The sequence below is a fragment of the Manis pentadactyla genome, chromosome 15, assembly GCF_030020395.1.
Source record: "Manis pentadactyla isolate mManPen7 chromosome 15, mManPen7.hap1, whole genome shotgun sequence".
Taxonomy (NCBI): Eukaryota; Metazoa; Chordata; class Mammalia; order Pholidota; family Manidae; genus Manis; species Manis pentadactyla.
This window is the reverse complement of record NC_080033.1, coordinates 41606900-41678988: the sequence shown is the minus strand read 5'-3', so window position 1 is coordinate 41678988 and position 72089 is coordinate 41606900. Positions and strand designations below refer to the sequence as shown.

The 72089-nt window shown below is 37.6% G+C and overlaps 1 protein-coding gene and 1 pseudogene across 1 annotated transcript in view; both read right to left on the bottom strand.

Moving 5' to 3' along the window:
- The window catches only part of LOC130681086 (chromodomain-helicase-DNA-binding protein 9-like), a 21909-nt gene extending 20128 nt beyond the window's left edge, over positions 1-1781 (bottom strand). Inside the window, exons 1-2 of the mRNA XM_057493254.1 lie at positions 1417-1781; positions 780-980 (exon numbers count right to left, since the gene is read on the bottom strand). Of these exons, the coding sequence (XP_057349237.1) occupies positions 780-852 (73 nt within the window). The 5' untranslated portion in view covers positions 853-980; positions 1417-1781. The remainder of the gene's footprint in view (positions 1-779; positions 981-1416) is intronic.
- A 33284-nt stretch (positions 1782-35065) lies between these two features.
- LOC130681084 (chromodomain-helicase-DNA-binding protein 9-like) lies at positions 35066-51817 on the bottom strand (annotated as a pseudogene).
- Between the last annotated feature and the right edge of the window lie 20272 nt (positions 51818-72089).

Sequence of the window (72089 nt, the reverse complement as noted above, 5' to 3'; positions counted from 1 at the left end):
GTGGCATACCAATATACAATTATCTAATAATAAAGACAATAAAAATTTTTTCCTTGGATTTCTGTTTCAATCAGAATCCAAATAAGGCCTGCACCATAACTGGTTGAAGACTCTTAAATCTCCTGTAGGTTATAGTAGAGTTTTCAGTCTTGGCATTTTGAGAAGCACAGCTCTTCCTTTTTGGGTGGCTCACTGCATCGTTCCCCTCTACCTACTAGATGCCAGTAATGTGCTCATAGTTGTGAGAACCCTTGGTTGGAGGTTCTCCAACCAAGATGGATGGAGGAAGGACTGGGACACAAAATTGTGTCTTGTTGAGAACCATTGGTTTATAGATGGCCTCTCTTATGTCCTCCGCTCCTACTATTTATTTGTTGAACAATGTACCAGGATCATCAATGAAACTTGTTTTTCAATTGTCTAAAATTGGCAACATGCTCATCACTAAGGAAGATGCTAAATAAACTATGGAATATCCATACTATAAACTACTAAGCAGGCATTTAAAAAATGAGATAGATTTACACAAATACAGGTGGGAAGACCTTTAAGACCTACTCTTTGTCACCAACTTAGAAATGGACACATTGTTTGATGACAATATGTAAAACCCAACCAAACTATTAACACTGATATTTTCTAAATTGGAACTTGAATTGACAGTGAAGGTTAAGGGATCTTTAACATTACCTGTAATCCTTGAACCTTTTATAGGGTACTAGGTTAAGTACTTTTCATAACTAAAAATAAAATTAAAAAGAAAACAAGAATGTTCTTACCTAGATGATTTTGTAGCTCTCGTGTCTGCCCATCCTCAGTTGGAGTAATGAGATCCCATATGAAGCCTTTCATTTTCTCATCTCCTCGATAGTGAATAAGGGATTAATGCTAAGAGTGCTCGGCAAATTATTTCTACATCATCCTCATTTAGCTGCCTTTTAAAACGGCCATGAGACAGAATCTCTCTCCATCGGCCCCATCTGGTTGAAGAGGTGTATTTATTTACATTAATGCTAACTTCTAGAGAATACTGTTAACAGATAAAAGTTTTGAAAAGTCCAAGAAAACATTTTGTCATCAATTGGGTTTACATCTAATATTTTCTCCCATGAGTAAAATACAGAGCCATGGTATAGTAACTTCTAGTTTATTTTATTCAATAATGATCAACAGCATTATCCATTTTACATTACTGGATATGCTAATATGAGAACAAGGAATGTGACAGTGATGCATTTAAATTTAAAACAGGGGCATCCCATTGTTCTATTAAACATATGTTAAACATATAAATTTAGGTACTTTAAAAAGAGATTTGATTGATTCTAGAAGATTAAAAATATACTATATAGTATATACTCTCTCTGACTTTATATATCAGACTAGTGGTAAAAAATATTAGAAATAGTGTTTTACCCATAACCTAGCAGATTTTTCTCTACTCTAAAGCATTCAGTTCTTCCATAGCCATTGGAACGATCACAGGGTCTCCAGAGTTTGGGCTTTTTATCACCTTCACTTTCAGCTTCAGATAATTCAGCCAATTCATCTTTTGTGGCACTAAAGGGTCTTGTTTGCTTTCTAATTCTTGGAGTGTCAATAACCAAACTGTTCTGTAAAATTTAATAGCTATTACTTGAATGTTTTTTTGCAATGTTTTATGTTGTCACCTTTCAAATTGTACAAACATTAAAGTATAGAAAACCAGAAAAAGAAATCACTCATGAGTCCATCAACCTACCATATCAACTTAAAATTTTTTATACTACGTTAAAATCTTCATTACCCTATATAATTTTATGACATTACAGTTATAGGATAAAAGTTACTTGCAGTGTTATTATTAATATGAAAGATGTATGGTTCTGCAATAACCAAAAAATATACTTTCAATTTATGCATAATTTTCTTAGTTAATTAATGATTTTACATTATTTTAAAATTTTTAAATAAATTAGGCTAAAGTAAGTCTTTGTGATATAAGTTTATCCTAAGGATAAATTCAAATGAAGGGAAATATCCAGGAAAGGAAACATTGGTCAAAGGATATAAACATTTTATAGATCTAGAAACATGTTTTCCAAAAGTTATACTAATACACAAAAAGCAAGGTAGGAGATTAAACAGAAGGGTGGCCTGACAAGCGCGGCAGAAACCTTGTCCTGCAACCACATATAAAATGAAAATACAGCAAATACAACTAATCCTGAGAGAGAGACCAGAAAGAAGACTGTAAGAGACGGCTGATACCTGGGAAAAAGAGAAGATCTCATGGAAAACGATAAAGTAGTAATGCCGTGATCCAGCAGGATCCAAGCTCTACTGACTCCAGATCGTCAGCAGGAGGAAGAGAAATGGAGCACGGAGGGAGTTGAAGCCCAAGACTGTTAAATACCCAACTCTGGAGATCTACTCTGGGAGCATGAACCCACATTACATGTTGCTCTGGAGATTAGAGGGAATGGAAAGAAAACATGGGCAGGATACTAAGAGGGACAAAAATTCCAGCCACTTGTGGAGAACAAGGACTCACAATTGGATGCTCTGGGACAAAAGAAAAGTCGGGCACTTTGAAAGACTTTTCAATAGTCAGAGGGCTGCTACAGAAGGTTACACACAGCTTGCTGTTCAGGAGAAATAACAGGGTGAAAAAAATGATCCTGACACACTCAGCCCAGCAGTTTGGGAACTTTCAGGAGCTTCAGGCACTCCATCCCCCTGGCTGGCAATGCAGTCCCAAGAACCCCCACCCCAAAATATGCAGCCTGCGGCTCCTTCCCAGAAGACAGCACTGGTTTGCAAACCTGCTACCCCGTCATTGAGCCAGACTAGCCAGAGGGTGGCCCTGCGGCAGACTCAGGGCTATAACGCAGAGGCGCCTCTCTCAATGCTCAGCCCACTGGTCCTAGCAGTGGAGGCAGGCATTGAGGCCTGGAAGCAGGAGAGACTGTTTCCTCCTGGGAGGCACTGGCGTCGTGCACTTGTAACCCGCACCATCACTCAAGGGACTGGGCAGCTCCAGAGACTAGAACTTCTGGGCATTAGAGGGTGCTGCCAGCACAAAGTTAATTATTACATAGGAATCATTACAAATATGAAATGGAAAAAGAATCTGTCACAAACCAAAATCCCTCAAACATCAGAAAGGGGACTAAGTGAAACTCAAATCACCAAACTTCCTGATAAGGATTTCAAAATAAAAATGATAAACATGCTCACAGAGCTACAGAAAAATATTCAAGAACATAGGGAGGAATTTAAGAGACAGAAACTTTGAAAAATACAGTATCTGAAATGAAACATACAATGGAGGGATTTAAAAGTAGATTAGATGAGGTAGAGAAGGTAAATGAAATAGAAATCAGAGAACAGGAATACAAAGATGCTGAGGCACAGAGGAAAAAATGATCCCTAGGAAAAAAAGAATATTGAGAGAACTGTGTGACAAATCCAAATGAAACAATATTCACATTATAAGGGTATCACAAGAAGAAGAGAGAGAAAAATGAATAGATAGTGTCTTTGAGGAAATAATTGCTGAAAACTTCCCCAATCTGTGAAAGGAAACACTCTCAGGCCATGGGAGTGCACAGAACTTCCAACACAAGGTACCCAAGGAGGACAACACCAAGACATATAATAAATAAAATGGCAAAGATCAAAGACAAGGACAGAGTATTAAAAGCAGCCAGAGAGAGAAAAAAGGTCACCTACAAAGGAAAACCCATCAGGCTATCATCACACTTCTCAGCAGAAACCTTACAGGCCAGAAAGGAGTGACATGATATATTTAATGCAATGAGACAGAAAGGCCCTGAACCGAGAATACTCTTTCCGGCAAGATTATCATTTAAATTTGAAGGAGGTATTAAACATTTTCCAGATAAGCAAAAGTTGAGGGAATTTACCTCCCACATACCATCTCTACAGTGTATTTTGGAGGGACTGCTTTAAATGGAAGTGTTCCTAAGGCTAAATCAACTACCCACAAAGTCTCTCAAGGGATACACAAAGAGTACACAATATGACACCTAATATATAAAGACTAGAAGAGGAAGAAAAAGAAGGGAGAAAAAAAGAAGAATCTTTAATTGCGTTTGACCTAGCATAATAAGCGAGTTGAGTTAGACGGTTAGATAGTAAAGAAGATGCCCTTGAACCTTTGGTAACCATGCATCTAAAGCCTACAATAGCAATAAATACATATCTACTGATAATCACCCTAAATGTAAATGGACTGAATGCATCCATCAAAAGACACAGAGTTACAGAATGGATAAAAAAACAAGACCTATCTCTATGCTGCCTACAAGAAACTCACTTCAAATCCAGAGACATGTACAGACAAAAAGAGAAGGGATGAGAAAAGATTTTTCATGCAATTAGTAGGGAGAAAAAGGCAGGAGTTGCAGTACTTAGACAAAACAGACTTCAAAACAGAGAAAGTAACATACAAAGAAGGACATTACATGATGACAAAGAGGTCAGTCCAACAAAAGGATATAACCATAACAAATATCTATGCACCCAACACAGGAGCACCTAATTATGTGATACAAATACTAACAGAATTAAGGGGGAAATAAAATGCAATGCATTCATTTTAGGAGACTTCAACACACCACTCACTCCAAAGGACTGATCAACCAGACAGAAAATAAGAAAGGAAATCGAGGCACTGAACAACACATTAGAACAGATAGACCTAACAAACATCTACAGACTACTCCACCAAAAAGCAGCAGGATGCACATTTTTCTCAAGTGCACATGGAATGTTTTCCAGAATGGATCACATACTAGGCCACAAAAAGGGCATCAGTAAATTAAGAAGGAGTGAAATTGTACCAACCAGCTTCTCAGACCATAAAGGTATGAAACTAGAAATAAATTATGCAAAGAAAACAAAAAAGCCCATGAACACATAGAGGCTTAACAACATGCTCCTAAATACCAATATATCAATGATCAAATAAATTGCAGAAATCAAGCACTATATAGAGACAAATGAAAACAAAAACTCAAAAGTTTTCATTAGCCTGGCATTGAAGGCCATGCACATGGCACCCACCTAACTCCGCAAATATTTTCTAAGTACTACCCATTCATTAAATATATTCCTCTTTCTTTAAAAATAACAATGTAACCACAAAACACTAAAAACAGATACACATCCTTTTGTTCCATACCCATTGCCTTTAGTGACTGATGGATATGAGTCAATAGAACAATACTTGTCTAGAGTTCAGAATATAGGCCATCAAGAAATATTAGCCAGATATCACACCAAGCACCACATGGATTATCTTATTTTAATATTGAAAAAATCTTACATTGTTGCTACTAGTATTATACACATTTTACAGATGATGATACTAAAATTTGCTAAGATCAACAAGCTTGTACAATGTTACATGGCTGCTTAGTAGCAGACAGTTGTTTTAAACACAAGGCTGGTTAACTGCAAAGTCACTATTCTAATTCTACTTTATTGCTAATGTCTAATTATACAATATTTTTTAACATAGAGAAAGTAAACTAACACCGATGAAGAGAGGTTAGACAACATGTGCCTTATTCAAATCTCTTTTAAATAAAGTTACATATTCCTCTCTTCCCATTCCTAATCCTTCTTCCCTCAGATATGTGTGAATACATACCTCAATTAAGTTACAGAAACACCTATCGAAAAATATATGACAAAGTCGGAATAGTCTGAAAAGAGAGAGGGAAGGACCTGGGCATTTCAATGGTAAACCACAATGTTTAATTTTTTAAAAATCAGATCTGAAACAAATATTACATTTGTTAGACCTAGGTGGTGGGTTTATGGGTATTTGTAAAATACTTCTAAACTTATGTGGTTTTGCACAGTTAGGTTTTTAAAGAAGAACCAATATATAATGTGGATTCAAGGCTTAATCTAGAAACTTGTATTTTTAAATGGTTACGTAATTTTGATTATAGTAGTTTTAAAAAAAGTATTATGTAATAGGTGGATGGTTGTTGCGTGTAACTATTGAAAGGACGTGTGCTCATAAAACGAACAAGTAGTTAATATAAACAGTACAATATATAAACATGTTGTAACACGTTCATACATAATCTTTTTGGGGATTTTCAATTCCAAGTAATAACTTTGAATGAAAAAAAAAGTGTTTTAATACATGAAATGCTTTATTAATGAATTAAGATCATGAAAGTGGCAAATTTTATTTAAAATAATCATTACAAAGCTCATTTTTTTCATTTATTAAGCCTAGTTTTTTTGATACTACTTTTTTTATTAAGGTACCATTGATACACAATCTTATATAAAGGTTTCACGTGAGTAACATTGTGCATATTACACTGACCCATATTATCAACACCCCCAAATCACCCAACAGTAGTCACTGTGCCTCACCACAGCAAGAAGCTAATGTCACTAGTTGTCTGCTCTGTGCTATACTGCCTTCCCCGTGACCGCCCTACATTATGCATGCACCTTAATCCTTCTCCCTCCCTCTCCAACAACCTTCCCAATTCCTTTCCCTTTGGTAACTGCTTGTCCCTTCTTGGAGTCTAAGTCTGCTGTTGTCTTGTTCTTTCAGTTTTGCTTTGTTATTTTACACCACAAATGAGTGAAATCATTTGGTACTTGTCTTTCTCCACCTGTCTTACTTAACTGAGCATAATACCCTCTAGCTCAATCCATGTTGTTGCAAATGGTAGGGTATGTTTTCTTCTTATGGCTGAATAATATTCCATTGTGTATATGTACCACCTCTTCTTTATCCATTCCTCTACTGACAGATATTTAGATTGCTTCCACATCATGGCTATTATAAATAGTGGTGCGATAAACACAGGGGTACATATGTCCTTTTGATTCTGGGATCTTGTTTTCTTTGAGCAAATTCCTAGGAGGGAATTCCTGGATACAATGGTATTTCTATTTTTAGTTTTTTGAGGAACATCCATATTGCTTTCCACCATGGCTGAACTAATTTACTAGTGTAGGAAGGTTCACCTTTCTCCCCATCCTCGCAAGCATTTGTTGTTCCTTTTCTTTTTGGCTGCTGGCCATCCTAACTGGTGTGAAGTGATCTCATTGTGGTTCTAATTTGCATTTCCCTGATAATTAGTGATGTGGAGCATCTTTTCACATGATTGTTGGCCATCTGCATTTCTTCTTTGGATAAGTTTCTGTTCAGATTCTCTGCGCATATTTTTTTGTATCATTAATCTACAATTACATGAAGAACATTAAGTTTACTAGGCTCACCTCATTCTCAAGTCCCCATCACAGACCCCATTGCAATCACTGTCCATCAGCATAGTAAAATGCTAGAGAATCACTACTTGTCTTCTCCGTGCTACACTGTCTTCCCCGAGCTCCTGTCCCTACATTATGTGGGTTAATCATAATGGTCCTTTACCCCCCTTATCCGTCCCTTCACACCCAGCCTCCCCAGTCCCTTTCCCTTTGGTAACTGCTAGTCCATTCTTGGGTCCTGTGATTCTACTGCTGTTTTGTTCCTTCAGTTTTTTTTTTGTTCTTATACTCCACCTATGAGTGAAATCATTTGGTACTTGTCTTTCTCCACCTGGCTTATTTCACTGAGCATAATACCCTACAGCTCCATCCATGTTGTTGCAAATGGTAGGATGTTTTCTTCTTACAGCTGAATAATATTCCATAGTGTATATGTTCCACCTCTTCTTTATCCATTCCTTTACTGATGGATATTTAGATTGCTTCCACATCATGGCTATTATAAATAGTGGTGCGATAAACACAGGGGTACGTATCTCTTTTCGATTCTGGGATCTTGTTTTCTTTGAGCAAATTCCTAGGAGGGAATGCCTGGATACAAAGGTATTTCTATTTTTAGTTTTTTGAGGAATGTCCATATTGCTTTCCACCATGGCTGAACTAATTTAGGTTCCCACCAACAGTGTAGGAGGGTTCACCTTTCTCTGCACTCTTGCAAACATTTGTTGTTCCTTTTCTTTTGGCTGTTGGCCATCCTAACTGGTGTGAGGTGATCTCATTGCAGTTTTAATTTGCATTTCCCTGATAATTAGCGATGTGGAGCACCTTTCCACATGACTGTTGGCCATCTGCATTTCTTCTTTGGAGAAGTTTCTGTTCAGATCCTCTACGCATTTTTTAATTGGCTTATTTACTTTTTGGTGTTGAGGCAAGTGAGCTCTTTATATATTTTGGATGTTAACCCCTTGTTGGGGTATGTCATTTATGATTATATTCTCCCATGCTGTACAATATTTTTTGGTTCTGATGGTGTTCTTTGCTGTACAGATGCTTTTTACCTTAATGTAGTCTCATTTGTTCATTTTTGCTTTTGTTTCCCTTGCCCGAGGATGTATGTTCAGGAAAAAAATTGCCCATGTTTATGTTCAAGAAATTTTTGCCTATGTTTTCTTCTAAGAGTCTTCTTTTTTCATTACTTACATTCAGATCTTTGATCCATTTTGAGTTTACTTTTGTGTATGGAGTTAGACAATAATTCAGTTTCATTTTCTGACATGTAGTTGTCCACTTTTGCCACACCATTTCTTGAAAAGGCTGTCATTTTCCCATTGTATATCCACAGCTCTCTACTGTGTCCCATTTATCTATGGGTCTTTTCTTGTGCCAATACCAAATTGTCTTGATTACTGTGGCTTTATAGAAGAGCTTGAAGTCACGGAGCATAAACCCCCAGTTTTATGCTCACTTTTCAGGATTGCTTTGCCTATTCTGGGTCTTTTGTGGTTCCATAAAAATTTTACAACTATTTGTTCTAGTATGTTGAAGAACGCTGTTTGTATTTTGAAAGGGATTGCACTGAATCTGTAGATTGCTTTGGGCAGGATGGCCATTTTGACAAGATGAAATCTTCCTATCCATGAGCATGGGACGTATTTTCATTTATTGGCATCTTCTTTAATTTCTCTCATGAGTGCCTTATAGTTTTCAGGGTGTAGGTCTTTCTTTCACCTCTTTGGTTAGGTGTATTCCTAGGTATTTTATTCTTTTTGATGCAATTGTGAATGGAATTGTTTTCCTGATTTCTCTTTCTACTAGTTTATTGTTAGTACATAGCAATGCTATGGATTTTTGTGTATTAATTTTATAACCTGCAACTTTGCCAAATTCAGTGATGAGTTCTAGTAGCTTTGGGGTGGATTCTTTAGCATTTTTTTATGTGCAATATGATGTCATCTGCAGTAACAGTTTGACTTCTTCCTTATCTGGATGCCTTTTATTTGCTATGTCTGATTACTGCAGCTAGGACCTCCAGTACTATGTTGAATTAAAGGTAGGGAGAGTGGGTATCCTTATGTTGTTCACGATCTTAGAGGAAATTCTTTCAGCTTTCCACTATTAAATATGATGTTGGCTTTGGGTTTGTCTCATATGGCCTTTATTATGTTGAAGTACTTGCCCTCTATACCCATTTTGTTGACTTTTCTATCATGAATGGATGTTCAACTTCCTCAAATACTTTTTTCAGCATCTATTGAGATGATCACGTGATTTTTCTCCTTCACTTTCTACATGTGGTGTCTGACGTTGATGGATTTTCTAATACTGTACCATCCTCGCATCCCTGGAATAAACCCTACTTGATCATAATGGATAATCCTTTTTACATATTTTTTAAATTTGCTTTGCTAGTATTCTGTTTGAGTATTTTTGCATCTATACTTATCAGGAATATTGGCATGTAATTTTTTTTTTTTTTTTTTTTTTTTTTTTGTGTGTGTGTGTGTGTGGTGTCTTTGCCTGGTTTTGCTATGAAAGTGATACTGGCCTCATAGAATGAGTTTGGAAGTATACACTCCTCTTCTGTTTGGAAAACCTTAAGGAGAATGGGTATTAGATCTTCTCCAAATGGCTGATAAAATTCAGTGGTGAAGCAATCTGGTCGAGGAGTGTTGTTTTTCAGTAACTTTTGATTACCAATTCAATTTTATTGCTGGTAATTGGTCTGTTCAGATTTTGTTTCTTCCTCGGTTTTGGAAGGTTCCTATTTGTCTAGAAAGTTTTCCATTCTTCTAGATTATCCGATTTGTTAGCATATAATTTTTCATAGTAGTCTCTAATATTCTTCCTATCTCTGTGGTGTCTGTAGTGATTTTTCCTTTCTCATTTCTAATTATGTTCAGGTGTGTACACTGTCTTTCTCTTGATAAGTCTGGTTAGGGGTTTATCTATTTTGTTTATTTTCTCAAAGAACCAGCTCCTGTTTTCATTGATTCTATTTTTATTCTCCTCAATTTTATTTATTTCTGCTCTGATCTTTATTACATCCCTCCTTCTACAGACTTTGGGCCTCATTTGTTCTTTTCTAGTTTCATTAATTGTGAGTTTTGACTGTTCATATTGGATTATTGTTCTTTTTTGAGGTAAGCCTCTACTACTGTATACATTCATCTTAGAATAGCCTTCTCTGAGTCCCACAAATTTTGGGGTGTTGCGTTGTTTTATTTGTTCCATATATTGCTTGATTTGTTTTTATTTGTTCATTGATACATTGATTATTTAGGAGCATGTCGCTAGGCCTCCATGTGTTTGTGGGGTTTTTTTTCTTTGCATAATTTATTTCTAGCTTCTTACCTTTGTGGTCTGAGCGGCTGGTTGGTACAATTTCAATTCTTCTGAATTTACTTAAAGCTCTTTTTATGTCCTAGTATGTGCTCTATTCTTGAAAATTTTCCATGTGCACTTGGGAAGAATGTGTATTCTACTGCTTTTGGCTGGAGTGTTCTGTAGATATGTTATTTCCATCTGTTCTAATGTATTCTTCAGTGCCTCTGTCTCCTTAATCTGCCCGGTGATTTCCCTTTTGAGTGAGAGGTGTGTTGACGCCTCCTATAATGAATGCCTTACATTTTATTTTCCCCTTTAATTGTTAGTATTTGTTTCACATATTTAGGTGCCCCTATGTTGTGTGCACAGATATTTATAATGGTTATATCCTCTTGTTGGATTGACCCCTTTATCATTATGTAATGTACTTGTCTCTTGTTACTTTCTCTGTTTTGAAGTCTATTTTGTCTGATACAAGTACTGCAACTCCTAATATTTTCTCCCTATTATTTGCATGAAATGTCTTTTCCATCCTTTTACTTTTAATCTGTGTATGTCTTTGTGTTTAAAGTGAGTCTCTTAGAGACAGTATATATAGATAGGTCTTCTTTTCTTATCCGTTCTGTAATTGTGTCTTTTGATTGGTGCATTCAGTCCATTTACACTTATGGTAATTACTAATAGATATTTAATTATTGCTATTGCAGGGTTTAGATTTGTGCTTACCAAAGGTTCAAGGGCAGCTTCTTTACTACCTACCAGTCTAACTTTAAAGGCTTAGTATGTTAATTTCAAACACAACCTAAAAGTTCTTTTTTTTCCTCCCTTCTTTTTCATTGTCCTCCACTTTTAATATATTAGGTTTCATATTCTGTACTCTTCATGTGTCCCATGACAGACTTTGTGGGTAGTTGATTTAGCCTTAGGAGCACTTCCATCTACAGCACTCCCTCCAAAATACACTGTAGAGACGATTTGTGGGAGGTAAATTCCCTCAACTTTTTCTTATCTGGAAATTGTTTAAACCCTGCTTCACAATTAAATAATAATCTTGCTGGGGAGAGTATTCTTCACTCAAGACACTTCTGTTTCATTGCATTTAGTATATCATACAACTCTCTTCAGGCCTGTAAGGTTTCTGCTGAGAAGTCTGATAATAGCCCGATGGGTTTTCCTTTGTATGTGACCTTTTCTCTCTCTCTGGCTGCTTTTAATACTCTGTGTCTTTATCCTTGAACTTTGTCATTTTGATTATTAAATGTCTTGGCGTTGTTTACCTTGGATCCATTTTGTGGGAGACTATTTCCTTCCCCAGGTTGGCGATATTTCCAGCAATTATTTCCTCAATGGGACGTTATACCCCCTCCTCTCTCTCCTCTTCTTCTGGTACCCCTATATTACAAATACCGTTCCATTAGGATTGGTCACATGGTTCTCTTACTATTCTTTCATTCCTAGATATTGTTTATTTTTCTCTGTGCCTCAGCTTATTATTCCTGTTCTCTAATTTCTATTTCATTTACTGTCTCCTCTACATCATCTAATCTGCTTTAAAATCTCACCAGTGTATGTTTCATTTCACAGTGTATTTTTCAAAGTTTCTCTTTCTTGAACTCTTCGCTGAGGTCTTGAATATGATTTGTATCTTCCTGAGCATGTTTATGATTTTTATTTTGACAGCCTTATCAGGAAGATCAGTGATTTCAGTTTCAGTTAGCCCTCTTTCTGGTGTTTGAGGGATTTTGGTTTGTACCAGGTTCTTTTGCCGTTTCATAATTATCATGACTCCCATGGAATGGTAACTTTGTGTAGGTGGCATCCTCTAGCGTCCAGAAGCTCTATTCTCTAGAGCTCCCCAGCCACGATGGTGGGGGTCACAGGTATGTGGGGCCAGTGTATGCCATCAGGAAAGAGCTCTTTCCTGCTTCCCTGCTGTAATGTCTGCCTCCACTGCCAGGGCCAGTGGACTGAGTGCACAGGGAGGAGCCTCTATGCTACACCCCCATAGCTGCTGTAGGCAGAGCCAGCAGGTTTGTGAGTTGGATGATGGCCCACAGGAAGGAGTGGCAGGCTGTGTATCATAGTGGGGGGCCTCGGCACTGCATTGTCAGCCAAGGGGATGGAGCATGTGAAGCTCCTGAAAGTTCCCAACGTGCTGGGCTGTGTGCCAGGAATATTTTGTCCACCTCTCCTTTCTCCTGAGCAGCAAGCTCTTTGTAATCCTTGCTCCTTTAGCAGCCCCTCACTGTTGGGAGGTCTTTCAAAGTGCCCACCTTTCTTTTATTCTGGAGTGACCGGTTGTGGGTACCCATTCTCCAGAAGCAGCTGAAATCTCAGTCTCTCCGAGTTTTCCGCCTGTCTTCTCTTTCCAACCCCTCTCTCTAATCTCCAGAGCAGCATGTAATGTGCCTTTGTGCTGCCAGACGAGATCCTCAGAGGTTTGTATTTAGCAGTCCTGGGTTTCTATTCCCTCCCCACTCCATTTCTCTTCCTCCCACCAGTGAGCTGGGGTGTGGGGAGGGCTTGGGTCCAGTTGAATGGCATCTTTGCTACTTTAACCTTTTCCGTGAGGTCTTCTCTTTTCCCCACATGTAGGCTGTCTGTGGCAGTCTTCTTTCCGGTTTCTTGTTATATGTGGTTTTAGGAGAAGGTTCTGCCTCACTTCTCATTCTGCCATCTTGTTTAATAGCCTAGGTTTCTTTTTTATAGCTGAAATTTATATGTACATTTAAATAAGCATTGAAATCTGAATTATGGTTTTTCCTAAGAATCACAAATGTGAAAAACAAATTGGTTCACTTAGATTATAAGGAATTTAAACATAAATATACTATGGAAATCATAATACAAATTTTATTCAACCCAAATGGAAAGTTCTTATCTGTTTTCTTATTCCAGACAATGTCAGTTCCATGAAAGTATCTCCACTTCAAGACTACCCTCAAAAATCACAGTAAATCAGACAAACCAAGAATAAAATCAAACAATAAAAACAAACTAAACTTTGTGCATCTATTTGCAATTTTTTACAATAAAAGCAAATACCTTATATAACTGGAATAGCAATTTATAATGATAGTGTACATAATTAATCATGCATATTTGTCTTGCTATTTTTAATCAGAGTCCAGTGTTAAAAATCTTTTTCAGGATACTATCAAATAAAGTAATTAAATAGTGCTTTAGATGTTAACTCATCCAATTATCATGCTGAAACATTAGCTCGTTTTATATACAGGACAAATTTTTTAAATAAGCATGTGTCTTAACGACTAAGCCCAATTTAATACTCAAAAGTACATCAAAGTTACTGTAAAAAAATTTAGTTTACATAGTATCTGAGCAAAATACACATATACTTTTAGTTTTAGTATTTTCTAATATTTATATTGATCTGCTCTTTGCTATTTTTCATATAATCATTCCAATTTTCCCTATAATATAAGCATATTATATTAAATACTAAATGCCAATAATTGTTTCTAAGAAAAATTTTACTTGACAAGTACAATTTATCTCCACATTCAGCCAAAAATTACAACTCTAAAATAAGAAACTTGGGAAATTGTGTCTATCATACTCATTAGATACCCACATTTCAATAACCATATCATTATTAGTAAATATCAGAATGATGCTGAATCTGCACTTAAGAAATCCACAGCTCTGAAAATTAAATGAATCCCTTCTCTGCATTTCAGTAGTCTACATGGTTTCTCTGAACCAAAAGTACTATCATCCATATTTCTCCTTAATAAATCACTAAAATTTCCCAAATATTTATAATCTCTCTTTCTTCTGGCCCCTCAAGATCAATGTAAAGGAGACGCTTAGCAAATGGCTTACCTTCCTAAAATTATGCAAATCACTTTATTTTATCCAAGTTTTAGCCAACATTTTCTCTGAAGGAAAAAGCAAATTTATGAAGTACATTAAAACAACATAAGGTAACAGATCTGAAGAATGTCAGAGAGGAACTAAGCTGTTTCCAGACCATTGTGACTCAAAAGATATCCTGGCAAAGAAAAAATATACAAAAATTTCTATGCCTGGCTTACTATTTTTTTAAGTGAAAAATAGTAAAACTGGGTTCATTCTAAGATCTCAAATCATGATCAAAACTAGAGGGTTAAAACATTTCTTGGATGTTCTAATTTAAAATGATAAACAAACACCTTCTCCTAAGAATTGAAGAAACTTGAATAAGAATTAGAACTTAGCTGATATATGGTATAATTACTAATTCTTTTGGGTGTAATATTGGTTGTCTAGAATAATCTCCTCATTCTTAAGAGATATATGATGTATTTGGAAGTAGTCTCATGGTGATCTGCAATTTGCTTTCAAAATAAACAGTCAAAAACACAATCTATGTACTCACTTATACAAAGAAAGAAAATGTGCAAGACATTAACAACTGAAGAAAATGGACATTTATTTACTTCATTTCACCTATTTTTCCTCTTCAGTGAATATTTTTCATCTAAAAAACCAAGAAAAAAATACCTTTTCCTGATTTACTGCCATATTAACAACAAGTCATTGACTGGAACACATCAACCATTTAATCTTTGGAATCCCAAGAACTTTGAAAGCTGCTCTGAAGAAAATTTTAAAACTATACAATCACCTGGGGATCAATTCAAGATGGCAGTGTGAGAGGTGAGACAGAGAACTTTGCCCAAAAGCACATATAATGCAAAAATATAGTTAATGCAACTAATCCAAAAGGGCAACAGAAAAGAAGGTTGTACCAGACCACATACACATGGAGAACAGAGCAGACCTCATGAACAGGGTAACATACCAAACCTGATCCATAGGGACCCAAGACCTTCCCCCACCCCAGCTCACCGGTGGGAGGAAGAGAAACAGAGTGGGGAGGGGGTGGTAACCTAGGACTGTTGAAGATCCAGCATGGAGATCTGTTTTAGAAGGACAAACCTACATTGCATGGTGCTCTGGAGATTAGTGGGGTTGCAAAGCTAAGACAGGCGGAATACCTGGAGGCACTGAGATTCCAAATGTTTGTGGTCAACAGGGATCCACAAGCGGCCACTTTAGGATAAAGGAAAGGGGGCAGTGTGAGAGGCTTCTGGTAGCAAGAGGGCTGCGGAAGGGGCGGGGTCTGTACGGAGCTTGTTGCGTGGGAGAAGGGATAGGTAGACAAGGTTGTCTGGGCACACTCTGTCCAGCAGGTTGGGAAGTTTCAGGAGCTTCAGGCATTCCACCCTCATGGCTAGCTACACAGCTCTGAGGTCCCCCACACTGTGATATGCAGCTTGGTATGCCATCTTCCTGGCCTGCTGGCACTGGCTTGCAAACCACAGGACAGTCACTGCCCTGGCGTGAGGCCAGCTAGAGGAAGGCCCCGCCTATGACAGCCACAGATGCAAAGCACAAAGGCTTACACCTGTGTGCTTGGTACACTGGCTCTGACGGTGGAGACAGGCACTATAAGCAAGAAGCAGGAAACAGCACTTCCTCCCACCAGGTACCAGCACCACTCCCCTGAGAGCTCAGAAATCACTCCAGGGAGTGAGCAGTTCCAGAGACTACAGCATCTGGGCACTAGAGGGCACCACATAGAAAAATGAAATGTGAAAGGAACCTGGTTCAGACAAAAATCTCACAAACCCCAGAAAAAGGGCAAAATAAAACTGAATTCACCAATCTTCTGGAAAGAGAGTTCAAAATAAAAATCATAAACATGCTCATGGAGGTAAAGAAAAATATTCAAGAACTCAGGGATGAATTTAGGATGGAGATTCAATCACTAAATTTCATATTTGAAATGCAAAACACAATGGACGGATTTAAAAGTAGATCTGATGTAGTAGAAGAGATTGGTAAATGGAATAGAAATTAGAGGAGAGGAATACAAAGAAGAAGCCGAGGTCCAGAGAGAAAAAAGGATCTTTAAGAATAAAAGAACATTAAGAGAACTGTGTGACCAATAATCGAAATGGAAAAATATTCGTATTACAGGGGTACCGGAAGAAAAAGGGATAAAAAATGATAGAAAGTGTCACTGAGGAGGTAATTGCTGAAAACTTCCCCAATCTGGGGAAAGAGATAGTCTATCAGGCCATGGAAGTGCACATATCTCTCAACACAAAAGACCCAAAGAAGACAACACTAAGACATATAATAATTAAAAACTGAGGCCAATACTCTATTAATGACAAGAAACTCCTAAAATTAATTAAAGAGTATACTAACAAAAGGAAATTCATACCATGCTATTGGGTAGGAAGACCTAATATGGTTAGAATGGCCATCCTGCCTAAACCAATCTACCGATTCAATGCAATCCCTATCAAAATATCAACAGTATTCTTCAACAAACTGGAACAAATAGTTCTAAAATATATATTGACCCAAAAAAGACTCCGAATAGCTAAAGCAATACTGAGAAGGAAGAATAAAGCTGGGGGGATCTCGCTTCCCAACTTCAAGCTCTACTACAAAGTCACAGTAATCAAGACAATTTGGTACTGGCACAAAAACAGACCCATAGACCAGTGGAACAGACTACAGAGTCCAGATATTAATGCAAGCACATATGGTCAATTAATACATGATAAACGAGCCATGGATATACAATGGGGAAATGACAGTCTCTTTAACAGCTGCTGTTGGCAAAACTGGACAGCAACATGTAAGAGAATGAAACTGGATTACTGTCTAACTACATTCACAAAAATGACCTCGAAATGGATCAAAGACCTGAATGTAAGTCATGAAAACATAAAACTCTTAGAAGAAAACAAAGGCAAAACTCTCTTGGACATAAACATGAGCTACTTCTTCATGAATAGATCTCCCCGGGCAAGGAAAACAAAAGCAAAAATGAACAAGTGGGACTATATCAAGCTGAAAAGCTTCTGTACAGCAAAGGACACCATCAATAGAACAAAAAAGGTACCCTACAGTATGGAAGAATATTTTCGTAAATGACAGATCCGATAAAGGCTTGACATCCAAAATATATAAAGAGCTCACGTTCCTCAACAAACAAAAAGCAAATAATCCAATTAAAAAATGGGCAGAGGAGCTGAACAGACAGTTCTTCAAAGAAGAAATTCAGATCTCCAACAGACACATGAAAAGATGCCCACATCACTAATCATCAGGAAAATGCTAGTTAAAACCACAATGAGATATCACCTCACACCAGTTAGGAAGGCCCCATCCAAAAGACAAAACAACAAATGTTGGCGAGGATGTGGAGAAAGGGAAACCCTACTATAATGCTGGTGGGAAAGCAAATTATTAGTTCAACCTTTGTGGAAAGCAGTATGGAAGTTCCTCAAAACACTCAATATAGAAATATCATTTGACCCAGGAATTCCATTCATAGGAATTTACACTAAGAATGCAGCAGCCCAGTTTGAAAAAGACATATGCCACCCTATGTTTATCGCGCTATTTAAAATAGCCAAGAAATGGAAGCAACCTAAGTGTCCAGCAGTAGATGAATGGAAAAGAAGAGGTGGTGCATATACACAATGGAATATTATTCAGCCATAAGAAGAAAACAAATCCTACCATTTGCTACAACATGGATGGAGCTAAAGGGTATTATGCTCAGTGAAATAAGCCAGGTGGAGAAAGACAAGTATCAAATGATTTCACTCATCTGTGGAGTAAAAGAAAAAAAAAACTGAAGGAACAAACCAGCAGCAGATTCACAGAACCCAAGAATGGACTAACAGTTACCAAACGGAAAGGGACTGGGGAGGCTGGGTGGGAAGGGACGGGTAAGGGGGGAAAAGGACCATTATGATTAACACACATAATGTAGGGACGGGGGCACGGGGAAGGCAGTGTAGCACTGAGAAGACAAGTAGTAATTCTCTAGCATCTTACTATGCTGATGGACAGCGACTGTAATGGGGTATGGAGTGGGGACTTGAGAATGGGGGGAATCTAGTAACCACGATGTTGTTCATGTAAGTGTATATTAATGATATGTAAATATATAATCAAATAAATGAATACATAAATAATCAAAATGGTAAAGATCAAGGATAAGGACAGACTTTTAAAAGCAGCTAGAGAGACAAAAATGATCACATACAAAGGGAAACCCATTAGGCTATCTTCAGATTTCTCAACAGAAATCTTACAGGCCAAAAGGGAGCGGCATGATATATTTAATGCAATGAAACAGAAATGCCTCAAACCAAGAGTATGCTACCCGGCAAGGTTATCATTTAAATTTGTAGGAGGGATTATACAATTTTCAGATAAGCAAAAGCTGAGAGAATTTTCCTCCAACAAACCAGCTGCACAGTGCATTTTGGAGGGACTGCTATTGATGGAAGTATTCCTAAGGCTAAATAGCTGTCACCAGAGGAAATAAAATCACAGTAAAGAAAGTAGAACAATTAATTACTAAGCAGATGCAAAATCAAATCAACTACCCCCAGAGTCAATCAAGGGATAGACAAAGAGTAGAGAATATGATACGTAATATATAAAGAATGGAGGAGAAAAAATAGTAAGGAGGGGGGAAGGAACCTTAAGGTTGTGTTTGTAACAGCATACTAAGTGGATTAAATTAGACTATTACATAGTAAGGGAATTACCCTTGAACCTTTGGTAACCACGAATCTAAAGCCTGCAATGACAATAAGTACATTCCTTTCAATAATCACCCTAAATGGAAATGGTCTGAATGCACCAATCAAAAGAGATAGAGGCCCTGAATGGATTAAAAAACAAGACCTGTCTATATGCTGCCTTCAAGAGACTCACTCCAAACCCAAATATATACACAGACTGAAAGTAAACGGATCATGCAACTAATAGGGAGAAAAAACAGGAGTAGCAGTATTTGTATCAGACAAAATAGACTTCAAAACACAGAAAGTAACAAGAGACAAAGAAGGACATTACATAATGATAAAGGGGTTAGTCCAACAGGAGGATATAACTATTATAAATATCTATACAGCCAACAGAGGATCACCTACATAGGTGAAACAAATACTAACAGAATTAAAGGGAGAAAGAGAATGCAGTGCATTCATTTTATGAGACTTCAACACACCACTCACTCCAAAGTACAGGTAAACCAGACAGAAAATAAGGAGGCAGAGGCACTGTAGAACATATTAGAACAGAAGGACCAAACAGACATCTACAGAAAACTCTATCCAAAAGCAACAGGATACACATTCTTCTCATGTGCACATGGAACATTTTCAAGAATAGATCATATACTAGGCCACAAAAAGAGCCTCAGTAAATTCAAAAAGACTGAAATTATACCAACCAATTTCTCAGATCACAAAGGTATGAAACTAGAAATAAATTACACAAAGAAAATGAAAAAGCCCACAAACACATGGAGGCTTGATAACATGCTCCTAAATAATCAATGGATCAATGACCAGGTAAAAACAGAGACCAAGCAATATATGGAGACAAATGACAACAATAATTCAACACCACAAAATCTGTGGGACATAGCAAGCCCGTGGAAAGAGGGAAGTATACAGCAGTACAGGTCTACCCAAGGAAAGAACAATCCCAAATGAACAGTCTAAACTCACAATTAACGAAAATAGAAAAAGAACAACTGAGGCCCAAAGCCAGTAGAAGAGGGGACATAATAAAAATTAGAATGGAAATAAATAAATCGAGAAGAATAAAACAACAGAAAGAATCAATGAAAACAGGACATGGTTTTTTGAGAAAAAAAAAACAAAATAGATAAACCCTTGGCGAGACTTATCAAGAATAAAGAGAGTCTACAAACACAAACAGAATCAGAAAAGAGAAAGGAAAAATCACTATGGACACCCCAGAAATACAAAGAGTTATGACAGATTACCATGAAAAAGTATATGCTGACAAACTGAATAACGTACAAGAAATGGACAACTTTCTGGAAAAATACAACCTTCCAAAGCTGACCCAGGCAGAAACAGAAAATCTGAATAGACCAATTAACAGCCAGGAAATTGAACTGGTAATCAAAAAACTACCTAAGAACAAAACGCTTGGACCACTGCTGAATTTTATCAAATATTTACTGAAGACCTAATACCCATACTCCTTAAGGTTTTCCAAAAAGTAGGAGAGGAAGGAATACTCCCAAACTCATTCTACGAGGCCAACATCACTCTAATACCAAAACCAGGCAAAGACACCACAAAAAAATTAAATTACACAGCAGTATCACTGATGAGCAAAGATGCAAAAATACCAAAGAAAATATTAGCAAACTGACTTCAAAAATACATACAAAAATCATCCATCATGATCAAGTGGGATTCATCCCAGGGATGCAAGGATGGTACAACATTCGAAAATCCATCAACACCATCCACCACATCGACAAAAAGGACAAAAACCACATGATCATTTCCACAGATACAGAAAAGGCATTCGACAAAATTCAACATCCATTCATGATAAAAACCCTCAAAACAAAATGGGCACACAGGGCAAGTACCTCAACATCATAAAGGCCATATATGACAAACCCACAGCCAACATTATACTTAACAGCGAAAAGCTGAAAGCTTTTCTCTAAGATCAGGAACAAGATAAGACTGCCACCTCTTCCCACTTGTATTTATTTGTTTTTATTTACTTATTTAAATTTTTACTTTTTATTAAGGTATTATTGATATACATGAAGTTTCATATGAAAAAACAATGTGGTTACTACATTTACCCATATTATCAAGTCCCAACCCATACTCTATTGCAGTCACTGTCCATCACTGTAGTAAGATGCCACAGATTCACTATTTGCCTTCCCTGTGCTACACTGCTTTCCCCGTGACCCCTCACACCATGTGTACAAAACATAAAACCCATCAATTCTGATCTAGTTCCCTCCTGACCAACGCTCCCACACCTATTCCTTCTGCTGCTGTTTTGTTCCTTCAGTTTTGCTTCGTTATTATACTCCGCAAACGAGGGAAATCATTTGGCACTTGTCTTTTTCTGCCTGCTTTATTTCACTGAGTGTAGTATCCTACACCTCGATACATGCTGTTGCAAATGGTAGGTTTTATGTAAGAGATTCATGCAAGGGAATGACATTGGATTATTGTTTAACCCCATACACAAAAGTAAATTCGAAATGTATCAAAGACCTGAATGTAAGTCATGAAACCACGAACTCTCACAAGACAACATAGGTAAAAATCTCCTGAATATAAACATGAACAACTCCTTCCTGAATGCACCTCCAGGAGTAAGGGATACAAAAGCAAAAATGAACACATGGGAATACATCAAACTAAAAAGCTTCTGTACAGCAAAGGACACCATCAGCAGAACAAAAAGGCATCCCACAGTATGGCAGAATATATTCATAAAAGACATACCCGACAATGGGTTAACATCCAAAATACATAAAGAACTCACATGCCTCAACACCCATAAAGCAAATAACCCGATTAAAAAATGGGCAGAGGATATGAAGAGAAAATTCTCCATAGAAGAAATTCAGATGGCCAACAGACAGATGCAAAGATGCTCCACATCACTAATCATCAGGGAAATGCAAATTAAAATCACAATGAGTTATCACATCATACCAGTAAGGATGGCCAGCATCGAAAAGACCATGAACAACAAATACTGGTGAGGTTGGGGACAAAGGGGCACCCCACCTACACTGCTGGTGGGAATGTAAGCTAGTTCAACCATTGTGGAAAGCAATATGGATGTTCCTCAATAACTAAAATAGAAATACCCCTTGACCTGGGAATCCCACTCCTTGGAATTTATCCAAACAATACAAGTTCTTAGATTCAAAAAGACATATGCACCCCTGTGTTTACTGCAGCACTATTTACAATAGCCAAGAAATGGAAGCAACCTAAGTGTCCATCAGTAGATGAAAGGATAAAGAAGATGTGGTACATATACACAATGGAATATTATTCAGCCTTAAGAAGAAAACAAATCCTACGATTTGCCACAACATGCATGGAAATAGAGGGTATATTATGCTCAGTGAAATAAGCCAGGCAGAAAAAGACAAGTATCAAATGATTTCACTCATCTGTGGAGTATAAGAACAAAGAAAAAAACTGAAGGAACAAAACAGCAGCAGACTCACAGAACCCAAAAATGGATTAACAGTTACCAAAGGGAAAGGGACTGGGGACGATGGGTGGGAAGGGAGGGATAAGGGGGCATTACTATTAGCCGACATAATGTGCAGGGGGCATGGGGAGGGCTGTACAACACAGAGAAGACAAGCAGTGATTCTAAAGCATCTTACTACGCTGATGGACACTGACTATAATGGGGCATGTTGGGGGGACTTGATGATGGGTGGAGTCTAGTAACCATAATGTTGCTCATGAAATTGTAGATCAATGATACCAAAAAAAAAGAAAAAAACTGGGCAGCTACATGGAAGAGAATGAAACTGGATTATTGTCTAACCCCATACACAAAAATAAACTTGAAATGGATCAAAGACCTGAATGTAAGTCATGAAAACATAAAACTCTTAGAAGAAAACAGGCAAAAATCTACTGAATATAAACATAGGCAACTTTTTCCTGAATGCATCCCTTGGGCAAGGGAAACAAAATAAAAAAAGAACAAGTGGAACTACATCATGCTAAAAAGCTTCTGCACAGCAAAGGACACCATCAACAGAACAAAAAGGCATCCTGAAGTATGGCAGAATATATTTGTAAATGACATATCCGACAAGGAGTTAACATCCAAAATATATAAAGAAGTCAGGCACCTCAACACCCAAAAAGCAAATAAACCGATTAAAAAATGGGTGGAGGATATTAACAGATGCTTCTCCAAAGATGAAATTCAGATGGCCAACAGGCACATGAAAAGATGCTCCACACTGCTAATCATTAGAGAAATGCAAATTAAAACCACATGAGATATCACCTCACACCAGTTAGGATGGCCACCATCCAAAAGACAAACAACAACAAATGCTGGCGAGGATGCAGAGAAAGGGGAACCCTCCTATACTGCTGGTGGGAATGTAAACTAGTTCAACTACTGTGGAAAGCAGTATGGAGGTTTCCCAAAAAACTAAAAATAGAAATACCATTTGACCCAGGAATTCCACTCCTAAGAACTGACCCTAGAATGCAGCATCCCAGTTTCAAAAAGACATATGCACCCCTATGTTTATTGCAACACAGTTTTCAATAGCCAAGAAATGGAAGCAACCTAAGTGTCCATCAGTAGATGAATGGATAAAGATGTGGTACATATACACAATGGAGTATATTCAGCCATAAGAAGAAAACAAATCCTACCATTTGCAACAACATGGATGGAACTAGAGGGTATTATGCTCAGTGAAATAAGCCAGTTGGAGGAAGACAAGTACCAAATGATTTCGCTCATCTGTCAAGAATAAGAACAAAGCAAAAACTGAAGGAACAAAATAGCAGTAGACTCACAGAACCCAAGGATCGACTAACAGTTGCCAATGGGGATGGGACTTGGGGGTGGCGGTGGGAAGGGAGGTAGAAGGGGAATAAGGGGCATTACGAATAGCACACATAATGTATGGGAGATCACGGGGAACGCACTACAGCACAGAGAAGTAGTGACTCTATAGCATCTTACTACGCTGATGGACAGTGACTGTAATAGGGTATGTGGTGGGGACTTGAGAATGGGGGAATCTAGTAACTACAATGTTATTCATGTAACTATATATTAATAATACCAAAATTTAAAAAAAGAAAGCTAAAAAAAAAGAAGCTATACAGTCACCCATAAACTCAAAATAGTCCGCAAATTGACAATATTTGAATTCATAGATACAGAGCCCAATGTATAGATAATGATAATGATTTCCTTAGAGACAAAATCATTCTCCTGATCAGAGACGAGCTACCCACATATCATACTAATCTATTAGCTCTCACCAACTTCACAGATTTGTTCCACTGCTCAGCAAGAAAACACCTTCCTTTAGATCACGCAAGAACAATCCCTCCCTTGGGCTTCACAATTTAGAGGGTCTGGTCTCTCTGCCGTGCCAGTTCTCAGAGCCCAAAGAACGTATTACCCTTCCTCTCCTCTAGAACATGCTCCATGTACTCAGAGACTCTAAAACGGTTTTACACACACTTGCAGAGCCAGCCTGGGTCTATTTCCTGGGTTTGTTCTCTCAAGGAACTCCTTGTATCACAAGGAATACATTTATTGCCTGTATGTACATGCTTAGGCCAAAAAAGATGGAGAGAGGGAGGTGGAGGTTGGATATATAGGCTAAGAAGTCCACATGTGCTCATCAGGCCCCACAAGGTGCAGGATGGAACAAGGGGTGGAAAAAGAATTTCCATGGGCCACTTCTGCCATACTCTGGATGTGGAACTAGGAGTATGAGAATTCTTCATTCAAACCAGTGCTCCCATTTGTCAAGAAGGACAGAACATATTTAACAGTTTGCTGGTCTTATTCACAACTTTTACATATTCTGACATATAACATGAGAGCTTCAATTTGTACTCACTCCATGTAACCCACAAATATTTAGGGCAAGCCTGCATAAAAATGAGTTAAGAAACAGTTCAATAAGAAAAAGAAGAATAAAAAGGAAATGGGATCAGGAAATGTCTTTTAGACCGTGCAACAAACAGTTATGTGGACTCAACATCTGGGCCTCAGTTTGTACAACTGTAAAATATTTAATGATTAATTTTTTAAAGTTAATTGTAGTTCTAAAAATTAAAAAATCCTTAAAACAAATAATCATTATTAAACAACAAGCTGACTATACAATTTATATAACACTTCCAAATTTGTTGTCATACTTACTAATAAAAAATGTCAAAAATACGTCTCCATGTATCACAGACAAGGAAACTGCAAAGAAGGTAACTTGTCTAAGACTTGGTAGAGAGAGAGAGCAGGGTCAGGACATCAGTCCACCTCTCATAACTCCAAATTCAGTGTTTTGCCCACTTTATCAATGAAACTCACATCTGAAAACCTCCTCCAAGAGATTTACTGTCCAATCAACACTGGAACTGCGAAACAAATGACTGATGCCAAGAACAAAGACAAAGACTATATAATTCCTTTCCTTCATAGACAGCTCATTTGTCTGACAAGAATCATTAATTTAACTTTCTAGTCATTATGGCTCAATTCAGTAAGAGATAGCCACGTGAATAACATTAAGAAAGTGCTGAAAGCACATAATATAAAGGAACAGTCCACAGCATTTTGGCAAAATAAAATACAGTAACACTTTGGAAATCAGATTATCTGATTTAAAAAATAGTACTGACCCCCACAGTACTATACTATCTAAGATGTCTATGGATTTAACTTAAAATTATATGATTATTTTATAATTATGTAAATATTAATAAAACAAGTAAAAACATTGGATTATGAACTACAAAATCATGACTGCTTTATCTTTTTTCCGTACCTACTTTTCTCAAATGTATGTTCAAATTTTCTCAAATCTTGGTTTCTATAATTTATAATCTGTAGTGTCTCAAGTCTGGTTTCTTTACTTATAAATTAGTATGCTGCCATTAACATTGTAAGATTATTGAAGATAAAATGTGATGACATATAAGAAGTAACCAGAAAGATGCATGGTATAGGACAGAGGCTTATTAACTAATTGCTGAATGAACGAAAATATTTTTTTCAATAACTGTTGAATTCATTTAAATCACTTAATATGCATTATCGAGAAATCTGAAACTGTAAGGTGCAAATGGCCCAACTCTCAATTCATTGCACTCTAGATTCCTAGTGATTCCTAGCATGAGAAGCAGAGAGAAGAGACTGAACAGAAAAATTAGGATAAGATACTCAAACAGGTTTTTAGTAAACAGGTCAGAGTCATAAAACAGGCCTTTGTTAATTCATTCTTTGTTTAAAGGAGTATCTTTTAATTGGCCTCATGGTTTGTGTTATGCAGAGTAATAATGGTCCCCAAAGAAATCAATTTCCTAATCTGTAAAATTTGTGAACATGTTAAGTTACATGGCAAAGGGGAATTCAGATTGCAAATGAATTCTAAGTATAACCTAAGGCCTTAGTTATAGTTTAATTAGCAGTGTGAGGACACACACTTTTATTTCCATTTGGTAAATATGTAGGAATTGCTGACTCTTTCATAGGTATATGCTTAACTTTTTAAGAAATAACAAGAAGATTTTCCAAATATATACACTTAACATTTCCCATAACAAGTGTGTGAGAGTTCCACTTGCTTCCATATCATTTACAATACATGGATGGTCAATCTTTTTAATTTTAGCCATTCTAATGGGTGGGTAGTGGTATCTTACTGTGATTTTAATTTGCATTTCCTTAATGATTCATAATGTTGAGTATCTTTTCATGAACTTATTGCCATCCACATATCTTTTCCAGTGAAGTTTCTGTTAAAATCTTTGCCTATTTAAAAATCTGAGTTGTCTTGTCATTGAGTTGCAATATTCTAGTTTGCCATTTCTTTTCTTAATAGTGTATTTTGAAGAGCAAACGTTTTTAACTTTGAAAAAATCCAGTTAAAAATTATCAATATCAGCAAAGTACAGAAAGGCACAGAAAACCTGTATTAGAGGAGATTAAAGAAACATAACAACTAAATGCAATGCCTGACCCTTGACTGGATCCTGGATTTTAAAACAAACAACTTTAAAGAATACTATTGGGATAATTTGAGAAATTTGAATTTGGATCGTACAATAGGTAGTATTGACTGGTAGTATGTGTTAAATTTCTTGACTGCGATAAAAATACAGCATTCTTGTAGGAGAATGTACCCTTCCTAAGGAAAGCCATGTTGACATATTTAGAGGTAAAGTGCCATGATATCCCATTATCAATGATGTTAAATTTTATTACTTAGTAAAAGAACCTTTTGTTAAAAATAAAATAGAGCGAGAAAGCAAATGCAGCAAAAACTTAAGTTAGTGAGTCTGTGTGAATGGTATATAAATATTCATTGTATTAATTTTTAAATTTTTCTGTAAGTTTATGAACTATTTCCTAATAGAAGTTAGGGAAAAAATGATACTTTCAATATAAGTTTTTAATACTGGCATTTCTAATACTGCTTAAGCTTATTTGGAGCATCTTTTTTCTTGCAAAATAACAAAAATAAAGATTTGCAGGCCTAGCCTTAGAGGTCTCTATACTTAGCAGAGTACCTGATACAGCTCAATGAACACTGTTTCTGCTGCTGTCGAAAGGCAGTTTGGTGTGGTACGAAACAGTGAATTTAGAACCAAGTTTCTGCTAAACAATTAGTAGCTATTTGATTTTAGACTTTCCCTCTTAAATCCTCAAATACCTGATCTGTAAATTCTCAGAAATAATACCAACTAATATATACCCTAGGTGATTATTAAAAGACTCAGATAATGTAAGTAAAATCATTTTGTAAAAATACTATGCAAATGTCACTACTATTTCTATCTCTAATTACACTCAAAGTTTACCATATTAAAAAAAAAAGTTAGTCCTAAGTATGTTACATTCATTTGAAGTATTTAGGGAAAAAACAAAAATTTATCTAGCAATATAATTTTGTGGTATAATGTATCTCCCAGTAACTAGTGTTTTTTGAGAGAAGAAAATAGTGCTCCAAGTTGAGTCACATGACAGTTTTATAATAATTTTGCAATAGTTTATAATAAATTTAAGTAGATTAAAATCTTAAAAGAAAAGGACCTTTCTTGACTCTGCCTTTACAAAAGCAACTGGACCCAAACAGCAGTGTATTACAAGCAATTAACAAATTGTAGTATGTATATGAAGAATTAATAATTACAGATTGCTAAAACATCATGAAACAGAACTAATTAAGGAACTTAGAGGAGCACTTTCTTTAAATAGGATGGATCCAGAAAATTAATTTTTGTTTGTAAATCACTCACTCCAAATCACTTAGCTGGAGGGCTAAGGGAAAGTGCTGGAAACTACTGTCAACTGAGATTGAATCAAAAATTAAAACAAATCTGAAATTATAATATAGATCAATAGGGGAAAGTACAACTTCATTTTTAGTTTGAGTTCTTCAAAGGCAAAGGTCAGTATCTTATTCATTTCTGCAACCTCAGTGCCCAGTATAATCTCTTATGCCTGGTAAACATCTAGTAAACACTTAACAAATAAAAGAAGTAAAAATGTAACATTTCCAAAACAGATGTTATATAAATTTAGTCATTCACAGATATACAATTTGTATATATAATAAATACAATTAGGGTGTATTTTTTTAACACTAAAGATAAGAGTTAAAAACTTAATACACATTAAAACTACATATACCAAAACAAAATGAATATGTATTTTTCATTTTCATTTCATGAATATATACTTTCATTTCCTAATGAATAAATATTTTTCAATTTGGAGATAACCAAACTTGGTTATAACTGGATTTTACAACATACCACATTAAATGAAAGTGTCTGACCATAGTGTGGCATCACTTTTATTTCTGATCACCCTAAAATCACTATGTTGTACACTTGAAACCAATATAATATTGTATGTCAACTATACTTAAATAAAAAAATATAAAAGGCCAGGAAAACAAAGAATAAACACTATAGAGTTTACATAAGGAATCTGCTAATTAGTGACAGTAAGGAAGCAAGACCACTTCAGTACTTTTTATATGAGGATAGAGTAAAATCTTATGCAGCTTTAAAATTCTTTCTTCATAAACTGGTCAATATAAACTTGTACTGTTTTAAAGTACAGAAATATAAATTCATTAGGAAAGAAACCTTACTTAAAGATGTCTTCCTCTCATAATTTATAAGGTATTGCTTATATAACAAATGTGTAAGGTATTGTTTGCATAGCTGACCACAGCAAATTACCAGATTTAACTGAAAACCACAGTCCAAGCTTTCTAATATGCCATCACTTCCCATAAATACTTCCATATTATGCTATCATTTCCACACCATGTTGTATTAAAATATTTCCTTAATTTAAAATCATTTCAGTCCAATACCCAAGCAAAGAAACCTGATCACCTCTATTTAAGTATTTCAAAACAACTCTGTATTAATTTTATCATAATAGGAATCAAGTTGGAGAGCTTAGTAACCCCTAACACTTTATTTTCAATTACAGACATTAATAATGGTAAGTAAATGACTAAGTAATTCTAAGGTATTTGGGAGTGCATCTCATCAATAAAATAATTAAATGCAACAAAGTTCTGTTAGACCTACATTGAACTTTGGCTTGAATCTCATGCTCTTCACATACTGCACTAATCCACAAATTTCTCACCAACAGCTAGCTGCCTCTTCCCCACCCCAAGAATTCACTTCCTGTTCGCCTCTCACCCTTAAGTATGCATGTTAGAGGGCAACAGCCTTAGAGCTCCTCTGAACTACTGGAGTTTCAGTTACTTTGATTCCTGGTGGGAAGCACAGAGCTCTACTCTCCTATAACATAGTACACAGTTTAATACTTAAGACCATAATTTTGAGCTAACTAACATTCTACAAACTTCCCAGTTCAAATAAAGCATTTTAATCTAGAAGATTTGACAAATGTCAAAACTAAAAATTAGTCCATTTTAATTGAAAAACACAAAAGGGACATTTCTCTACAGAATTGCTATTTTGTGTTTTGGCTTAGACAACTAAGAATTGTGAGATTTCTCATAAGCAACGCCATGCCAAATGCATAACGATTTAAATAAATTTTGAGAAATAGAGGAATAGCACATTATAAGAGTTTTAATTATTCAAAGGGGGCAATCTCAATATTAGATCGTTTTTTCTCTTTTTTTTCTCTAGAGCATAAGTGGAGTGACAAGTCTTTTAACTGTTCAGGTATCTGGGTTTTTTTGTCTTAGGAAAAGTTACCACTGTTAAAAATAAAATTAGCTATGAGTTTGGGATCCTCCTGGTTCAGTGGGTATGAGCAAAGTAGAGCAAATCCCTTACTGTAGTTTTACATACGTTTTTCTCTTTTTAGTAATAATTTTACTTAAACACAAAATTAGCTGTGTTTATGCTTAAGGTAATTTTCAAATACTTAATGTACTCTAATAGATTCTTACTTAGTGAGCATAATTCGTGGAAGTGCAGCAATAGCATTACTAATTTGAACATACAAGACCTCCCTACAAAAAAATCTAAGATTTTATCCTTTCCTAACTGAACATTCTACTACCATCACCATCACCCTCTGGGAAAAAAAGAGACATATAATTAAAGGTTTTGATGCTTAATGGAATACATTTCAACTATCTGGAAAATTTATTCATCTATAATAAATTCCCTAACATTATTGAATAGCACAGACCTTGCCATATTTCTTTACTTTTTTTCATTATTTGTAACTGCCTCCCAGGGGCTTCAATAGGCAATATGAATGATATGTCCTACAATGAAATCCCAAATTACAAACACAGAATCTTTAGAGATGAAAAGAACCTACCAATTTAATCCTTTCCACCCACTATAGGAATTCCATCTGTGACACATCTGAACCATTCCATTTACTTACTTTAAGTCAAAGAGCTTTATTCCAAACATCTTTCTATCTACATGATAACTGCTTTTCTGTGACTTCCACTTAGTAGGACTAATTCTGACCTCTAAAGTCCTTCAAATGTTTGAAGATAATGATCAGGTTTACCGTTAGGGCATTTGCTATCATCTTAAACACACAGTCTTAGAAAAGAATGTCCAAAACATTTTTGGAAGAGATAGCTATTTCAGTTTACTTTTTTTGTTTAGGGGTTGTTTTGTCCTCTGGTAATGGACAAACTATTTGCCAAAAAAGCCAGAAAACATGAGCTACACGGTCTTTTTCACTTAAAGGTTCTAAAGCAAGTTTTTGCCTCAACAGTAAGTAAGGTAGATTTTTGAAGGTGGGGGATGGAAGGGCCCTCAGTGTAAGGAGAAATCATTTAATACAGTATTTTATTGTTATATATTACAATGCACTAACACACTCTGAAGTAAAATGAAAGTGGTCAAGACTGCGAATAACAGTAGTCAAATTGGATTTGAATCCAGAATGGCCACTGGCTGTCTCCACACTGGCTGTGTGACTTTGAGTATATCACTTAGCTTCTCTGTACCTCAATTTCCTCCCATGGAAATTGAAAGAAATAACTGTATCCAAATAACAGGATTATTTTAAGTGTGTTAACTAAGTTAAGCATTTAGAACAGTGCTTGGCACAAAGTCAGTGCTATGTGTTATTATAATTTTTGCTGTTACTATGCACCTACTTTAAATTGAATATTATGGTAATATATGCAAGAAAAATATAGATATTTTAATTACCTTGATTCAAATTTTCCCAGATATCCATTAGAACCTTACTTTTATATGATTCTTTAGCAACCTTACAATGGCAAACTACTCAGCCATTCAAATTCATTTTCAGAAAAATGTTTAATGATAATGAAAGATATTTATAATATGTTAACGAGGTTAAAAAAGCAAGTTGCCAAACAGCATAAACTATATGATCCAAATTTTGTTTCTTAAAAATGTAAAAATATGTAAGTGGAGGACAGGGGACAGACAGACAACAGATGTCACTGGAAACTTATACAACAAAATGTCAACAGAAGTATCTTTTGGTAGTGTTATTGCAGGTAACTTAATTTTCAATTTTCAAGTGTTTGTTTTCTATATGCTCCAATTTTTAAATACTAACCATGTATTAATTGTTTTTATGAGAAAAAAATCCAGTATTTTAAAATGTGCTTTACATAGGATGTTCAAACCTGTCTTTCTGTTTTCTTAATTTTTAAAGCTTATAAGTAATGTAAGTTTCTCTACCTTCAGGAAAAAAGTAAAACAAAATTCAAGGTAGTAAGTAAAGTAATAAATTTATCAGAACACAAAAGTCAACATGGAATTTTGTATAATTATGTACATCCTAAAATTCTATTTTCTGCTGCCTGCTATTTCAGCTATCCCATATATTTTTCACTGCTAGAGAACTTTTACATTAAATTTAATTTACATTGTGAGACCATGCAATGCTCCATGTTATTTCAATTTGAACAAAGACAAAAATGAAAGGTTTTGTTACAAAATAGGAGAAAGTTTTGTCATGAGAATAAAAAATGTATAGTACTCTCTCACAACTCCTTTGCTCTAATGAGAGATGAAAATAAAATAGTATTTTCTCTATGATGTTTTCCAAGTGCTTACATTTAGAAATACTTGCTGTAGCTTCTCACCTTTTTTTCTATTGTTTAAGTGATAAAATTCTAGAGTCAATTATGTATATAAGAAATGTCATCAGCACTGTTTTTAAAGACTGACACAGACTTCAGGTTGCTTACTTTAAGACATTTGAAATTATACCCACAACCACCCCACACTCAGTTGGGGAATAAGAAAAAGTAAGGCTTAGAAATAATTTTTATACAGCCAACACTTTCACTGAAGCTTTCTAGAGTCCTAAATAGAGTGCCAACGAGGATTTTCACAGGAGATAAAAGGTATCTTGTTTTGACTACAACAAAATGTACCTTATTTTTAATAAACAAAATTACATCACTTAATCATTTTTTAATCTCTTAGCTTTTATGCATATTTACCAATAGTCTAAAAGGAAATTATTGCAATTAAGAGTTATAAAAACCTAAGAAAAAATTTCTTTCCATACAACCTAGGAATGCACCATAATAATGTAAGAATTCCTTATTAATATAACCTTTTGGCTATGTAGTAACAATAACAATCTGGAACATGCCAAAATTACATAGGCAAAAAACTTTTAAGCTGTCAAAATTTGTTATAAATTACACATATGAAATCATTTGAATTTCACCTAGAGTGACATAACTCAGTATATATAAAATCTATAAGCAATCCATAAGTCATAATCATAATATCAATCCCCTATCTTCTCTACCAATTCCTCTCCATTCTTCATCCCCACAAACAGCAACTCCAGATTTTTACTCTTAACAGTAAGAAATAATAGGAAACTTGAGAACTTTCAAAGAAGTATTTCAGATTGCCCCTTATCAGCACTTGAACATGTCACAAAAAGAACAGGTTGGCAAAACAAAACAAACTCAGACAAAAAAGTGAGTAGATTTAAATAAAGCCTGATGAGTTTATCAGTACAGAATATGATGATTTATTAAAAGTTGCTTACGATGGATTGGAAAACAATTTCTCTCAGCTAGTACTACCCATTTGGTAATACTAGGAACTACTTATTTATAATTACCTTCCATTCATTTCAAATCTATAAAAGGGAGTCTTTACTGCTTTATAAAGCCAACAGAACATGCTTAGTAAAAACATGAATTAAAAACAAAACTAAACTAAAATGATGACAAAGCCTTAGAAAAATAAAATTCAGAAAAATAATGTTAACAAATTTCAGACTTCATAACATCAATTATATACCAGACAAAATGATTAGTCAAACTAGTCAGGAATCGAGCATGGACTTTCTATTTTTATATTATGGTGCTCAGTTTTGCCTCTGTCAGAAATTCACACTGTTGATGTAATAATGTGGAACACCTCTAAATCTAACAATTACAGTATTGTCTAAGATATCTATTGTAATAAAAAAGCATTGTAATAAAAAAAATATATATATATATTCATAGATATATATATATGAAGTAAATAGATGACCCTCGGTTCAAATCAGATGTTTTTCCTAGGGTCCTTCTAATTAAGATACGTGATCTTCCAGTAGAGGGAGCAAGATCATAACATTCTATGCAGACCACAAGAAGGGGAGGGGAAGGTTTACAAATGCCTTAAAGTCTCTTAAAATCAATTTAGACGTTTCAAAAGATGTCCTTTAAATAATATTTGAAACAGAACTAAAATCAACCCCAATAAAAGATAAAGATCTTATCTTTTTCAAACATTTCAAGACTTTGAAATGAAAAAACGGTCCCTAAATATTTAATTTTAAGAACTATGGTATATTTCATTGTCTACCAAATCTCACAGGTAACCAAGGTATTGAAGCATTTTATAAATCCTTAATTTAAAAGGATTTCAGAAATATGTAAGATATTACATTAAATACAATTTTTATTATAAAAGTAGTATTTTACATGAAAAGAACAGAGAGCAAAATACAATTAATTATACTACCCTAAACATATCTTCATACTGCTATGAAAAAGAAACATAATTACAATAATGTTTATTAAGTGCTTACTATACCCTAGGCACAGTTCTAAGTACTTTTACGTTATAACTCTTTCCATCTTTACCAAAGCCCTATTAGGTAGATACCTAATACAGCCTATTAGGTATATAACAAAAATTATATAACTAGCTAAAAGCCACACATCTAATATGTAACAGGATCCAAGAACTAAAACCCAAGTAGTCTGATACCAAAGCCTGAATTGTTAATCATTTTACTGTGATCATAATTTTGAATTATGCTTTTCCCATCATTAACATATTCTCAGTGTTAATCTTCAGGTCAGTAACAGTCTGTCATGGCTATGATAACAAATTATACTCTTTCCAGTTCTCCCTTATAGATAAAATAATATAAATATTTTTGAATATATTATTTTTGCTATTTGGGGATTACTATAATAAAGTATTTTTATACCCCAAAATACGATGACCAGATTGTTTTCCGATATATTTGTATCAATTAACAAAGCTATGTAAGCTCCAATTTCACCATAAATTTACCACCACTAATATTAAAAATTTTTTCCTAACAGGTAAACAGGAAACCACACTGCAAATTCAATCATTAAGGTTGCATATTATTGTGAATGTTGCGTTTACAAATTCAATTTCATCTTTTGTGAATTTCAGCTCATATGCTTTATCTAGTTATCAACTAAGATCTTAAGTTTATCAATTTATATGAGCTTTTTAGAGCAATACTAACCCTATGCTCATCATATTTGCAAAAAAATGTTCCTATTGTTTCCCTTAGTTAAGTTTTTGCTTTTGATAATAGATCTTTTAAAGACAATCAAAATTCAAAGTTACAAAGAAGTTTTTAAAAACTTACAATTTTCTAAATATAGAAATAGTCTACTGCTTTGAGTGCATCAATGAATCATTTCCACAATATAAAACCGATGGAAACTTATGCCCAAACATACATATTAACAGAATTGCTGAAAATCTTGAATGTCTCATGTAAAATTAACTCAACGAGTAAAAGCTAACCCTTCCAAAACACCAAAATAAAAGATACATACCTATCTCTGTAAGTACAGGCGATTTCTGTCGTGTAAATGTTGATGATTAGGAAGTGATGAATGCCAAGACCAGCCTGACCATGTAACTGAGTTTGAGCCAAATCAGAAGGCCACGTTACAAGATGTGAAGTAAACTGCCGATCAAGGTCATGATCTAAAACATGACTTGAATTATCTTGCCCAAATGTTGACTCGTCGTCAAATTGGGGAAGGAGATCTTCCTGAAGGAGGTCCTCTGGATCAAGTCCTGTGAATGATTCAGTCTGAGATTCTACCTGATGAAGTAAATTCTCTTCTAAAGATGAAAAGCCATTAGTTCCTACATGATCACTGAAATGGACCATTTGGCTTCCTGAATCAACAGGATCTGGGAAGTTCATGTACACAGAAGATAATTTTGAATTGCTGTAATTACCCTGAGGATGTGATGAATGCAACATTTGGAAATTATTTGAATTGAGTGACATATTGGGATTTAGCATAGGCTGAGGGGATTCTTGCTTCATTCCCCTACGAAGTGAAAAGGAATTACTTCCAGGAAAATCAGGTAAAGTCTGATTTGTATGATTAGGTCCAATAACTGCAGAGGGCTGGAGGAGACTGGTGATACATGATTACTGGAAAAGGAATAGTGAGAAGAAAACTGCTGTGAATTACTGACAGAACAAGAAGTCATACTTGGAGAAGGTCCATTAAAATTTCCTTCCTGACGACTGCCACACTTGAGGAAGTGTACTGAAGGATTTGGCGTTTGCGAAAATTGCTGCATCGAAAGAGACTGTTGTGAAGTAGATGCATTAGAAATGTGTGGTGGGTGGTTAACACTGACTCTGTATGGACCAGAAACATTAACATCCATAAAATTTTTAGACTGGCCTAGAGAACTTTGCCCTGTGTTAAGATTATTTCGGTTTTGCTGTGAGTGAAGTGAAGTGCACTGTTTGTTGTTCATTGGCCTGAAATAAGGTAAAATCATGGTGTGCCATAAAGCTTTTATTGTGATGCATAGAGTGAGAATGTCCTTGTTGGTGAAAAGGAGACCTATTTTGATTTGAAATGCTAGTAGCTGTCTGATGGCCCCACATTGGACTACCATCTCCTACATCTGGAAACAAACCATTGGGTTGGTTTTGGGGGTGGACTGGAGAACAATTAAACTGAGGGTGTGGAGATAACACATGTTCAGCTGGGCTACCAAAAGACTGATTAACTGGATGAAATTTCATTGAATCAAACTGATTTAACTGCTCATAATCAGTCATTTTCTGATGTGTTGGAGTACCCTGAACATGGTTCAGTGAGTCTCTGTGCAAAGGTTCAAATTCTGCACCCAAGTTCAATTCATCGACTAGTGAAACAGGTCCTGGTTGTACAAATGCATCATCTGACAAACCTTCTAAGGTTTCACCAAAAAGATTGGCATCATCAAAAAAGTCCATCATTGGATCTGTCATCTCGGAAAATTCAGGAGCAATCTGGGCTGTTCACTCCAAATAGACTATACTCAGCTTCTTTGTAATAGGTATTACTGGATCATTTCCAAAGGTCATCAACTAATCCAAAACAGGTCAACATTCATTATTGCTCTAGATAATGACATATCATGAAGTGTCGGAATCCTAGAGAAATAAGAAAAGCAATTAAAGCTTAATAATGAGTATTCATCAAAGTTCTACAAACAAAGCTTACATATAACTTAAAAAAAGAAATCTCAGTGTATTGTACTTTTTGGTAGGGTAATATTCTCCACAAGGAAATAGCTAATATTCTCCACAAGGAAAAAAAGTGCTGGTGTAGGGGACATGATTATATGGATTTAAAATGAAGGAAATTTCTTTCATTTGTTTTGAAGTTCATATATTAGGATGACAGAATGTAAAGTAAACTTGAGAATGGTATGCCAGACCCTCACCCATACCATGAAGTGGCCATCACTCCCCAGAAGCTGTGGCTTGTATAAAACAGATGTATTACACTTCAAAGTTATGTCTTGTTAAGATAGCTGACTTAAAGTCCTCTGATAAGTGTCATGATCTTCTGCTCTAGACCTCTTGAACAGATTAAATCTATTATTTCATACGGTATATGTGAAAATTCATCAAGAAGAAGAATATGAGGTCATGAAAGCTGGCCCAAAAAGAGAACAGTTAGCTATCTAGTCATCTGACAGAAAACAGACATGTGGTATGTTGGGAATGAATGTCCCAACATATTGCTACCATGGTCCTTTTGCGCATCTACCACACAAGATAAGCCCTCCCAGCAGCCAACTGATGTAAACATCTGTGCAGTAAAAGCAAGCACCTTTGTACAGTTATGCAGTCATTATTCTGTGCTGAAGCATATCTCCCTAAATCATTTGAAATACATATGTTGCTTATTTATACTAAACTGTGTAAATGTGTACTGATAATAAAGCTGAGGCAGAAACAAACAGTAGCTTAAGCTAAGCAATAATTAAGTTTTCAGATAGCCTCAAGAAAATACTATTTATAAGCATGTGTATATACACACACAAAAAAATTTATGTGTGGAAAGGATCTAATAGGTTACTAATATGCAAAAATAGCTGGCCAATTTTTCTTCAGGCTTGTATGATTGTAACAAACATTTCAACAAATGTTTATGGTTCTGTGCCCCACCCCCAACTGTCTTGCACAAAAATCACAAAAGGGGGTTCATGCTTTTCTAAGTATTAGTTTATTTCAAAATTAGCACAGGCCTAAGACGCTTTTCCAGAACTTCTATTTTGGGAGGTCCATTTTAGGAAAAACAAATTTCCTAAACAAAATGTCTTCTATTTAAATGCAGAAATAGGAGGGGCGGAAGATGGCGGCGTGAGTAGAGCAGCGGAAATCTCCTCCCAAAACAACATATATCTATGAAAATATAACAAAGACAACCCTTCCTAGAATAAAGACCAGAGGACACAGGACAATATCCAGACCACATCCGCACCTGAGAGAACCCAGCGCCTCGCGAAGGGGGTAAGATACAAGCCCCGGCCCGGCGGGAGCCGAGCACCCATCCCCCCAGCTCCCGGGGGGAGAAGAATAGGCAGAGCGGGAGGGAGACGGAGCACAGGGCTGCCGAACACCCAGCCCCAGCCATCCGGGCCCAGAGACAGTACGTGCACAGGGGGCCCTGGATACTAGGAAAACAGGGCAGCAAGAACAGTGAGCGGGCACCGGAGGCCGGGCGCTGGAGGACATAAGAAAAGCGCATGACCATTTTTTTATTTTTTTTTATTTTTTTTTTGCTGCTTTGTATTGGCGACCGCTTTTTGGAAGTCTTAAAAGGATAGGGACCCCAATACCAGGGAAAGAGGGCAGCAAGAACAGTGAGCGGGCACCAGTGGCCTGGTGCAGGAGGACACCAGAAAAGCGAGCGCCCATTTTTTAAATTTAAAAAAAAATTTTTTATTTTCTGCTGTTTTGTTTTGGCAAACGCTTTTTGGTAGTCTTAAAGGGATAGGGACCCCAATACAAGGGAAACAGGGCAGCAAGACCGGTGAGCAGAGGCCCGAGGCTGGCACCAGAGAATAAAGAAAAACGAGTGACCACCTTTTCTTTTAATTAAAAAAAAAATTTTATTCTTTTTTTTTTTTTGGTGTGCGTTGTTTTGTTTTGGCGGGTGCTTTTTGGAAGTCTTAAAGGGGTAGGGCGGGACACTTAATCCGAGGTAGGGAATCCGGGGATCTCTGGGCACCCTAACCCCTGGGCTGCAGGGAGCAGGGAGGCCCCTTACGGAGATAAATAGCCTCCCAGCCGCTCCTGCTCCAACGCGACTCCACCACTTTGGAGTAGCTGCCCGAGCCAGGCCACGCCCACAGCAACAGCGGAGATTAACTCCGTAGCAGCCTGCCAGGAAGCAGAAACCCTGTCTGCGCGCAGCTGCGCAGCACAAGCCACTAGAGGTCGCTGGTCTCCCAGAAGAGGAGGGCCACAAACCAACAAGAAAGGAAGTTCTTCCAGCCGTGACTCGTCCCAGCTCTGCAAACTATTCCTATCACCATGAAAAGGCAAAGCTACAGGCAGACAAAGATCACAGAGACAACACCAGAGAAGGAGACAGACCTAACCAGTCTTCCTGACAAAGAATTCAAAATAAGAATCATAAACATGCTGACACAGACGCAGAGAAATACAGAAGAGAAAGGGGATGAAGTCCGGAGGGAGATCACAGATGCCAGAAAGGAGATCACAGAAATGAAACAAACTCTGGAAGGGTTTATAAGCAGAATGGATAGAACGCAAGAGGCCATTGATGGAACTGAAATCAGAGAACAGGAACGCATAGAAGCTGACATAGAGAGAGACAAAAGGATCTCCAGGAATGAAACAATATTAAGAGAACTGTGTGACCAATCCAAAAGGAACAATATCCGTATTATAGGGGTCCCAGAAGAAGAAGAGAGAGGAAAAGAGATGGAGAGTATCTTAGAAGAAATAATTGCTGAAAACTTCCCCAAACTGGGGGAGGAAATAATCGAACAGACCACAGAAATACACAGAACCCCGAACAGAAAGGATCCAAGAAGGGCAACACCAAGACACATAATAATTAAAATGGCAAAGATCAAGGACAAGGAAAGAGTTTTAAAGGCAGCTAGAGAGAAAAAGGTCACCTATAAAGGGAAACCCATCAGGCTAACATCATATTTCTCAACAGAAACCCTACAGGCCAGAAGAGAATGGCATGATATATTTAATACAATGAAACAGAAGGGCCTTGAACCAAGGATACTGTATCCAGCACGACTATCATTCAAATATGACGGTGGGATTAAACAATTCCCAGACAAACAAAAGCTGAGTGAATTTGCTTTCCACAAACCACCTCTACAGAACATCTTACAGGGACTGCTCTAGATGGGAGCACTCCTAGAAAGAGCACAGCACAAAACACCCAACATATGAAGAATCGAGGAGGAGGAACAAGAAGGGAGAGAAGAAAAGAATCTCCAGACAGTGTATATAACAGCTCAATAAGAGAGCTAAGTTAGACAGTAGGATACTAAAGAGGCTAACCTTGAACCTTTGGTAACCACGAATTTAAAGCCTGCAATGGCAATAAGTACATATCTTTCAATAGTCACCCTAAATGTTAATGGGTTGAATGCACCAATCAAAAGACACAGAGTAACAGAATGGATAAAAAAGCAAGACCCATCTATATGCTGCTTACAAGAAACTCACCTCAAACCCAAAGACATGTACAGACTAAAAGTCAAGGGATGGAAAAACATATTTCAAGCAAACAACAGTGAGAAGAAAGCAGGGGTTGCAGTACTAATATCAGACAAAATAGACTTCAAAACAAAGAAAGTAACAAGAGATAAAGAAGGACACTACATAATGATAAAGGGCTCAGTCAAACAAGAGGATATAACCATTCTAAATATATATGCACCCAACACAGGAGCACCAGCATATGTGAAACAAATACTAACAGAACTAAAGGGGGATATAGACTGCAATGCATTCATTCTAGGAGACTTCAACACACCACTCACCTCAAAGGATAGATCCACTGGGCAGAAAATAAGTAAGGACACGGAAGCACTGAACAACACAGTAGAGCAGATGGACCTAATAGACATCTATAGAACTCTACATCCAAAAGCAGCGGGATATACATTCTTATCAAGTGAACATGGAACATTCTCCAGAATAGACCACATACTAGGCCACAAAAAGAGCCTCAGAAAATTCTAAAAGAATGAAATCCTACCAACCAACTTTTCAGACCACAAAGGCATAAAACTAGAAATAAACTGTACAAAGAAAGCAAAGAGGCTCACAAACACATGGAGGCTTAACAACACGCTCCTAAATAATCAATGGATCAATGACCAAATCAAAATGGAGATCCAGCAATATATGGAAACAAATGACAACAACAACACTAAGCCCCAACTTCTGTGGGACACAGCAAAAGCAGTCTTAAGAGGAAAGTATATAGCAATCCAAGCATATTTAAAAAAGGAAGAGCAATCCCAAATGAATGGTCTAATGTCACAATTATCGAAATTGGAAAAAGAAGAACAGATGAGGCCTAAGGTCAGCAGAAGGAGGGACATAATAAAGATCAGAGAAGAAATAAATAAAATTGAGAAGAATAAAACAATAGCAAAAATCAATGAAACCAAGAGCTGGTTCTTCAAGAAAATAAACAAAATAGATAAGCCTCTAGCCAGACTTATTAAGAAGAAAAGAGAGTCAACACAAATCAACAGTATCAGAAACGAGAAAGGAAAAATCACGACGGACCCCACGGAAATGCAAAGAATTATTGGAGAATACTATGAAAACCTATATGCTAACAAGCTGGGAAACCTAGGAGAAATGGACAACTTCCTAGAAAAATATAACCTTCCAAGATTGACCCAGGAAGAAACAGAAAATCTAAACAGACCAATTACCAGCAACGAAATTGAAGAGGTAATCAAAAAACTACCAAAGAACAAAACCCCCGGGCCAGATGGATTTACCTCGGAATTTTATCAGACATACAGGGAAGACATAATACCCATTCTCCTTAAAGTTTTCCAAAAAATAGAGGAGGAGGGGACACTCCCAAACTCATTCTATGAAGCTAACATCACCCTAATACCAAAACCAGGCAAAGACCCCACCAAAAAAGAAAACTACAGACCAATATCCCTGATGAATGTAGATGTAAAAATACTCAACAAAATATTAGCAAACCGAATTCAAAAATACATCAAAAGGATCATACACCATGACCAAGTGGGATTCATCCCAGGGATGCAAGGATGGTACAACATTCGAAAGTCCATCAACATCATCCACCACATCAACAAAAAGAAAGACAAAAACCACATGATCATCTCCATAGATGCTGAAAAAGCATTTGACAAAGTTCAACATCCATTCATGTTAAAAACTCTCAGCAAAATGAGAATAGAGGGCAAGTACCTCAACATAATAAGGGCCATCTATGATAAACCCACAGCCAACATTATATTGAATAGCGAGAAGCTGAAAGCATTTCCTCTGAAATCGGGAACTAGACAGGGATGCCCACTCTCTACACTGTTATTTAACATAGTACTGGAGGTCCTAGCCATGGCAATCAGACAAAATAAAGAAATACAAGGAATCCAGATTGGTAAAGAAGAAGTTAAACTGTCACTATTTGCAGATGACATGATACTGTACATAAGAAACCCTAAAGACTCCACCCCAAAACTACTAGAACTGATATCGGAATACAGCAAAGTTGCAGGATACAAAATCAACACACAGAAATCTGTGGCTTTCCTATACACTAACAATGAACCAACAGAAAGAGAAATCAGGAAAACAACTCCATTCACAATTGCATCAAAAAAAATAAAATACCTAGGAATAAACCTAACCAAAGAAGTGAAAGACTTATACTCTGAAAACTACAAGTCACTCTTAAGAGAAATTAAAGGGGACACTAACAGATGGAAACTCATCCCATGCTCGTGGCTAGGAAGAATTAATATCGTCAAAATGGCCATCCTGCCCAAAGCAATATACAGATTTGATGCAATCCCTATGAAACTACCAGCAACATTCTTCAATGAACTGGAACAAATAATTCAAAAATGCATATGGAAACACCAAATACCCCGAATAGCCAAAGCAATCCTGAGAAAGAAGAATAAAGTAGGGGGGATCTCACTCCCCAACTTCAAGCTCCACTATAAAGCCATAGTAATCAAGACAATTTGGTACTGGCACAAGAGCAGAGCCACAGACCAATGGAACAGACTAGAGAATCCAGACATTAACCCAGACATATATGGTCAGTTAATATTTGATAAAGGAGCCATGGACATACAATGGCGAAATGACAGTCTCTTCAACAGATGGTGCTGGCAAAACTGGACAGCTACATGTAGGAGAATGAAACTGGACCATTGTCTAACCCCATATACAAAAGTAAGCTCAAAATGGATCAAAGACCTGAATGTAAGTCATGAAACCATTAAACTCTTGGAAGAAAACATAGGCAAAAACCTCTTAGACATAAACATGCGTGACCTCTTCTTGAACATTTCTCCCCGGGCAAGGAAAACAACAGTAAAAATGAGTAAGTGGGACTGTATTAAGCTGAAAAGCTTCTGTACAGCAAAAGACACCATCAATACAACAAAAAGGATCCCTACAGTATGGGAGAATATATTTGAAAATGACACATCCGATAAAGGCTTGACGTCCAGAATATATAAAAAGCTCACACGCCTCAACAAACAAAACACAAATAACCCAATTGAAAAATGGGCAGAGAAACTGAACAGACAGTTTTCCAAAAAAGAAATACAGATGGCCAACAGACACATGAAAAGATGCTCCACATCACTAATTATCAGAGAAATGCAAATTAAAACTACAATGAGGTATCACCTCACACCAGTAAGGATGGCTGCCATCCAAAAGACAAACAACAACAAATGTTGGCGAGGCTGTGGAGAAAGGGGAACCCTCCTACACTGCTGGTGGGAATGTAAGTTAGTTCAACCATTGTGGAAAGCAGTATGGAGGTACATCAAAATGCTCAAAACAGACTTACCATTTGACCCAGGAATTGCACTCCTAGGAATTTACCCTAAGAATGCAGCAATCAAGTATGAGAAAGATCAGTGCACCCCTATGTTTATCGCAGCACTATTTACAATAGCCAAGAATTGGAAGCAACCTAAATGTCCATCGATAGATGAATGGATAAAGATGTGGTACATATACACAATGGAATACTACTCAGCCATAAGAAAAGGGCAAATCCAACCATTTGCAGCAACATGGATGGAGCTGGAGGGTATTATGCTCAGTGAAACAAGCCAAGCGGAGAAAGAGAAATACCAAATGATTTCACTTATCTGTGGAATATAAGTACAAAGGAAAAACTAAAGGAACAAAACAGCAGCAGAATCACAGAACTCAAGAATGGACTAACAGGTACCAAAGGGAAAGGGACTGGGGAGGATGGGTGGGTAGGGAGGGATAAGTGGCGGGGAGAAGTAGGGGGGTATTAAGATTAGCATACATGGGGGGTAGGAGAAAAGGGAGGGCTGTACAACACAGAGAAGGCAAGTAGTGATTCTACAACATTTTGCTATGCTGATGGACAGTGACTGTAAAGGGTTTTATAGGGGAGACCTGATATAGGGGAAAGCCTAGTAAACATAATACTCTTCATGTAAGTGTAGATTAGTGATATCAAAAACAAAACAAAAAAAAAAAAAAAAAAAAAAAAAAAGGACAGTTCCTGTGTGGTAACCTCCAATGAGTTCTACACAAGGGTATAAAGGGCATATACAAGTGTAGGCAAAGGGCCTGTTTGCGTTTATACAGAAGATCAAAGCCTAATTGGGCTACCCCGAAAATGAACTAAGATACGATATGAAAGAGAACTTTCAACATCTGCACTCTCTGGAAGACTCATGCCAGAAGATGATCATCAAGAAACCCCAACAAAGATCCACGCACTGCTACAGCTGTAGATGCACTCATCCCACCAGCTCCTGGACTTGCCATGGGAATGAAGGAGATATCTAAGCTGGCCTGTGCATACAGTAAAACAACAAATTTGACTGGATCTATACTGTTGGAACTCAACCAAGAATTAGGAGAAGTGCAAATTGTAGCGCTCCAAAATCTTACAACTACAGACTATTTACTGTTAAAAGAACATAAGGTAGGTGAACATTCCCCAGGAATGGGTTGTTTTAATTTGTCTGATTTCTCTCAGACTGTTCAAGTTCAGTTGGACAATATCCACCATATCATAGATAAGTTTTCACAAATGCCTAAGGTGCCGGCTGGTAATTACAGATATGCTTTGGTTATGTAACTATACTCCTATTATGTTAATGTGTGTGCGCAATTTAAGTAGTAGCTAAAAACCTATACATGCTGAAGTTACTCTATAAGAAGATATGTCAAAGAAATAATCAATCTTCCCATGTTTTCTGCTGCCTGCTACTTCTATAGCTTTTCTTCTTCCTTCCTAATTACAACCCTTAAATAGAATTCGTGCCTCATATCAAATTTACCAAGTATCATAATTCTTCCAAGTGATAAAGATACCTCAAGACAAATGCTGGGCATAGAAACTACAGGGCATAAATATGCAAAGAAATAAAAAGCTAACCATTTCAAACAATAAGGCTTCTTTCTCACTTACCAACTTTCCATTTCCCTGTATGGCCCCGGAAGATGACTGGTTAGCCAGAGATGGGTAAGATTCCTCAAGGGAGGAACAACCTAAGACAGGCACAGTCGCAGGGGGGTCATCAGGTGAGAAATTGGGGATCAACAGAGGTGAGGCTTGGAACCTCACCCCCCCTGTTCTGAGAGAAATCTTCTGCATACGTGGATGTTTTATTGCCCTTGTCTAGCTTGGATTAACACATAGTCTACAGGCACACACCTGATCATCTACATTTGCTCTCTTACAACACTAAACTATGTTTTCTACCTTTATCTTGTATCTACCTACCACTTCTGCATTTTATTAAAAATAATAATAATAAAGAGAAAAATGTGGTATCCACATATAAATCAAGTATAAAAACCAAATGGGTATTCATATTTGAACTGACTGTTTATAGTTCATAATGCATGAGCAAAACCGAAAGTTTCTGTGATGACTGCCCTTGTACTGTTCACTATGTAACTTATTCATTATGTAAGAATTTGTTCTCCATGTAAGAACTTGTTTGTTATGCCTCAGAAGATTGGAGACTGACGAAAATTAGGCTTCGGGTGGATTAATGATTGTGCATTGAGCATTGACTCCCCTATACAGAATTTTATTGTCATTAACAACCATTTGATCAATAAATATGAGAGATGCCCTCACAAAAAAAAAAAAAAAAAAAAAGGACAGACTTCCAATGGTAAAATAAATAAGTAACCGGGATGTAATGTATAGCATAAGGAATATAGTCAAGATATTGTAACAGCTTGGTAGGGTGATAGCTGGAACCTAGAATTATGTATATAAATGTTCTACCACTGTGTTGTACACTTGAAACTAATGTAATGTAATACTGTGCGTCAACTACCCTTCAATAAAAAATAATTATTTAAAAAAAAAAATGAGTATCTACAGATAAATTTGATATGTAATACCTGCTAGTGACCTGAGTTGTAATTTTTACTTATAAGCACCAGAAGTCTCATTAAAAATGATAAACTTAACATTAGGCTGCTTACAAGCTAGTAACTTTAAAGAATGCTACTTTTTTGAGAATATTAAGACTATGAGACTTGCATTCTGCACTATCACCCAAATAATACCTAAAGCTGTCTAATACTACATTTTTTTCAACCTTCATATCTAATATAATCTGTATTAATATTTCCAAGTAGACTTTCAAAAACTGAAGTGCACTGTTCAAAAGTAACCAATTTTTATAACATAAACAGGAAGCTTGCTCCTGCCTCTCTTAAAATACACACTATGAAAATGTCATAGTATGGTGCCACACACAGAGCAAAACCTGACAGAGGCACACTCATTCAGATAAAGGCAGTCCCTACCTTCTAAAGCACCTGTCTGGGGACGGTGTTCAAAACTTGGTTTCTTGACAAACCTTTTCTCCCCCTCATCTTCATCTCAGTAAATCTCACCACCATCTATCTAGTTGCTCAAACCAGGAACCTGGAGGTCACTTTTGACACCTTTCCTTTAACATTCCATCCATCATCTTAGTTGTCAATTCCCCTGCTATTCCTACCTCCTTGGTCTCTCTCTATATAGCATACCAAATTATATTATATACTATGATATTCATAAATACATACTATGTATTTTTCCATCTCTATAGCTGCTATCTTGTTACCTTGCTACCACCATGGCTTACCTCAACAACTGCTAATAGTACAGTATCTTGGCTTTTACTCTTCCTCAATCCATTCTCAAAGTGATTTAAAAAATGTAAATCTTCTTACCCTTGTGCTTCAAAATCTTCAATGATTACAACATCCTTAGTAAAACCCAAGTCTTTAACATGCTCTGCAAGACCCTGTAGAATATGCTCTCTGCCTATCATTGACTTCACCTTGCAGTTTTCCTCTATTATTAGTATGGTTCTGCCACTCTGAAGTTTCATTTCTTTCAACATCTTTCTTACTTTCACACATATTTTTCTCTTCCAGGAAACCCTTTTCCTGTCTAGCTTCTTATTATGTTTGGATTAAATATCACCACCTGAGAGGCCTGAGCACATAATCTAAAGGCCTCCCCATTTCTCTTACAGTACCATTCTCTTCCTTTATTGAATTCATCACGTTGTAATTTTACATTTATTTACATTTCATTATCCATTTCCACTATTAGACTATATATTTTACAAAAATAAAGATCAAATAATATGCACTTAATAAATATATATTAAATATAATAGACTAATAAAGGGGTCATTTACTAAATCTGTTTAATGAATGTGAATGACCTGGAGTCCCGAAAATAAATTATACCTCAAAGTGTCTTCACCTTCTCTAGGTCTCCCGTTATCACTTGATGAGCTTTCCACCTGTTTCTAAAAGGTAGGAGCAAAAAGTATTCCCGCAGACTTAAAGGCAATAAAATAGAAAAGAGTGTCAGGAAGTTGTACATCTCACGTCATGTAAGTGAGACAAAAAATGCTATAATCTCATAGAAAGGAAAATCCCTAAGGGCTACACTGATGATTTTATTCCCAAGATGGAATTTGACCTGAGTATTCAAAGACGGGTAAAATTGGAAGAGGTGGAACATATTAGACGTACGTTAAGACCACAACAGCTATAAGACATTTAAAAAGTTACAAGAAAATCATTCTATCACCTCAGTGTCCATAAATCTCCTCTGAATTGACATTTCAAACATTACCTTGATGACCCATTGTAAATTTTCATAATTCGTTTTACTCTGCCTCATTTCCGTATTACCTTTTTCTTTATTCACTATACTGATACCTGATGAAATTTCCCCACTAGACCTATTACTTCATATTTATTTTTCCTTTATATTTTAACCTTTAGGATTTCATTTTTTAAATTTGTCAGAGTACTTCAGTGACTTTTTCTTTTATTACGTTTATATCAATTAACACATCTAAACCTTTAGAAAATCTAAAATGTTCACATGTACTAAAATTTTATTTTACTGATACAAGTTTCACTATATTTTACTTCTAAATTTGTAATTCTATTTCATATTTCAGTTCCTGCCTCTTAAATTTATACATTAAGCCACTCCTTCAATTCTACCTTTGTTTCCATAGGTAAATTGCTGAGGTTATATACAAGTTATAATGCCTTGTAGAAAACATTGTTATATTAGATAAGGTGTTTGGAACTAAAAGTTTCTAAAGATTCTTCCAAGTCGAAAATTCCATTATTAATCTTTGTCATGGCCTTTTCCACTGACAACACTGCTTTATCTTTATTCGTACCTGCCTACTTGAATTTATTTTTTAAAATGTTCTTTTCAGGGAAGGTGAACTGTATCACTATTTGTTTCAAAACCTCTGTCTTCTCTCACACTTAAAACCAGGTATAAATTTTGTTATTTCTGAGGACAGAGCTCATGGGACACTCAGAATCACAGAATTGTAAAATTGGAGAAAACTAAAGTTCACAGAAATGAAGAAACCTGACTATAGCTACACAGGTAGTAAAGTAACAGTCCTGATTCTCTCCAATCAGCACTACTTCCCAGTCAAAAACGTTTTACTGGTTGCACCAGCAGTTTTTTTCCTAATGCTATTTCCTTGGGACAACACCTTCTCCTAGTTAATCAATCACAAGGTTTTCGTTTTTAACTCTATAAAAAGGTATAAAACATTTTAAATAATATTCTAAGAGTAATACCCACTCTCCCGAAACTGTTCAAGTATGCCAAAGATACCTCAACCAAATCTGGAAGGCAACTTCTTTCCCTCAAAGCATTTCATGTCTATATTATATGATCTGCGTTTTATAGGAAACTCTCCAAGGACTGAGACAGGCCAGTTCTTTGTACTACACTAAAACAATTGAATGTGAAGTGTTAAAGCAATAAAAGACACAGAAAAGTCTTGCAAGATTTATAACACAGATTTAACTTGCTTGAAGCAACAATGTTTACAAATATTTATCATATCTGTCATATGGAAGGCTCCCCGCTGATGGTTATTAGCACCAAGTCCCACTTAAATTCAAATTCTGTAAATCCAACAGAAAAGAAACACTATGTTCATTCTTCACCTTTTGCATTGCAAAACACCCCTCCCCCCCATAACTACCTCCGCAAGGTGGAATCCCTCCTATTAAGATCACCTTCTATACACTGAAGTGTTTGTAGACCTAGTCCTTCTTTTAAAAAGTACCTGTGCAATTATGCAGTTTAGATAAAGTAATATTACACAAGATAAAGCCTCTTTTCTGTACCAGATCCCAGTTGATTAAGTAAACTGGAGAGTTTCAAATTAGATAAAAGGAAATGGTGAAAAGTAGCATGCAAAACTGGGAAACTAAGTTGTCATGGTGATTTTATTAATGAAGATAAACTTTATTTAATATGGGGAAATTTTTAGGTAGTTATTATTATTTTACGTAAGTGGATAAAAGTCACAGCAGTGTCAAATCCCAGACTTCCAGGGAAGTAACTGTGTTAACAGTTTATGTCACAATTTCAAAAAAAAATTTGTCGTCTTTGTTGTACAAAGTTTTATTTTTCTTTAAAAAAAAAAAAAAAAGCAAAATAAAACCAAAAAAAGACCACAGGAAAACCACTGTGAGCTGGAGACTGTAACAGGCCAATAAGACACCCAGACTTTCCGGGTCATGCTTGGCTTTGGGATGGATGTCCGCGAAGGGAGCCCTGGAACCACCCATCACGTCCCACACCCAGAGCCCAAGGAAGCAGCGGTAGTAGCGGGGTACGGCACCCGCTGCAGACGTGGAGAGGCCCTGAGGCAAAGGATCACAGGAAAGGCTATGCAGTCGTGAGCCAGGAGGCAAGGCCTGGGAAAGCGCCGGGGGCGTCCCGGGCTCGGGACACCAAGCGCTCGCGCGGGACGCCCTGTCATGAGTCACGGAGGCTAGAAAGCAGGCGGGCGGGGAGAGGCTGCTGGATGGAGGGAGCAGACGGGGAGGCCCCGAACTCGAGCGGGGTGAGGAAGAGGGGGCCTTGCCCACCCACGGCCTGCTTGCCCACCCTGCCCTCACCACCATCAGACGCAACAGGCGCGGCGGTCGGGTCCCACCTCAGGGTCTGCGGGCTGGGGGGTGGGGGCAGCAGCCCGCAGCCATAACAGGCGCGGGCGGGCAACGGGCTGGCTGGGCCGCACGTGCGGGCACTGTCCCCTCCCCAGCCTCCCCGCGCATCCCTGTCTCCGGGCCCCTCACCCCTAGCTCCAGCGGCGCGGCCCGACCTGCCCCGACCGCTCCTCCCGCTCGCCCCCAACCCCCAGGCCAGGCGGCGGCGGCACGTACTCACCGCCGCTCGCTGGCTCTCGGGCTTCGCCATAACTGAGGCGCACCCGCCGCCCCCCGCCTCGACCGAGACTGACACACTCACCTGGCCGGGCGGGTGCGGCCTCAGGCGACCACCCCAAGGACAGAACCCGCCCCCGCCTCTCTCTGACAGTTGAGCGGCAGCCGCGGCCCCGCGGGGCCCCCGGACTTCTTCCCTACGCCTGAAGCGGCGGGTAGCAACCGCGAGCGTCAGCGCCGGCGGCACTTACCGGCGGTCCGGCCAGGCCCCTCAGCGCGTGGCTGGGAGGGAGCAGAGGGAGGGGTGAAGGGGCACCGCCTCCCCCGCGCCGCCACGCACCCGGCTAATTGGCCCAGTTCACCCCGCAGCACCACCAAACCAGCCCCTGCGAGCGGCACTCCGGCAGCACCGGCGCACCGTTTGCATATTTGTGCCCGCGCCGCTGATTGGCCCAGACTCGGAGCGCCGGCTGTGACCGCTGCAGCACCCGCCGCGGCTCCTGCCGCGACGGACGACCAAGCAAGGAGGGTACCCTTCGCCGCTTCCTTTCCCTCAAGGTGCGGCTGGACCTGGGGTAGAGAGAGACGGGAGGCGGGGTCGTCGCCCTGCTCCAACATGGCCCCGCTGTGCCGCCGACCCAATCGCGGGTTCGGTTACTCCAGGAACCCCGGGCTGGTAAGTGTTGGGGCCGGACGCCCTCTGGCCGGAGCGCGGGGCAGTGCAGTGGCCCGGGCTTCCCTCGCCGCCCTGCCGCGGCCGCCACGTCAGGCCACACCCTCGCGGCGGCCTCTCCCCTCCTAGCGGCCTCGCCGCCACGTCAGACCCGGGAGGCACGCCCCGGCCGCGAGCTGACCGGCGCCGAGGTCACTCACGCGTTGGGCATCTTCCCGCCAGCCCGGGTCTGCCGAGGAGCGAAGGACGGTTTCTAGAGCTCCCCTTCTCAAACGTCCGTGGTTGCGGGCCCACGTTCTCCTTTCGTTCGGCGTCCGCGGTGACACGCCAGTGCTGCTAAGGTCGGGAGCAAGTAAAGCGCCGCCGCGGTGATGCAGCGATTCAGTCCAGGTGCTAAGGCACCTGCCGTGGAAAAGGCGCCTGGCTAAGGAAAGACCAGCCCCAAGTCCTGATCTACAGAGAGCGCGCACCTCAAGTGGTGGAGAGCTGGCGCTGAAACCTTGCTTCCCGGTGTTCACACCCGCGTTCTAAATCACACAGTAGTGAAGGGAGAAAACAAATGTAAAGGAAAAAATAAAAAGAGGAAGAGGGCGACACTGGGCTAGGAGTAAGACGTGGTACTGGAAAACAACTGGCCTATGAAGGCATGTGGACACGTGGGTTCCCTGGCCCTGTCACTAATTAATTGTGTGACCTACATGCAAGGTCCCATGGCCTTGGTTTTCCTTCTGTAAAATGAAAAGGCTGGACAAATTTTCTAAAAGGCTTTCTTTTCAGCTCTAAAATTCTATAGGTCTCTCTTTGAGGCTCCGAGCTGGCTTTAAATACCGAATTAAACTTTAAAATCCATATTGGAATGAGAGAGTGACAGAATAACGGGGATGTTAGAACCTGATTTAAGTCTACCTTATGTTTGTTTGATACTGTTTATACAGTTTCGATTCCAGTGTAGGGTATATTTAACAGTCACCGTTGACAGGAATCTCTTGAATTTCAGTCTCCACAATGAAGCATAGAGCAGTGTCACTGTGCCTGTTTATACCTGACCAGAATGGAATGGCTGCGGTATACAGGGGGTTAGTTGCATGGTAATTTCATTCTTTATATTCTCCATGAAGTCTCTCCAGAGTAGACGACACACAACTCTATGTAGCTGAGATATTGAAGGGGCTGGAAGGAAAGGCTGCTGAGAGAAGTAACAATTACAGCTTCGATTCCCCTCAAGGATACTTAATAACAAGCACATACTAGGATAAGAATGCACAAAACCAGTTCATCTCTGTGCTGCCTACAATACTACTTATTTGAATACGGCTTTAGTTTGTGAATTCAACCTGTTGAGTGGAATTTAAGGCTAATAACATCTCACTTATTTGTTATAGGAGAATTAGACCACATATTTAAAACTTTTAACTACCACAGAACCTTTCTCCCCAAGAAAACTCATGTTTTCTTGAATACAGCCCTTTGAAAATTACTTCACTTGGTGATTAAGGAGCATCATTATCATTATCAACATTTATTGTATTCTGTTATGATCAAGGAATGCCCTCAAAGGTATGTAGATCTATTTGTCCCTATAGTAAATGGCTTCTAGAATGCTGTTTAAACTTACATCTATTTTTTTTTTTTAATGCCTCCTTCCTCAATACTGGTAACACTTCTCCAACAACTTCTCTCCCACCTATTCTATGAACTTAAACACAGATAAACTTTTATTATTAGTTTAGAGTTTAAGGTTTTGGGTAAAGATTTTCTGCGGGGTTCACCTGTGGGCAAAATACATGAGTAGCTGTGACATCTATTTTGACTACCAAGTGACAGGCTCTTACTTACTTCTTAAAATCTTAGTGGTATTTTTGGTAACTGAGGTTTTTGGACATATGGACTCTGGAAAAGTTATTGCAAAGGATTGCTCTAAATCCCAGAATTTAGAGGGTAAATCAGTAAATATACCCTTTTCAATTTAAACTAACCAAAATCATTATTATCAAGACATCTAAATGTAACACCAATGGCCCACCATTTCCATCAGGCACTGGGTTGTCCAGAGCCAGGTGGTAGCTCTCCAGGTCCCTGTCTCCCACCTCTAGGGTAAAAATAGCTCCATTCCTACCCAGTGCTTTTCAAACCAAAAAGGCCCTTTATCTGCAGACATAATGATTCATGTCACCATAAAACCTGTGCTGTGACAGAGAGCAGTTTCTCCACACTCTGAATGAAACAGTCTATAAGTGTATCCAATAGGTATCATTTACTGAAATTTAACTAGTTCAAGGCACTGTGTGAAGGGTTTACATTTGGTATTTCATTTTACCTTCACAACCATTCTATAAAGAAGGAATTGTTCTTCCCATTACAGATGAAGAGGATCCCAAATCTTGCCCTGGTTACATGATTATTGAGGGGCAGAGAAAGGATTCAAACTTCGAACTGTCTGATCCCAAAGCCTGTAGCTCTAAACTATTACACTATACCCTTCCACTTAGTTTCCATGTTTATCAAGCAACCTTTGGCAACTAATTCAGTACCTTGGAATGGGGAATTCCTGTATCGGCATTGGGTACAGTGAGCCAAAAAAAGAATATCCCAAAATGTATACATCAAACTTGACATTTTTTACAAGTTCAAGGATTATGGACCAATGCCCTGGTACCTGTCCACTTTTGGGGGAAAACGATATACTCAAGATCCCAAAACTCACCTCATACATGTTAAAATGACTATTATCAAAAAGATAAAAATTACATGTTAGAATGTAGAGAAAAGGGAATCCTTGTGCATTGTTAGTGGGAATGTAAACTGGTACAGCCATTAGGGAAAACAGTATGGAGGTTCCTCAAAAATTAAAAATAAAATTACTGTATGATCCAACAATTCCTGTTCTGTGTATTTATCCAAAGAAAACAAAGCACTAACATAAAAAGATACATGCAACCTTATATTTACACAGCATTATTTACAATAGCCAAAATACGGAATTAACCTAAGTGTCCATGGATGGATGGTGGATGGTTAAGAAAATGTAGTGAGTGTGTATGTGTGATATAGATATTATATATATTATATATAATATATATATATATACAATGGAATATTTATTCAACCATAAAAAATAATGAAATCTTGCCATTTGTGACAATGTGGCTAGACCTTGAAGGTATTACGCTAAATGAACTAAGTTGAGAAAGATAAATACCACTTTATCTCATTTATATGTGAAATCTAAAAACAAAAACAGAACACCAAGCTCTATAATACAGAAAACAGATTGGTGATTGCAAGACGAGGGTATGGGTATGGCACAGGCAAAATAGATGAAGGGGTATAGGTGTGGCACAGGCAAAATGGATGAAGGGGATCAGAAAATACAAATTTCCATATATAAAATAAGTCATGGACATGTAATGTACAGCATGGTGAGTATAATAAAACTATACTGTATGCCATAAAGTTGCTAAGAGTATAGATCTTAAAAGTTCTCATCGGCAGGGAAAAAAACTTTTTAACTATGTATAGTGATGGTTGTTAAAAGACTTATTGTGGTGATCATTTTGCAATATATACAAATATAGAATCATTATGTTGTATACCTGAAACTAATGTGTTATATCAATTAAACCTCAAAAATTTTAAATCCTTAAACAACCTCACTGAGACCTATAAAAGTGATCCCTACAGAATAGTCAAAATAACCTTGAAAAAGAAGAAAGTTGGAGGACGCATTTAGCATAATACCTTCAAGGTGTAGCCACATTGTCACAAATGGCAAGATTTCATTATCACGAGGACTTCCTGATTTCAACACTTACTACAATGACACAGTAATCAAGAAAGTATGGTACTGGTATAAGGATAGCGATACAGATCTATGGAATAGAACTGAGAGTCCAGAAATAAATCTTTACATTTATGGTCAATTGATTTTTAACAAAAGTGCCAAGACATTAAATTGAGATACACAAATAGCTAGAAAAATACTGGAAAATGAAGTTGGATCCCTACCTCACACCATATATAAAAAATAAAAGGGATCATACCTCAATAGAAGAGATAAAACTATAAAACTCTACGAAGAAAACAGGAATAAATCTTCAGGATCTTGGGTTAGGCAACGGTTTCTCATATACGACACCAAAAGCATATGCAACAAAAGAAAATACAGATAAATGGGCTTAATTAAAACTTAAAAGTTTTGTAAAAGCAACCAAATCAAAAATAGATAAGTTGAACATCAACATAGAAAGCCTTTTGTGCTTCAAAGGACACCATTAAGAAAGTACAAAGAAAGACACCCACATTATGAGAGAAAATATTTGCAAATCATACATCTGATAAGGGTCTAGTATCCAGAATTTATAAAGAGCTCTTACAATTCAACAATAAGATAACAGATAAACCACTTTAAAAATGGGCAAAATATTTTTGAATAGACATTTTTCCAACGAAAGGTATAGAAATAGCCAATATGCACCTGAAAAGATGCACAACACCGTTAGTTATTAGAGAAACGCAAATCAAAATCCACAATGAGCTACCACTTCACATCCACTAGGATGGCTGTAATATAAAAGACAGGCAATAACAAGTGCTGATGAGGATGTGGAGAAATTGGAAACCTCATACACTGCTGGTGAGAATGTAAAATCATGCAGCCGTTCTGGAAAATAGTTCGTTAAAAAGTTAAAAATAGTTATTATATGACCCAAGTATCTGAAAAGAAATGAAAACATCTGTTCACTCAAAAACCTACATACAAATGTTCATAGCAGCACTATTCGTAATAGCTCCCAGTGGAAACAACTCAAGTGTCCATCAACTGATGAATGGATTAAAAAAACTGGTATATCCATACAAGAGTGATATTCAGCCATAAAAAGGTTTAAGAACTGATAGATGCTACAACATGGATGAACCTTGAAAACAGGCAGAGTAATAAAAGCTAGACACAAAAGTCAACATTTATGATTCCATGTATTTATGAAATGTCCAGAATAAATCTATGGAGACAGAAAGCAGGTAAGTAGTTGCCTACAGTTGCCTAGTGGAGGGAAGGGGTGAAGAATGGCAAGTGATCACTAATTAAGTACTTTTTGGGCGTGATAAAAATGTAAAACTAGATTGTGATGATGGTGTCACAACTGGGTGGGTATACTAAATATCACTGAAGTGTAAATTTTGTGGTAAGTAAATATTATCTCAATGAAGCTAATTAAAAAGAAAAGTTATGTTTAGCCAGCAACTTCCAACTCTGTTGTATTATATATATCTTAAAGCCATACACACACTCCAATATGTACTAAAACAAAAGGAACAGATGTATTTTAATTATGTTTATCAAATTAAGCAGCAAATAATTTTCTTAAATCTGAAGATTGTTGTGGTGATACTATTGGAAATCTCATACTACGCTCATAAGTTTTGTGACTTTGGTATAACTTAGCTAATTTATATGCATTTAAATACCTACACCATGCATGTCTATGTAGGTGCTATGTCAGCTATAGAAGGGATTATTATTCTCACACAAATAAAAATAAAAACAAGATTGAACAATGTGTCTGTATAAAATATCTCCTGTTTATCTTAACATCTGCTCACAAATTGAGGCACTATAGAAAACGTTCTTTCACAGACCAACAATAAGCACTTAAAACGTTAAGATATGCTTTGTTAATCTTTCAGATATTTTATATAGATTCATTAAATTTAAATGTTCTATGCCCCATTATATTATAGAATATAACATGATTTTCATCTTTTTGCAATAATGAATAGTAGCTTGAAGAACTCAGTTTACTGGTCAAGGAAAGGAATCTGAAAGGAACTTTAATTGGTTTATAGAGAGACAAAACTGACTTGACATTAGCCCCTTGGAATTAACAAAATATCCTTGGTGAACTTGGTAAAGAATACAGGTTATTTTAGAACAGGAGTGAAGGGTATTGCTAGAAACTATATGTGATCTATACCAGATAGCCTAAGAACTACTGAAAACGGCAAATATGTGTATTTCTGATCAACTGATTTGCTTTATAGGCTTTATGGGCATCTTACTTCAAGAAAAAACCCATCCTGCTGCATTTTAAACCCATCTTGTCTGGTTCAAGCTTCAAAAAAGAGAACTTTGCACCAGGTTTCCTTTGAATATTTCTTGCCTGGTTTTTCCTCATTGGTTGTAGCTGTGATTATAATTCGGTCACCATCTTTCCATGATCGCATTGGCCAGGTTTCACACTCCTATTTACATCTTGGCAAGAGCTTATAAAACTCTTGTTTGGAAAAAAAAAAATCTTTTAACAATTACCATACTCTTGTTTTTTGTTTTTTTTTTCCTTAATAACTGGGTGAACTTTTCTTGCCTCAAGGATTTCTTCAGAAGGGCTATCTTTCTTATTTTTTGTGCTTTCTTACAAAGCACTGCTATTTTACCAGGACATTATCATCTCTTATGTAAAAGAATTTTTTGGATTATTGGAGTTCTTGGACTTTTTGGTTGAGGATATACATGTTAACTGTAATTATTTTCTTTGCACGGAACCCCACAATTTGTTTTATGGAGGATGAGTAACAACATGCCAACCATAAAAATTTCAGGTTATATAACTGAGAAAAGAATGTTAAACTCAAGAGCAGAAGGACCTCACAAAGTTTTGCTAACATTAAATCAGGGTAGCTTTTTTCTCTGGTTGCCAGTAGATGTTAAGCAGTTGGTGACCTTGCACAATTTAAGTGGAAGTGTTATGTGAAAACAAGGAAGGGAGCTGGGTCTGTGCTTCTTAAGAAATTTGTAGAAATATTTAAGCCTCATACAGGTACATGTTTGATTCTACAGCATTATAGATATTTGACAATCATTCCCTCTTCCATAAAGTTTGGTTGGGTAGAGACTTCAAAAATAGTATGTCACAGAACTGAATGTCTTCTATAATGAGGCCAGTTCTGCCACACTGATAGGCTGTATTCAAATGATGGTTAGCAACAAGGTAGAAGACTAAAAAATGAGGCCAAATCCTCCAGATAGCAAATATATAATGAAATTTTTTTTCCTTTGCCTAGTTTATCCCAATGTCATGTCGGACTGGCTAACTTTGTCTTACAGTCAGCAGTTTGTGGATAATACTGTAGGCCTTCTTTGTCCAGCACACAGTACCCTAGCTCCTGGAGAACACTTCTCTTAGTGTTTCTTTGGCAAAGTGTGTCCTATTTGGCAAGAACATATGAGTGATTTGTGCAAACTATTATAAGTGGCAGGCTGGTACTTGCTCATGAACTGCCATACTTTCTAGATAAATGAAAGTGCCATCTTTCCTGTTCTTCAAGCACACCCTTCTCCTTGCCTGGGACCTTTTCACTTTTATCTCCTCTGCCTTATCACTGGCTCTAGGTACAGCTTCTCCTGCAGGTCTTGCAAAAATATCTCCTTAGAAAGGCCTCCCTTGACTTCTCATTACTCTGTTTCCTTCTTTAACACTTATTACAGTCCTGTTTGTGTGTTTATTATTTGTTTCCACCCACCAGAAAGAAAGCATCTGGAGGCAGAGACAGGCTCAGCCTTGCTCCTGGAAGTATGCCCAGCACCTAGAACACAGGTGCTCAATAAATGTGTGTTTTATATTGAATGAACTGTTCACACAACGTACCTGTTATGTTCTGGCAGAAATAAATTATCTCAACTGGTTTTGGATAAGACACTGAAAACTTCTACCAGAAATTTGCAAACCTTACTGCGCATTAGAATCACAGGGGAAACTTAAAAATTACCTTTGCTTAGACCCTGCCTGACATAGGTGATGGTTCTTAGGTATCAGTATGTTTTAAAATCTAGTGGAATTACATGTGCAGCCAGGTAGAAAAGTACTGCTTTAAGTGACATGGAACTGAATAATTACCTGACTACCAATTTCTTATCTTCTAGGTGAGTCCTTCCTCTATCACCTCTGTCTAGGGCAACCCAAAGTGTTCTTCAGACTACCCTTTCAGCTTCTAAATTCCTGCCTCATTACCACAAAAGGGCAGAATTAGGTACAAAATAGATGAAAATTTAACCTCTCCAGGAAGAGAAAAGACATTCAATAACCCAAGTTCACTTGCTCTGAAACCTCAAACTAAAGGAGTAAAGTGCCATCACACATCTCCTTTCCTTCAAAAAACAAAAGTCATCAACAAACCCCTTTATGTAGCTAGACAAGTCAGAGGCAATCAGTCAATCATTCAAGTACTTGAGCTGCACAGCAAACAAAAAACAATGCTCCCTGAAGAGGAAAGTACTCAAATACCACCTTCTTCCCTGGAGTAAAAGAGACCAAGTAGTGGTGGGCTCAGAAACACTTGTCTATACTTTTTGTTATGGCAAACTCTTAATTTTTAAAGCCTTACTTATAATTGGGAGCTCTTTTTTCTTTTAAGGTAAAGCAATGGTTATTGATGATTTTCTCAAGCCTTGCAATTAATAAACTGTTTTTTTCTTTGTATCTTTTTCAAAATCACCATCAGAAATGTTAACAAAAACCAGATTCATGCCAAAAGTTAACTGTTTTTCCCTCAATTAGAAAAGCCAAATTACTACATAAAATGGAGAAGACATGGGACTAAAAGTAGAAATATCTGAATTACAGTCCAGGCTCTACCACTCGCCAAATGTACGAATTATCAGCAACTTTTCATGGCTGTGAAATGTGTATCATAACACCTATCCTGCCTGCCTCACACTGTTATTTCTTACAATTTCACAAACATTCTCTGGAAATGTTACAGTGTACAAATGGAGATTACTGGTTTCTGTCTTGTAGCTGATCATCTAAGCAAAAACAAAAACAAAAACAAAAACAAAAAAACCCAGTGTTTGTGGCAATTAGAAATATTGAACTAGAATATATAGGGTGTGCCCAGCAAAGTGCTGAACAAAAAAAAAATGTCCACAATCAATACTTGCTTTGTGATGCACTGTCAGTATATACCCACTGCTAGGGAAATTGAATCCATTGGACCAGAACAGTAGGTAGATCAACAAACACTGAAAGCAATTTCCTTTGCAGCAGGAGAGACTCAGCTCAGCCAAGTGCACAAATAACACTGAACAATCCACTTACTCATTTCCAAAAGTCTGTTTCCACCCCCAGATCTAAAGTTATTTCATTTCCCAATGAAGATACACAGACCAAGGAAAGAAGTATCTAAATTCAGAAACCCACTTCTCAGTCAACATTAGGGCCACAAACTTATGAATAGCTGTAATTCAAGGTTTTCAGTAAATGAGAGGATCTGGAAAGTTGAAAGTTCAAAGGTGAAAGCACTTTTGCAGTTGATCCTAGGACAGCTTTAAAACAGGAGAACTCCTGCCTCCTAACTTCTCATGCTAGAAGCAACCTCAGAGGCCGTCTAGACAGTTGAGAATATGCTAAGACAGGTATGGGTTGGAATCCTATGTGGTCTGGGTAAGTCTTTAACCTCACCTAGTCTCAGTTTCTTATTTATTAGAAAAATAGAGACAGAAACATCTCCTTTGCAGGGTTAATAATCTGAAGCTTAGAGATGATATACATAAAGTCAGGACATAGGAGGTTATCAAAAAATTATAGCTAATTTTTAAAAGTCAGCTGAGTGATTTTCAGACGTGTTCAAGGAACACAGCAACTGGAAGCTGCAGATCACTTGAAATGCTGCTATAATTCAGCAAATCATATGAAGCAGGAAAAGGTTTTTAATAGCAAATATGACTATACTGTATGTAATCAATGTCACAAAAAAATCCCACATCTTTTCACCAAAACAAAGATCCCCAAAAAGAAGCAATTGAACTGGATATGGTGTCAGAATCTTCCCATACTATTTGTTGGCTACTTCTTGATGTGATTTATGCCTGAGGTTGGAGCTAGCAGTATCTGTAAACCAGACAAGCAGTGGCAGACAGATGGAGAAAAGACCTATGTACAGATTAGAGGCAGGCCTCACAGGGTTTGCAAACCTCTACTAATAACACCTTACACTAGAGCTGATAAACTAATTCAATTATTTTAAAACTTTTTTGAAAGTGGGAAAATTCTTTCTTCAAAAATATATTTTTTTCTCTTTTTTGGGGGGGCAGAAGCTCAAGATCTAAAGATTTTGAAAAGCAGAAGCTCCAAAGAGAAAACAGAACAAAGGCTGAGCTGCCTTTCTGCAAGCCCTGGGATCCCCCAGCCTCACCCATCCATGGAAGGTATCTCTGAAGACTTTCTGGGCTTGGAAGGGCACATTTAAAAAAATGCTTAAATACAGCCTGTCATTCTGCAGATGAGGAAATTAAACCCTGAGGAGCTGAGATACCTACCCAAGTTTGCATAGTGAGTTTGTGAGATAATCAACACTAGGACACAGGCCTGTGACTTCCCATTTCAGGAGAAGTCATCCCCTTTTCTCCCATTCTGCTAGGACTACTCAGATGTTAATAGTTTTTCCAAAACAATCGATTGGTTAAATAGATACAGCAGAAACTTGACAAAGGGGACCACATAGCAGGGATCAATTCCTAAAATAATGTACCTTCCCAAACGTCCGTTTGACCAGATGACTCTCCTTTGCCTAAATTTCCTATCGTGTACTACAATATATGAAGATAATCTCTTTATATCAGAAATTGTACACTGGCCCGCACCATGTATCCAACTATCTTGAATTAGTTGCCAACACTTAATAATCAGAAGATTTTGCCAAAAGTCTGGATTTCCAACTTCTATTGAAAAATGAGAAATTCTAGCAACACTGATCTTTCATACCCAATTGATAACAATCCCAGGAGCTGAGCAGATGCAGGCACACTCTCTCTAGTTTGTCACAGTCCCCACCAGTCCTTGCCTCCTCCTTCTGTCCATCATTGTCTCCTCTCTGTAGGCATTTGAGTTTGTGCCCCATGGTCTAAAGCTTATGTCTATGGAAGCAGTTTTGAGAACTGAACTTACAGAGGCTAGGGTAAACCTAGGATACAAATATAGGGGATGTTCTAATTTCAAAAGATAGGGTGAATGTCATCATAAATAATGCTTCTTTCTGGCATTAAGATAAGGAGGAAAGTTTCAGAGTTTCCTGACTGGTTTATTTTTCCAAGAACTGCTAAAATAGCCATTTACTAAGAGAGCTACAAATCCCAGAATCGCTTTCCTGTGTGTCCCCATTTATACCTGATCTACAGCACAACTCCAAACACTCCAAGCCCCTTAGGAGGTGCATTATTAAACTGCACATCAGCCTGTTTCCTGCACTCCAGGGCACCTCACTCAGCACTATGGTTAGGAAGGCACTGGCTGAGAGACCCAGGATCATGCATCCCCAGGCCCAGGAAATGTGGGTAGATAGGAGAAGTGAGAGTAATTTCTGATGAGCAGCTCCATTCTGCTCTCCAGCAGTGGCAATACAGGTTTTTCTTCCTCCCGGTACTTCCTCACATCTGCTATTGCCACACATATCCCTCCTTGCTCAGTCACTCTCCTCCCTTGGTAAAAACTTACAAAAGTATCAGATAAACAAATTCACACAAAGGTCTTAATAGTGGATAAATGCATGTTTTTATTTTAGCATTGTAACCTAAGAATGCATACTATATTACTAATAGAATTTCTGGGATGACTAGTTGGTGACAGGGACATTCAGATAAAAAGGCATTACCCTCAAATTACACCACAAAGGAGGTTTATTTACTTTACTTAAAGGGCCACCATTATATCATCTCCCCTCCTCCAGGACTCTGCTCAATGCTACTGTCTCAGTGAGACTTTCCCTAAGCACCTTAAATTAAAATTGTAACCCTCATGACCCCACACTCCTTATTGCATTCCCTGCTTAATTTTTCTCCATATCACTTAGAATCATGAAATACCATGTCTTACTTACATAATCCCATCTACCTCCACTAGAACAAAAGCTCCATGGAATAAGGATTTCTGTCTGTCCACATCTTTAGTGTTGTGACAGTACTGGTCTATAGTAGACACTTGAAAAGTTTTAGTTTTTTTTTGAGTCCTTGAATATTAAGACATTTTCACCTCAAAAAAATTTAGATTTATGTATTTTTTGTTATCATTAATATACAATTACATGAGCAACATTTTGGTTACTAGATTCCCCCCATTATCAAGTCCCCACCACAGACCCCATTATAGTCACTGTCCATCAGTGTAGTAAGATGCTATAGAAACACTACTTGTCTTCTCTGTGCTATACTGCCTTCCCTGTGCCCCACCCCACCCCCAATTATGTGTGCTAACCGTAATGCCCCTTTTTCCCCTTATCCCTCCCTTCCCACCCATCGTCCCCAGTCCCTTTCCCTTTGGTAACTGTTAGTCCATTCTTGGGTTCTGTGAGCCTGCTGCTGTATTGTTCCTTCAGTTTTTTCTTTGTTCTTATACTCCACAGATGAGTGAAATTATTTGATACTTGTCTTTCTCTGCCTGGCTTATTTCACTGAACACAATACCCTCTAGCTCCATCCATGTTGATGCAAATGGTAGGATTTGTTTTCTTCTTATGGCTGAATAATATTCCATTGCGTATATGTACCACCTCTTCTTTATCCATTCATCTACTGATGGACACTTAGGTTGCTTCCATATCTTGGCTATTGTAAATAGTGCTGCAATAAACATAGGGGTGCATATGTCTTTTTGAATCTGCGATCTTGTTTTCCTTGGGTAAACTCCTAGGAGTGGAATTTCTAGGTCCAATGTTATTTCTATTTTGAGTTTTTTTTTTTTTTAAATAATTATTTTTTATTGAAGGGTAGTTGACGCACAATATTACATTACATTAGTTTCAAGTGTACAACACAGTGGTAAAACATTTATATACATAATTCTAGGTTCCAGCTATCACCCTACCAAGCTGTTACAATATCTTGACTATATTCCTTATGCTATACATTACATCCCGGTTACTTATTTATTTTACCATTGGAAGTCTGTCCTTTTTTTTTTTTTTTTTGTGAGGGCATCTCTCATATTTATTGATCAAATGGTTGTTAACGACAATAAAATTCTGTATAGGGGAGTCAATGCTCAATGCACAATCATTAATCCACCCCAAGCCTAATTTTCGTCAGTCTCCAATCTTCTGAGGCATAACAAACAAGTTCTTACATGGAGAACAAATTCTTACATAATGAATAAGTTACATAGTGAACAGTACAAGGGCAATCATCACAGAAACTTTCGGTTTTGCTCATGCATTATGAACTATAAACAGTTCAAATATGAATACTCATTTGATTTTTATACTTGATTTATATGTGGATACCACATTTCTCTCTTTACTATTATTACTTTTAATAAAATGCTGAAGTGGTAGGTAGATACAAGATAAAGGTAGAAAACATAGTTTAGTGTTGTAAGAGAGCAAATGTAGATGATCAGGTGTGTGTGCCTGTAGACTATGTGTTAATCCAAGCTAGACAAGGGCAATAAAACATCCACCTATGCAGAAGATTTCTCTCAGAACAGGGGGGGTGAGGTTCTAAGCCTCACCTCTGTTGATCCCCAATTTCTGACCTGATGACCCCCCTGCGACTGTGCCTGTCTTAGGTTGTTCCTCCCTTGAGGAATCTTACCCGTCTCTGGCTAACCAGTCATCTTCCGGGGCCATACAGGGAAATGTGAAGTTGGTAAGTGAGAGGGAAGCCTTATTGTTTGAAAAGGTTAGCTTTTTACTTCTTTGCATATTTATGCCCTGTGGCTTCTATGCCCAGCATTTGTCTTGAGGTATCTTTACCCCTTGGAAGAATTATGATACTCGGTAAATTTGATATGAGGCACGAATTTTATTTAAGGGTTGTAATTAGGAAGGAAGAAGAAAAGCTACAGAAGTAGCAGGCGGAAGAAAACATGGGAAGATTGATTATTTCTTTGACATATCTTCTTGTAGAGTACGTCAGCATGTATAGGTTTTAAGCTACTACTTAAATTGCGCACACACATTAACATAATAGGAGTATAGTTACCTAACCAAAGCATATCTGTAATTACCAGCCATCTCCAGTGAAACCAAGAAAACCAGTTAGACACCTTAGGTATTTGTGAAAACTTATCTATGATATAGTGGATATTGTCCAACTGAACTTGAACAGTCTGAGAGAAATCAGACAAATTAAAACAACCCATTCCTTGGGAATGTTCACCTCCCTCATGTTCTTTTAACAGTAAATAGTCTGTAGTTGTAAGATGTTGGAGCGCTACAATTTGCACTTCTCCTAATTCTTGGTTGAGTTCCAACAGTATAGATCCAGTCAAATTTGTTGTTTTACTGTATGCACAGGCCAGCTTAGATATCTCCTTCCTCATTCCCATGGCAAGTCCAGGAACTGGTGGGATGAGTGCATCTACAGCTGTAGCAGTGCGTGGATCTTTGTTGGGGTTTTTTGATGATCATCTTCTGGCATGAGTCTTCCAGAGAGTGCAGATGTTGGAAGTTCTTTTTCATATCGTATCTTAGTTCATTTTCGGGGTAGCCCAATTAGGCTTTGATCCTCTGTATAAACACAAACAGACCCTTTGCCTACACTTGTATATGCCCTTTATACCTTTGTGTAGAACTCGTTGGAGGTTACCACACAGGAACTGCCCTTTTTTTTTTTTTTTGCTTTGTTTTTGGTATCACTAATCTACACTTACATGACGAATGTTATGTTTACTAGGCTCTCCCCTATACCAGGTCTCCTCTATAAACTCCTTTACAGTCACTGTCCATCAGCATAGCAAAATGTTGTAGAATCACTACTTGCCTTCTCTGTGTTGTACAGCCCTCCCTTTTCTCCTACCCCCCATGCATGTTAATCTTAATACCCCCCTACTTCTCCCCCCCTTATCCCTCCCTACCCACCCATCCTCCCCAGTCCCTTTCCCTTTGGTACCTGTTAGTCCATTCTTGAGTTCTGTGATTCTGCTGCTGTTTTGTTCCTTCAGTTTTTCCTTTGTTCTTATATTCCACAGATGAGTGAAATCATTTGGTATTTCTCTTTCTCCGCTTGGCTTGTTTCACTGAGCATAATACCCTCCAGCTCCATCCATGTTGCTGCAAATGATTGGATTTGCCCTTTTCTTATGGCTGAGTAGTATTCCATTGTGTATATGTACCACATCTTCTTTATCCATTCATCTATTGATGGACATTTAGGTTGCTTCCAATTCTTGGCTATTGTAAATAGTGCTGCAATAAACATAGGGGTGCATCTGTCTTTCTCAAACTTGATTGCTGCGTTCTTAGGGTAAATTCCTAGGAGTGGAATTCCTGGGTCAAATGGTAAGTCTGTTTTGAGCATTTTGATGTACCTCCATACTGCTTTCCACAATGGTTGAACTAACTTACATTCCCACCAGCAGTGTAGGAGGGTACCCCTTTCTCCACAGCCTCGCCAACATTTGTTGTTGTTTGACTTTTGGATGGAAGCCATCCTTACTGGTGTGAGGTGATACCTCATTGTAGTTTTAATTTGCATTTCTCTGATAATTAGCGATGTGGAGCATCTTTTCATGTGTCTGTTGGCCATCTGTATTTCTTTTTTGGAGAACCATCTGTTCAGTTCCTCTGCCCATTTTTTAATTGGGTTATTTGTTTTTTATTTGTTGAGGCGTGTGAGCTCTTTATATATTCTGGACATCAAGCCTTTATCGGATGTGTCATTTTCAAATATATTCTCCCATACTGTAGGGATCCTTCTTGTTCTATTGATGGTGTCTTTTGCTGTTCCGAAGCTTTTCAGCTTAATATAGTCCCACTTACTCATTTTTGCTGTTGTTTTCCTTGCCCGGGGAGATATGTTCAAGAAGAGGTCACTCATGTTTATGTCTAAGAGGTTTCTGCCTATGTTTTCTTCCAAGAGTTTAATGGTTTCATGGCTTACATTCAGGTCTTTGATCCATTTTGAGTTTACTTTTGTTTATGGGGTTAGACAATGGTCCAGTTTCATTCTCCTACATGTAGCCGTCCAGTTTTGCCAGCACCACCTGTTGAAGAGACTGTCATTTCCCCATTGTATGTCCATGGCTCCTTTATCAAATATTAATTGACCATATATGTCTGGGTTAATGTCTGGATTCTCTAGTCTGTTCCATTGGTCTGTGGCTCTGCTCTTGTGCCAGTACCAAATTGTCTTGATTACTATGGCTTTATAGTAGAGCTTGAAGTTGGGGAGTGAGATCCCCCCTACTTTATTCTTCTTTCTCAGGATTGCTTTGGCTATTCGGGGTCTTTGGTGTTTCCATATGCATTTTTGAATTATTTGTTCCAGTTCATTGAAGAATGTTGCTGGTAGTTTCATAGGGATTGCATCAAATCTGTATATTGCTTTGGGCAGGATGGCCATTTTGACGATATTAATTCTTCCTAGCCACGAGCATGGGATGAGTTTCCATCTGTTAGTGTCCCCTTTAATTTCTCTTAAGAGTGACTTGTAGTTTTCAGAGTATAAGTCTTTCACTTCTTTGGTTAGGTTTATTCCTAGGTATTTTATTTTTTTTGATGCAATTGTGAATGGAGTTGTTTTCCTGATTTCTCTTTCTGTTGGTTCATTGTTAGTGTATAGGAAAGCCACAGATTTCTGTGTGTTGATTTTGTATCCTGCAACTTTGCTGTATTCCGATATCAGTTCTAGTAGTTTTGGGGTGGAGTCTTTAGGGTTTCTTATGTACAGTATCATGTCATCTGCAAATAGTGACAGTTTAACTTCTTCTTTCCCAATCTGGATTCCTTGTATTTCTTTGTTTTGTCTGATTGCCGTGGCTAGGACCTCCAGTACTATGTTAAATATCAGTGGACAGAGTGGGCATCCCTGTCTAGTTCCCGATCTCAGAGGAAATGCTTTCAGCTTCTCGCTGTTCAATATAATGTTGGCTGTGGGTTTATCATAGATGGCCTATATTATGTTGAGGTACTTGCCCTCTATTCCCATTTTGCTGAGAGTTTTTAACATGAATGGATGTTGAACTTTGTCAAATGCTTTTTCAGCATCTATGGAGATGATCATGTGGTTTTTGTCTTTCTTTTTGTTGATGTGGTGGATGATGTTGATGGACTTTCGAATGTTGTACCATCCTTGCATCCCTGGGATGAATCCTACTTGTTCATGGTGTATGATCCTTTTGATGTATTTTTGAATTCGGTTTGCTAATGTTTTGTTGAGTATTTTTACATCTACGTTCATCAGGGATATTGGTCTGTAGTTTTCTTTTTTAGTGGGGTCTTTGCCTGGTTTTGGTATTAGGGTGATGTTAGCTTCATAGAATGAGTTTGGGAGTATCCCCTCCTCCTCTATTTTTTGGAAAACTTTAAGGAGAATGGGTTTTATGTCTTCCCTGTATGTCTGATAAAATTCTGAAGTAAATCCATCTGGCCCGGGGGTTTTGTTCTTTGGTAGTTTTTTGATTACCGCTTCAATTTCGTTGCTGGTAATTGGTCTGTTTAGATTTTCTGTTTCTTCCTGGGTCAATCTTGGAAGGTTATATTTTTCTAGGAAGTTGTCCATTTCTCCTAGGTTTCCCAGCTTGTTAGCATATAGGTTTTCATAGTATTCTCCAATAATTCTTTGCATTTCCGTGGGGTCCGTTGTGATTTTTCCTTTCTCGTTTCTGATACTGTTGATTTGTGTTGACTCTCTTTTCTTCTTAATAAGTCTGGCTAGAGGCTTATCTATTTTGTTTATTTTCTCGAAGAACCAGCTCTTGGTTTCATTGATTTTTGCTATTGTTTTATTCTTCTCAATTTTTTTTATTTCTTCTCTGATCTTTATTATGTCCCTCCTTCTGCTGACCTTAGGCCTCATTTGTTCTTCTTTTTCCAATTTCGATAATTGTGACATTAGACCATTCATTTGGGATTGCTCTTCCTTTTTTAAATATGCTTGGATTGCTATATACTTTCCTCTTAAGACTGCTTTTGCTGTGTCCCACAGAAGTTGGGGCTTAGTGTTGTCGTTGTCATTTGTTTCCGTATATTGCTGGATCTCCATTTTGATTTGGTCATTGATCCATTGATTATTTAGGAGCGTGTTGTTATGCCTCCATGTGTTTGTGAGCCTCTTTGCTTTCTTTGTACAGTTTATTTCTAGTTTTATGCCTTTGTGGTCTGAAAAGTTGGTTGGTAGGATTTCAATCTTTTCGAATTTTCTGAGGCTCTTTTTGTGGCCTAATATGTGGTCTATTCTGGAGAATGTTCCATGTGCACTTGAGAAGAATGTATATCCTGTTGCTTTTGGATGTAGAGTTCTATAGATGTCTATTAGGTCCATCTGCTCTAGTGTGTTGTTCAGTGCTTCCGTGTCCTTACTTATTTTCTGCCCAGTGGATCTATCCTTTGGGGTGAGTGGTGTGTTCAAGTCTCCTAGAATGAATGCATTGCAGTCTATATCCCCCTTTAGTTCTGTTAGTATTTGTTTCACATATGCTGGTGCTCCTGTGTTGGGTGCATATATATTTAGAATGGTTATATCCTCTTGTTTGACTGAGCCCTTTATCATTATGTAGTGTCCTTTTTTATCTCTTGTTACTTTCTTTGTTTTGAAGTCTATTTTGTCTGATATTAGTACTGCAACCCCTGCTTTCTTCTCTCTGTTGTTTGCTTGAAATATGTTTTTCCATCCCTTGACTTTTAGTCTGTACATGTCTTTGGGTTTGAGGTGAGTTTCTTGTAAGCAGCATATAGATGGGTCTTGCTTTTTTATCCATTCTGTTACTCTGTGTCTTTTGATTGGTGCATTCAACCCATTAACATTTAGGGTGACTATTGAAAGATATGTACTTATTGCCATTGCAGGCTTTAAATTCGTGGTTACCAAAGGTTCAAGGTTAGCCTCTTTAGTATCTTACTGCCTAACTTAGCTCGCTTTTTGAGCTGTTATATACACTGTCTGGAGATTCTTTTCTTCTCTCCCTTCTTGTTCCTCCTCCTCGATTCTTCATATGTTGGGTGTTTTGTGCTGTGCTCTTTCTAGGAGTGCTCCCATCTAGAGCAGTCCCTGTAAGATGTTCTGTAGAGGTGGTTTGTGGAAAGCAAATTCCCTCAGCTTTTGTTTGTCTGGGAATTGTTTAATCCCACCGTCATATTTGAATGATAGTCGTGCTGGATACAGTATCCTTGGTTCAAGGCCCTTCTGTTTCATTGTATTAAATATATCATGCCATTCTCTTCTGGCCTGTAGGGTTTCTGTTGAGAAATCTGACGTTAGCCTGATGGGTTTCCCTTTATAGGTGACCTTTTTCTCTCTAGCTGCCTTTAACACTCTTTCCTTGTCCTTGATCTTTGCCATTTTAATTATTATGTGTCTTGGTGTTGCCCTTCTTGGATCCTTTCTGTTGGGGGTTCTGTGTATTTCCGTGGTCTGTTCGATTACTTCCTCCCCCAGTGTGGGGAAGTTTTCAGCAATTATTTCTTCTAAGATATTTTCCATCTCTCTTCTTCTTCTGGGATCCCTATAATACGGATATTGTTCCTTTTGGATTGGTCACACAGTTCTCTTAATATTGTTTCATTCCTGGAGATCCTTTTGTCTCTCTCTATGTCAGCTTCTATGCGTTCCTGTTCTCTGATTTCAATTCCTTCAATGGCCTCTTGCATTCTATCCATTCTGCTTATAAACCTTCCAGAGTTTGTTTCATTTCTGCGATCTCCTTTCTGGCATCTGTGATCTCCTTCCGGACTTCATCCCATTTCTCTTGCGTATTTCTCTGCATCTCTGTCAGCATGTTTATGATTCTTATTTTGAATTCTTTTTCAGGAAGACTGGTTAGGTCTGTCTCCTTCTCTGGTGTTGTCTCTGTGATCTTTGTCTGCCTGTAGCTTTGCCTTTTCATGGTGATAGGAATAGTCTGCAGAACTGGGACGAGTGACGGCTGGAAGGACTTCCTTTCTTGTTGGTTTGTGGCCCTCCTTTCCTGGGAGACCAGCGACCTCTAGTGGCTTGTGCTGCGCAGCTGCGTGCAGACAGGGTTTCTGCTTCCTGCCCAGCTGCTACGGAGTTAATCTCCGCTGTTGCTGTGGGCGTGGCCTGGCTCGGGCAGCTACTCCAAAGTGGTGGAGTCGCGTTGGAGGGGGAGCGGCTGGGAGGCTATTTATCTCCGTAAGGGGCCTCCCTGCTCCCTGCAGCCCAGGGGTTAGGGTGCCCAGAGATCCCGGATTCCCTACCACTGGATTAAGTGACCCACCCTGCCCCTTTAAGACTTCCAAAAAGCACCCACCA